The 72,089-nt window shown below is 39.2% G+C and overlaps 2 protein-coding genes and 2 long non-coding RNA genes across 16 annotated transcripts; 3 read left to right on the forward strand and 1 right to left on the reverse strand.

Moving 5' to 3' along the window:
- Positions 1-13,851: 13,851 nt before the first annotated feature.
- Positions 13,852-31,658, reverse strand: LOC110904117 (ACT domain-containing protein ACR8-like). 13 transcript variants are annotated; one of them, XR_002572360.2, is made up of 11 exons: positions 31,469-31,649; positions 30,760-30,878; positions 30,089-30,298; positions 29,817-29,998; positions 29,584-29,704; positions 29,260-29,479; positions 28,934-29,054; positions 28,301-28,501; positions 28,011-28,067; positions 27,736-27,792; positions 13,852-14,094 (listed from the first exon to the last, which is right to left on the reverse strand). XR_002572360.2 is itself a non-coding variant. In XM_022149941.2 (6 exons), the coding sequence occupies exons 3-6, from the start codon at positions 30,090-30,092 to the stop codon at positions 29,458-29,460; spliced, it is 324 nt and encodes a 107-aa protein (XP_022005633.1). In that variant the 5' UTR covers positions 30,093-30,298; positions 30,760-30,878; positions 31,469-31,649; the 3' UTR covers positions 29,192-29,457. The 13 variants fall into 13 exon arrangements, 1 of the variants encoding a protein (XP_022005633.1); XR_002572361.2 differs by having other exon boundaries at positions 28,934-29,114; positions 29,817-30,298; positions 31,469-31,652; XR_002572363.2 differs by having other exon boundaries at positions 28,941-29,054; positions 29,817-30,298; positions 31,469-31,651.
- On the forward strand, positions 15,154-17,499 carry LOC110904119. Its single transcript, XR_002572369.2, has 3 exons — positions 15,154-15,381; positions 16,833-16,922; positions 17,451-17,499. It is a non-coding gene; the product is annotated as an uncharacterized LOC110904119 (long non-coding RNA).
- On the forward strand, positions 25,099-27,444 carry LOC110904118. Its single transcript, XR_002572368.2, has 3 exons — positions 25,099-25,326; positions 26,778-26,867; positions 27,396-27,444. It is a non-coding gene; the product is annotated as an uncharacterized LOC110904118 (long non-coding RNA).
- Positions 31,659-34,531: 2,873 nt separating the features above from the next.
- LOC110906019 (BAG family molecular chaperone regulator 2) lies at positions 34,532-35,394 on the forward strand. The gene is made up of 2 exons (XM_022151370.2): positions 34,532-34,862; positions 34,968-35,394. Exons 1-2 carry the CDS (start codon positions 34,610-34,612, stop codon positions 35,198-35,200), a joined length of 486 nt encoding a protein of 161 aa, XP_022007062.1. The 5' UTR covers positions 34,532-34,609; the 3' UTR covers positions 35,201-35,394.
- The last annotated feature ends 36,695 nt before the right edge of the window (positions 35,395-72,089 follow it).

Here is a 72,089-nt window from a genome sequence, read left to right on the forward strand (position 1 = left end):
TGTCTCCTCGAAAAATAAGCGATTCACCACTCGGAGTCTTTAGCACTATATGCCTTTTGTTGCAAATGATTTGGGCCTGATTGCGGGATAACCAGTCCATGCCCATAACAATGTCAAAACCCGCCAGTTTGAAGGGGAGTAGAGATAGAGGAAAAGAGTGGTTCTTAATGGACATTTCACATCCCTCTAGAACAGTGGAGACGGTTTCTATCGTGCCGTCTGCTAACTCTACTTCGTATTTCACATCTAGGGTTTTGATAGGCATATCCAATAGTTTGCAAAATTTTTGGTCTACAAAGGATTTATCAGCGCCGGAATCGAAAAGTACTCTTGCAAATATATTATTTACGAGAAAAGTACCTGTAAGTACATTGTCGTTCAGCACAGCCTCCTTTGCATCCATACGGAAGACTCTCGCATTTGTCTTCTTGTTCTCTTCTGGTTTCCTGGCATTCTTGGGACAGTTACTCTTGATATGCCCCTTTTCATTGCAACCATAGCATGTTGCATCCTTGATTTTCTTGCAGTCCACCGTCTTATGGTCCTTGGACTATCATAGTCCACAGGCAAAAGACTTTGGCTGGGACTGTGAATTCGACCCAAACCTACATTTTCCAGAATGGGGTTTCTGGCAGATTTTGCATTTGGGCCTTTCTCCAGCTTGCCCATCTTTCTTTGCTTCAGTCCCTCTCTTGCCTTCACCGTTTCCACGGTGTTTCTTTCCTGACCTACGTGAGGTGTCGTCCTCACGTTTCCTCTTTTCTGCCTCATTGCTCCTTAGCGTCCTCAGACGGACAGCATCTAAAGTGAGAGACAAGGAGAGGTCAGTTACTGACCTGAAGGTCGTCGGCCGGGAGGCCTTCACACTAGCCTTTATCGCAGGCTCTAAGCCCCCAATGAAACGGGCGATTCTTCTGGACTCTGGTGTCACAAGGTACGGGACCAGGCGAGACATCGTATTGAAGCTCGTAAAATAGGCCTGGCAGTCCAGGTTTGTCATCACCAGTGACACAAAATCAGACTTGATCTTCTCTACCTCATGCTGAGGACAGTAGTTCTCCTTAATGAGAGCAATAAATTCCTCCCATGTCATCTTGTATAGAGCAGACTTACCGGATGCCTGTACCAACGCTCTCCACCATGCTAGGGCCTCGCCCTTAAATGATTGTGACACAAACTTCACCACATCCTTCTCCGCACACCCACTGATGTCCACAATAGTGTCCATCTCATCCAGCCAGGTGATACAATCCACAGCACCCTGCTCCCCTGTGAATTCCCGGGGCTTACAAGACACGAAGTACTTGTAGGTGCAGCCCTTGGCACCGGACGCATCAGTATATTCTCGTTCACGACGAATACTATTCTCAGCGGACGAGTGATTATCGTCATCGTTCTTGGGTTTGGAGAGTGGTTTGGATTGTGACTTTGGTTTGGAGGGTGGTTTTGATACAATTCTGCTATGAGACTCAGTGTATTGACGATCCAGAGCTGCCTGAACAGCGTTGTCAATCAGAGCCTTTAGCTGTGCGCCTGTCAGATGCACTTGCGCATTATCGTAGTCATCTTCGTTTGTATGGCTGTTTTCTCCGTTGGGATCCGCCATTGTAACTTGTATCTGTTACAGAAGATAACATAATTTTATTTAGAAGCTTATTATGGAATTGTCTTTTATGACAATTTGTTAATCATGGTAACAGAGACCATAACTGATTAACTTATTACGTACTTAGTTTTAGGATTTGAATATATCCTATTTTAGCTATAACAATAATATTGGTGGCATAAAGCCTAATCACGAGGATGTTTTATAATATTAGCCGAGATTTCAGAGAATCAAAGGCATAGAGGTTTGAACCGTAGTTATTTTACCCCTTTCTGACAGGGAGTCATAAACTACCACTGTCTTTTGTCCTTTATAAACAATTATTACGGCCCATAGGCACTACACCACTAATGGATGTTTTAATAAGGTTGGCCCGTAGACATTACATCACAAATGGATGTTTTAATAAGGTTGGCCCGTAGACACTACATCACAAATGGATGTTTTAATAAGGTTGGCCCGTAGGCACTACATCACAAATGGATGTTTTAATAAGGTTGGCCCGAGCATACATCACAAGGATGTTTAATAATGAATTGATTTGACCCATGATTTATTATATCATTAATTTGGGCTTTGGAATCCTTTAAAGGATTATTGTATAAGAATGACGTGTGTGATTTTAACGAATCACATCTGCCATGATCGTCAACATGCTTGCAGAGGTTAACAGGGAATCTGAATCTTTTAATTTGGTCGTACCATCTTGGCCGGATCTTAAAAGACACCAGGCTAGGTTTCACTCTTAAGATTCTTTATTTAGGAAGATCAATTTAAAAGGAATGGTTTTGATTTATTTCATATATAGTGATAACAAAAATGAAATTCATAATATAACATTCCAAAATATTAATACGATTACACACCGCCCTAAACGGGACTTTTAAATAGTACATACCTACATAGAGGTTTTAAAACAAGAGACAAGTCCACGCAGGGACTAATATAAGATAAGTGTCCATGCAAGGACTAGAAGGTAAGTCCACGTAGGGACTGAAATACGATAAAGGTCCACGCAGGGACTTCTTTTTAAAATAAACATTACATTAGAACATACATAAGGTCTAATGGTCACGTTTCTTCTTCTTGCCCTTTAGTAGGTTCGCCAAGCCCTTGAGAAATCCTCGGTGGCTCCTTTTCTCTTCCTCGAACTCTCTCTCCACACGATCCAATCGTTGGAGTATCTCTTCCTGCTCAGGAGGAGAGAAACGTGGTTGTGGCGCCTGTTGCGGAACTGGAGGTCTGGGAGGTATTGGATACCCATGAGCTGAGTAGTCCGGTGCTCCCATGTTCCCATGAGCTCCGTCAGGATAGCGTGCATTATATCTAGCCGACACCACATATGGGTCGTGCTCGTAATTGTAGTTGTAATGTGCTTGTGACGGTTCGAACGGGTTGTAAGCCGTTGGACCCGTGTAAGCAGGTATGGGTTGGTCATACCCAAATGGTGGCGAATTTGGTGCAGCTGGTGCGGAGTTCGCCTCCTGTACAGGACTTGAAGGTCCTTCTTCTTGTAGTGGCGGGTAGTGGCTACTACTAGAGTATCGAGGGGTGCTGAAGTGGAAATCCCCTCCTCCTCGTGTGGACATACGAGCATTTATTCTCCTACGCCTTGGCGGATCAGGCATTACTGGCTGTACCAGTGGCGGAGGTGGTGAAGCGTGAATCCTCGGAAGGATCTTGCGGGTGTCGCGGTTGTTGTGATGTCTGCTGAGGTGGCGTGTAGTACCACTCATGTCGGTCAAACAACGCTTGAAAGCTATCAGGTCCCTGATAGGGTGTGCCATGGAAGGATGACCCATCAGAGACTTCTATTGGATGCGTGGGCGTACCACGAGCAGGTTCGGTCGGATCAGTATCTTCGTCCATATGATCTTCGGAGAAGTGATCTTGCGGCCCTAGTGGAACAAAACCTGAAGGTTCCTGGATGTAGTCAGCTGGATTAAACTGACCTCTGAAGTATGGAGTAGGGTCGTCAAAATTTCGGTGCGATACCGAACGTTGTAGAGGTATGAAGGAGGGTTGCGGGTTGTTGGGGTCATTCTCGGAATTTGGCCCGAATGAGTGCCGATACGACGGCGTCGAGCTATGCGAGGTGGAATGCCTCGCAGGTTCATACAGGTCTCTTCGCCTTTGCAGCTCTTCACTCCTTGTGGTTGAAGGAGCTCGCGTACCTGAAGGCCCGGCTTCGTGATCGTGGTGAGTAACGATCTCTCCTCTGCCTCTTCTTCCCCTTCCTCTTCCTCGGAATATCACTGGCGGCATATTTCCTGCTTTATAAAACTTTAAATACCAATAATAAAAGAAAAGACAAAATTGGAATAACAATTCGAATTTGTCCTAAGTTCTTGTCTAGACTCAAGTATGTGCAATTGTGTCACTGAGATTAAACACGTTAGGATAGTGTTTAATTCACTCAATGTTGGCTCTGATACCAACCTGTCACACCCCGATTTCCACGTGTCTCACCGGTGGGCCCGGTGGGGGATTACCGTGACGTAGTTGGCAACAATATAGTCAAACCACACAATTATATGAATGCACAGCGGAAGCATAAAGATAAATATAATTCAACCTTTTGAATGTAATATCAAGTGTATTACAGAAGTCGAATTGTATCCACAGGGGATCATAAATAAAATAAAGTATTGTTCAATCAGATACAGCATCAAGTTTGCGAGACTATTCGTGATGCTAGGAAGCTATTACCAGCCAAATTTCGTGTAGTACCTGCACTTAATCTTTTGGGGAAAATACCTCAGTTTACACTGGTAAATACGTTCAACTGACACATTTGAAAATGTTTATTAAAATTGATTTGAATGCACGAGGCACAAACTCTTTTATAACTTGGGAAAATTATTAAAATCTTGTGAACGAATTACATGTCCTTTTATGCGTTCAGTAGCCCGGATCCTGTCCGGGTTAAAGATTAATAGACACACCACATTGCGTAAAACCGTAGTGTAAAAACCAACGGCTACGTCTTTTAATAATAATAATGTCGACATAATATACCGGGTGTACGCCTACACCGGGATGTCGAGGTCGTGGCCATTTCGTAAAATGATGCCAAGGATATCCGGGACAACGGTCATTAACCCCCCAAAGGCTTTTAAGTAACAAGACTGTTTAAATGAGCCGATCACATTATTCAATTAACCACCTAAGCGATGGAAGATGTGATGCTCAATTAAGCGGTATTAATATACCGTATCCCAAGCCCGTATAAGGGAAAATAAGTTAAAAGTATTTACCTTTGCAAGTATATTCCTTAATGGATTACGTCACAGATATCTTTTACTGGGGCTCCTATTCTGGAACGAAGGTTTTAATTAACCTATTAGAATCCTAACGGGTCTTTATATTGGCCGTAGCCTAGACCGGTTGGTTCCGAAATATAAATACGGTTTAATCGCGCGAAAAGGCGAAAACCGAGAATGGAGCGTGATTCTGACCCAACAAGTTCAGAGACTTGTTTTATATGGGTTCAAGGTTCACACTCTGGATTTTGGGGTCAAAATAATATGGTTTGACCCATGTCGGCTAATTTATGAAAACTAGTTCCATAAGCCGAACCGTGCGCACAATAGGCGAAACGGTTAACCATGAGAGTCCTACGTTTATTTCCTAAGTCAATATGCCTTAAAGAGGTTGTGGTATCAGTAGGATACCTTCCGTGATGCCCGTAACGAGTTTAAGTTAATATTACGCCCCGTAGGGGTTTTTTTTCGGTCATTTTAAAGACTTTTAAAGAGCTTTTCGAGTTCTACAGGAAATTTGAGTTTCCCGAACAGTTTATAAAGTTCAAAATACTCTATTTATTATTTAAAATCAGTAGCAACTGGAATCGGGTCAAAAGACCTTGTAGAACTCAAGTTTTGGCCGAAAAGGGCATATTCGGTATTTACCGAACCGTAGCCATAACCACAGGTTATGAGCAAGGTAAAAATTATTAAAAATCTTTAAAATTCCAAAAATATTATTTACAACAGCGGGTAAAAGTTTTGGTGACGAAATCTTGGTTTAGATAGGCGTTATGCTAATTGCGCCGTTTATTACAAAAGTTTACTTTAATTGCGCTATTTAGCATAACTCCCATTCTAGACCTCGGATTGACGTGAAACTTTAAGGACATGCTTATAATTTAGCAAGCAAGGTTATGGTCCGTTCACGTGTCCGAAATACTCGTTTTATTTTAAAAAGGCCGTTACGGTCAACTTTTAGGCAATAAACGGAAATGCGTAAAAGACTCGGACAAACAATGAACCGGTCACAGAGGGTTATACCATTTTGTAACCTGGTCCTAAGAGAGTCCTAAGGCATATTTATACCTCACTAAAACGGGTCAGAACTGAAGTCAATGCAAAAGTCAAACTTTTGCGACATTCGGCTCCGAACCGGGTCAATATAGCAAACGGTCGATTCAAACGAGCGTAGACAAGTTTATATACTTAATATCATGTTTTATAAGTTTCAAAACAGGTTTCATATCATCTGCATTACAATTTATACAAGAATCGCTAATATAGCTTTCTGTTGACTTTTTGTGTGCACGTTTGACTTGACATTTGACATAGTTAGAGTGGTGATCAGGGGAAACCCTTTTAGGGGTTTATTACCCACATGAATACCAACTCATAACTACTTTTGATTCGACAATTCACTGGACCATTCGTGAATTATCGCCATGCCAACCGTTAGTTACGACGGTTGGGTTTATAAGCTAAACTAAGCAAAAACAGAACTAGGGAAGGTATGGTATACTTACAGAGACTTGTAGTAAGTTTCAGAACAAGAGAAAAGCACTTGAGAGCCTTAGAAATGATCAGAGATGAGTGTTTGAGGTGTGAGTTCACTTATGCACATAACATGCCTATTTATAGTGCTCAACATGCCTCTAGATCATTACACATTGGTCTACACTGATCATGGATGATGGGCAGGTGTCCCATGGTGCTATGGGTCGAGTAGGGGGCGCCCATGCCTCATTTATTGGTTGTTTGATCGTTCACTAGCTCAAAAGGCATGAAAATCCAAAGTTTCTACATCTGGGCGTCCCACGCGGCCCGCATGGAGGATCCATGCATTTTGTACGCGGGCCGCCTGATGTTTAAAAAATCAGGCGCGTATCTTAGGGGGCTCGCGGCCCACCTTCACTTAACCCAGAACATAACGCGGGTCGCGAGAGGTTAGATTTTCAGGTTTTTTAAATCTTTTGTAATCATGGCGAAATCCTGGTAATTAATAACGAAATCTTTCGTAATTATTAACCTGACCTTTCGGTTTTGAAGGGGTAACTTTGCGATTTGGCCCTCGATTATTTACAACTAAGGGCCTCGAGTTATTTACCCGCATTGTTAAGTCCCCGGTTAGTTTATTAATTATTCGGAAAGCCTTAACTTTCATTGTTGACGCTTTTAACCCTTCTCATACGAATTCGATCATAACTTTCTCGTTTTAAAACGGAACTTCGCGGAATTTATACAGTATATTCTAGTGAGCGTATAATACTGTTACAAAGCCTCGGGAGCGTTAAAGGGTCACTCGGTGGTATAATTAAACATGTTGACACAGTTAACCCCTGTAGCTTGTAATCTCTCACTTTCTTCCGCGTTTCGCTTCCGTACGATCCATGATTTATTCGTTTGAAGGTACAAGCACCACTTAGGGTTACTATACAGTATATTTACCCTTGTTTGACATTTATAACCCTCGAATTTATATACTTTCAAGGTTTGTCAATATTAGTCCTTTATTTAATATCAATGCCACGTGTAAACAAATGACACGTGTTAACACATTATTGGACACAAAAATTCGAGGTGTTACATAAACACTTACTTTATTGATACAAACGGTAATGTACAAAAGTTGGAAACTTAAAGGTACAAAGTTTGGTCAAACTACTATTAGCTGATCACGCAAAATTTCCACCAGATAAGAAAGTTTGAGATACTTTATTTCACTATTCACGCCTATCCGAGATAAACAACCCGCCCAAGACTATCCATCATTTCCTGTGACACATGCTTAAAAGACGTCAGATATTACACTGGTGAGTTTATGAATATACACAATTTACAATTCACATTATTTAATCATGACTTGTACCCGCCCATGTTATCATAACCCAACGTTACCACGTAACTTACATAACCATACAGTTAATGCCCACTACACCACAGGTGTAGTACCGACAAATCCCGCCGTAGCGGCACGTATAAGGGACCACAAATATCATGTGTATGTCATGCTCAGGTTATATACATGCGTACAACAGTCATGCCATATTATTACAGTTTAGGACAAGCATGTTCACATTTGAAAAGAATTCATAAAACTCACCTCTTGCTAGTAGCTAACCGTTGATACAATTGCTAGTATGATCAGGTACTATCTCAAGGTCCTGACACAATTTACATAATCCTAAGTTAGGTAATGGTACACCTAACTAGTCATTATCATGGTTGGATATTGGTTAACCCTACCTTGTTTAAGCATGGTTGATAAGTCCATGCCTAACTAAGGCTAGGCTACCCAATACCCGCCCCTGACAATAACCCTAGTACCTAAAAATAATACTAACACTACTACCACTAATATATTATTACTAATAATAAAACTAATATTAACTACTAAAAATAAATAATAAATAACTAAACATAAACTTAAACGAGAGTATACCTCAAGACTATCTACGGCACGTTGATGTAGAGTTTCCCCTACTCCTGCTCCTACTCGTGCTCCAAAAACGACTACTAACAACACCCAACGGGGTATCGTATACGCAGGATTCTCAATACTAGAGCGTTCCCGTTAAAATTTTGGTGTATCTAAAATCCTACAATTTAACTCCTATATATATGTGAAGCAAGCAGGCACCTCAATTCCTTTCTGGGCGATGTGGGACATTGACGTGCTTGCTAGCTAACTTGGCGTGCTAGCTAGTTAGCTTAGTTATATTAATTCAGCTGCTTCACTCGTTTTTCTTGTATAACTTTTAAAATATGACGTTTTATAAAACGACGAATATGTCATTAGAACGAGCATATTTTTATCTACGTTTTAACCTAAGTTTCATTAAAAACGGAGTAAGGTAAATAAAATAATATATTTAATTATTAATATTAAACGGTCTCTTATAATAGCCAGGGCTTGTGCAGATGTCTCATATTTCAACTAACCATTTTACTCGTTACTTAGTCGTTCAACAATATATAAATTATAAATTTTAAATATAATTTTATTGGTTCACAAAACAGGATGTTACATCCAAGCTATTCATGGTGGAATGAGGCCAAAACATGATGTTCTTGAGGAACACCATGATGACATCATCCTAGAATGCTTAGATCTTGATGATCTCACGGTTAGAAATCAAGATTTGAAAGATAGAAAGGTGTAGGAGTATGTATTGATCAAGAAAGTACAAGATTTAGGATGAAAACTTACCGGAATCGGAAGGAATCTGAGAAAAGAAGGGGAGCACGAGCTGGTCGGTCAGAGAGTTTCCAAAAGTGGAAAGAATGACAATGACAGCCCTATTTATAGGCTTCCCAAAGAGGAAAGGGTTGGCCGATCGGCCAGGCATCCCGATCGGACAGCCTGTTCGATCGGACAGTCCGTCCGATCGGCTGGGCTGTTCGATCGGCTGATAGCCTGATCGATCAACAGCCTAGTTCGAGTGTTTGGTGCGACGATTTTTGATGTTTCGATTTCGATTGAAGATGATACAAATACGATGGAGTTTCCTGTTCAATTTACTCTCAGTCCCAATCACTATATCTAACATACAATCATCTACATCTAGCATAGTCTCTTCTCTGCCAATTATCTCAACTTGATTTCGATTGAGTTTCGAGTTTCGATTCGATTGATTCGATTGATTCGATTGATCACCACACATAACATAAAGTAAACACGCATAAGTAACACATAAGGCACACACACGTATAACAACAACCAAGGTTCGCGATATTCGAGGTTCGAGTTCGATGATGGTTCGATTGGTTTGATTACTGATTAGTTAACTTTATCGCATTGTTACTTCCTACTATTCAAAGTCGTAAATCGGTTCGCATCAATAAACGTTCGATTACTTCGATTTGATGATTAACACTTACTCCACATAATACAAATAAAACATAAAATAGACTAATTACAGTCAAAGAAGTCAACTTGACTTTGACTTTGACTTTGACTTTGACTTTCGGAAACACGGGGTGTTACAAAATAAGTTCAATCTTGCTACACCGAGTGGTAACCGTCAAAGGTGGAATAAAGAAGGTGATTGAAGATGATCTTTGGGATGAAGTAGTGTTCGAGTGTGGTTATGCACCGGACGACGAGCATGTAGTAAAGGTTGCTTACATTTACTACATAGAATTAATCGAGTGGTACTTCGACTTGATGAAGAAAAAGTAAGATAAGAATGCACCGGACGCAAGTGAAGTAAGCTCGAAGAAGGCACACGAAGAAGCGGTCGAAAGCGAAGAAGAGCCGGACTTGGTGATAACCATTGAAGTCACCGGCAACAACGATGATTAAAGAAAGCAAGCAGATCATGGATGTTCATGCTTAGGAGGGAGATTGAAGCCGATAATCATGCACTTCAGGTGATGCGGATTTGGGCTGCTCGATTCTTATATTTACTAGTTTTTTTTATTTGGGTCGAACAATATGTCGTTTATGTTTTATTTGTTTGTTTCGTATTTGGGTCGGGGGCCACATAGTTATTGTGTCAAACACTTAAACGACGTGAGTGTGCGAAGAGATATAACCGTCCGAAGGTTATTATGGGGATCGACACATCCCTTCAAACACAAGGTTTCATCAACTATTTATAGGGTTTCAAACCTAATTCAATGTATGCAAGTTTCGTTTGATAAAAAAGTTGCAAGTTCAAGTTATTCAAGTTCCTGTTTTCAATATTCGGATAGTTATATTTTCGATTCTTGTATTTTGGTTTGATCATGAAGTGGTGTGATGTTTGTTACGACTTCAAGTATTTGTGCGATCATCTTTCTTCTCGGTCCAATTGGTCCTGGGAACCCATTAACTGTGATACCAACATTTTTTATATGTTATAAGCATGTGTTTATAGTTTAAAATCGTAGTGATTGTATATCGTATACATAATTATTATATATGTATACTAGGTTAGAACCTCGTTGTCACACCCCAACCAATGGCGGAAACATCGGAGTGGGACTGGTTCGAGATTGTAAGAGACTTCATAACACTATTTGTGGCGATATTTAATTCAACCGATTTCATTTCATAATCAAATTGTCAAACATTACAAGGAAATTCAAATAACAACATTGTTCATAACATAGACATAACAAAATTGATACAACACTTTAAACCTAAACGTCTAAGTGAGTATCTAGGCATCATCGCTAATCCATTTCATAGCATCATCAATCCTCAACCTGTAACATGTTTAAAATACAATTCAATGCAAAAGCAAAGGCGGGTATACAAGTTTAAGACTAAGTATAGCATAAGTTTAAAAGTTTAAAAACGAATCCACATGGCAACTTAGTTTATACAAGATCAACTTAACATGGCATGCAATATTTCTAGTCAACCCTCTGTTTACGCAAAATGATATAATTCAACATGACCACTAGTCTACGGGCGGTGCGTTACTCCTATAGCGCTATACATGTCAAATGGAGGCTCGTATAAAGCTAATGACTATAGTATATCACATAAGTATGGTCCACGTATAAGCATCAAGTATAACAACATAGTATTCATGTATAAGGATTTTTTTCATGCATTGCATAAAGAATAAGTTAATTGTGGTAAACATAAAAAGGGGGTTGCGAGTATACTCACGGTTCTGCAAGTCTTCTACTTGTGAATCCGCGAGTGAGTTGATGTTGATTAGGAGGTTGGAACACCAAGTCCTTCTACGCGGAGAAACAAAGTGTATGAGTAACGGAGATTAACGGTAGATTAAGGATCGAGGAAATTAAAACACGAGAACATATGTATACGAAAGTAATCATCCTTTAACACAAGTACTTGTTTTTGACACTATGAAACCTCAAGGGTTAATGTTTTCATGAGTAGCATAATCATTAGAATCGTAACAAGTCTTATGTCTTAGGTGATGTTATTCTAACACTATGACGAATGAACACAAGTTCACCATCAAGGGTTCGATTGTTAAATAGTATATAAATATAGGTATTATATGTATTATTATGTCCAATAGTCAAGCATGAAGTAGAAGATTAAATCTTCATTTAGGTACCTCTAAGTATCATGGAAATCATGTAGGAGGTAGGAAGAACAAGCTTCCATTTAGGCACCTCTTATGTGTTCACCACTACACTTGATGTAAAAACATACAAGGAGGGTCATGAGCTATGAATAATACAAGAATATAAACAACTACACTATGAGAAATCATCAAGTAATGTGGGGATTTTATGTTGGACAACCCAAGTTAGTGCATAATCACACCTTCATCAATCTTGAAGCTTGAACATCACTTGTGGGTTAAAAACCCTAAACAAAACAGAAAATATGTGAGGTTTAACCTCTGATTTCGTATGTCTCAGCCCCGTTTTTAAGCTTAACTAACCATAGAAGTGGTTATAAGCATAAGGACGTGGGTTTGAGTGAGTTAGACCCAAGTTTAAACAAGTATAAACAAAGTTTGATTCAAAAGAAAACGAACAGTGAACTTTGGAGCCTATTTTCCGGAGTTCCAGGGACTTATCCACTGTGAAATACCCAGGGAATCGAAGCTAAGGTCGATCCAAGTGTTCTGGAAAAAGAATGAGCCCAAAAGGATAAGAAATGAGTGAGTTATGCTCACTTTAGTGAAGAAGGATGCTTCTGTCCAAACTTGAACTTGCAGCTACGATTTTGAGTGATTGAGAGAGTTGTGACAGTGTTTGTAAAGTGAAAATGGCTTGGGGAAGCTTGGGTTTATATAGGGAATGAATTAGGGTTGGGTTAGTTGTGTATTTAATGCCCAAAACCCGGTTTAAACTCAAAACAACTCAAATCTCGCTCAAAATCGCGAATGGAAGTGAAGGGTCTGAACTGGGACCTGGCTCGCGGACAGCGTAGACCCAGGGGTAAGTCTACGCGGCCAGAAACAAGGGGTGAGCTGAAGTTTCGTTAAGTTGCACTTTGGCCCCTATAGTTTGCAATTTAGGGTTTTTAGGTGTTTTAGGGACTATTTTCGCCATAAAAACATAGTTTAAGGGCAAATCAAGTATGAGGAACATAAACCAAGTAAATTAAGCGTATGAAGGTTGTATTTACGTATCGTTTACGATCAAAACACGTTTTATGCATAAGTTTCACATATTTGCAAGTTTAGCACATAGTTTCCAAGAATTATGAATAAGCATCAATTGTTTCACGAAATTGAATGTATGAGCATGTATAAAGTATGTACAACATGAATTTAAAAAAATACGAGTTTTATTTATGATCCAAGTCTCGGATTTTACAATGATTACAAGAAAGAACGATTACAAGAACACAAGACTGCCAAAAATAGAAATACGACAAGACTTGCTATAAATGGAAAGTACAAATAAGCAGGGCGTTACACTCGTGTATTACACGGGTTTACTAATATAATTTTATATACTGAATAATAAAAATAATATATCCCTAAAAAACTCGTGTATTGTACGGGTTGAACAAATCTAATTTATATACCAAATAAAAAAAAGTTATATCTTTAAAAACCTTGTGTAATACAAGGGTTAAATAAATGTAATTTAGTATAGTAAATAATAAAAAAGTTATTTTTTAAAACACTGTGTATTACACAGGTTGAATAAACCTAATGTTGTATACCAAATAATAATAAAAAAGTTATATCATAATAAAACTAACGATTATATATTGATACAAAGTTTGGTCTCGTGATAATAAAAAAGTTATATCATAAAAACCTAACGATAATATATTAATAAAAAGTTTGGTTTTCGTGATACGTAATTTGTTTTATCTAAAAATATCGTAAATTAACACTTTAAATTTGAAAATAATATTTTAATAGAAAAATAGAAGCATTCTATTCGAAATTCAAAGTAAGATAAGATTAATACTACTTTATTATTTATCTAACTAGAGGGTAGGCCCGTGCGATGCACGACATGACCAACAGTTAGTGTCCTTCATTTTGTTGTGCGTTTGGGAAAAATGTTTATGTATGGATAAAAGATAATTAGCCAAAAGACAATGTAAGAGAAGTCATACAAAACGTGATAAGAGCTTGTACCATAAGCCGGCCACACAAAATTTAAGGCGTGCATAACACAGGAAACTTTGTTTGCGGAATCTGTTTAAGAACAAACATGTATGCCAAGTCTAAAAACATACATTACAGGAAAAAAACTTAAAGGGGTTCATAAAGCTTCCGGTTTTATTCAATAATTCACCAAATCTTCTGCCGCTAATGCATGGCCATGTAGTCGACGTTCCCCTTAGTAGTTTCTTGTCTACAACAGGTTTAAGGAAGTAAACATAAGCAACGGGTATGAGCTAGTCAAATTGTAACACCTCGAAATTTTTGCGTCCAATAATGTGCCGACACGTGTCCTAAGTTTACACGTGGCATTGAAGGACTAAAATTGACAAACCTTGAACATATGTAAATTCGAGGATTATAAATGTCAATCAAGGGTAATATACTTTATAGTATCCCTAAATGATGCTCGTACCTTCAAACGGATAAATCATGGATCGTACGGAAACGAAACGTGAAAGAAAGTGAGAGATTACAAGCTATAGGGGTTAAACGTGTCAACATGTTTAATTATACCTCTGAGTGACCATTTAACGAACCCGAGGCTTCGTAACAGTAAAATACGCTCACTAGAATATAATATATAAATTTCGCGAAGTTCCGTTTTAAAACGAGAAAGTTATGATCAAATCCGTATGCGAGGGGTAAAAAGCGTCAATAATAAAGGTTAAAACCTTTCTAATAATATTGAAAATAACCAAGGGGCCGAATAATACATATAAATAACACGAGGCCCTTAGTTGTAAATAACCAAGGGCCAAATCGCAAAGTTGCCCCTTCGGTTCCGAAAGGTCAGGTTATTAATTACAAAGATTCTGATCATGATTATAAAAGATTCAAGTTACCCCTTCAAAACCCGAAAGGTCAAGTTGATGATTACTAAAGATTTCATTATTTATTACTAAAGATTTTATCATTATTACCAAGATTTAGTCATGATTATAAAATATTCAAGTTACCCCTTCAAAACCCGAAAGGTCAGGTTAATGATTACGAAAGATTTCGTTATTAATTACCAGATTCTCGTAATCGTTTCAAAAGATTTAAAAGCCTTGAAAAACCACCCTCTCGCGACCCGCGTTGAGATTTGGGGTAAGTGAAGGCGGGCCGCGAGCCCCCTAAGATACGCGCATGATTTTAAAAACCAGGCGACCCGCGTACAAGGTGCATGGTTCCCCCATGCGGGCCGCGTCAGGCGCCCAGATGCAGAAACATGCTTAACTTAGCTGTTCAGCCTTCTAAAAGCCATGACCTGCATTTAAACCTTCAAAGTGACCCCTAAACAACTCCTAAACACTAGGGACACATGTTGGAAGGTTGGGGTTAGTTGGGGGACTTGTGTGTCAAAATTTGTTGTGAAACCTTACTATAAAAGGGCATGTTTGGTTCATAACCAACACACAACTCAAAACACACTCCTCTGGTCATTCTAAAGGCTCTCAAGCATTTCTCTGTATACTCTAAGCAAGACCCAACTTCTGTAAGTCGTCTAGATCCTTTGTAGTTTGATTTATGCTTAGATAACTACTAGAAACCAAACCGTCGTAACTACGGTTTGACTTCAAAATAAATCCGTAATGGCTCAGTCTTATTGCGGATCAAAAGTAGTTATGAGTTGGTATTTATGTGGGTAATAAACCCCTAAAAGGGTTTCCCCTGATCACCACTCTAACCATGTCAAATGTCGAGTCAAACGTGCACCTAAAAAAGTCAACAGAATGTCGTTTTGGCGAATCTTGCATAATCTGTAATGTATATGCTATGAAACCTGTTTAGACACTCATAAAACATGATATTAAGTATATAAACTTGTTTGCGCTCGTTTGAATCGACCATTTGCTATATTGAACCGGTTCGGAGCCGAATGTCGCAAAAGTTTGACTTTTGCATTGACTTCAGTTCTGACCCGTTTTAGTGAGGTATAGATATGCCTTAGGACTCTCTTAGGACCAGGTTACATGATGGTATAACCCTCTGTGACCGGTTCATTGTTTGTCCGAGTCTTTTACGCATTTCCGCTAATCGCCTAAAAGTTGACCGTAACGCCCTTTATAAATTTAAACGAGGTTTTCGGACATGTGAACGGATCATGACCTTGGTTACTGATTTCTAAGCATGTCCCTAAAATTTCATGTCAATCCGAGGTCCAGAATAGGAGTTATGCCAAATGGCGCAAATTTCGGAACTTTGGTAATTAAATAGCGCATTTAGCATAACGCCTACCTAAACCAAGATTTCGTCCCCAAAACTTTTACCTACTGTTGTAAAATAATATTTGGGGATTTTTAAAAATTTTTAATCATTTTTACCCTGCTCATAACCTACGGTTATGGCTACGGTTCGGTAAATACCGAATATACCCTTTTGGGCCGTAACTTGAGTTCTATAAGGTCTTTTGACCCGATTCCAGTTGCTACTGATTTTAAATAATAAATAAAGTATTTTAGACTTTATAAACTGGTCGGGAAACTCAGATTCCTTGTAGAACTCATAAACCCCTTTAAGAATCTTTAAAATGACCGAAAAACCCCTACGGGGCGTATAAAGGACAAAAACTCGTTACGGGCATTACGGAAGGTATCCTACTGATACCACAACCTCTTTAAGGCATATTAACTTAGGAAACAAGCGTAAGACTCTTACGGTTACCCGATGCGCCTTTTGCGCGTACGGTTCGGCGTACGTAACTAGTTTACATGAATTAGCCGATGCGGGTCAAACCATATTGTTTTGACCCCAAAATCCAGAGTGTGAATGTAAGACCCATATAAAACAAGTCTTCGAACTTGTTTGGGCGAAATCACCACTTGTTCCCGGTTTTCGCCTTTCACGCGATTACCGTATATATTCCTTTGAAACTGACCGGTCTAAGCTACGGCTATTATAAAGACCCGTTAGGATTCTAATAGGTTGATAAAACCTTCGTTCCAGATTAGGAACCCAGTAAAAGTACTTGCGACTACTGATTAGAATATACGGCTGAGTTATTATTCTTGCTATTTAAGACAGGAGCTAGCTCAGGTAAATACTCTTAACTTATTTCCCTATACGGGCTTGGGATACGGTATAATAATACCGCTTGGTCGGGTATTGAATATTTAATCGGATTGTGATTAAGTTATTGAGGTAACCCGGTTTGATCTGTATTGTTTGAAATAAAAGCCTTTAGGGGTTAATGACCATGTCCCGGATATCCTTGACATCATTGTATTATAAAATGGTCACGTCTTATGCACGGGGTGTAGGCATACACCTGACAGTTGCATAAGGGAAACGGTATCTCACGCTCAGTGGGCCTATACTTGTGACGTGTCTGTTAATCTTGACTCGGTTTCTATATCGGGCCCTGAACGTACAACGAACATGTAAAACTGTATACAAGATCATAACTATGATTGTCCCAAGTTATAAAAAGATTAATCTTGCCTCTGGGTATTTTAATCAAAAGATATTTTGTGCCATGTGCATTCAAATAAATTTTCAATCATTTTCCAAAATGAGTCAGTTGAGTGTATTTACCAGTGTAAACTGACGTATTTTTCCAAAAAGATTAAGTGCAGGTGCTATACGTAATAGGCTGGCTACTCCAGGCATCATTATTCAAGTCTTGCAAGCTTTAGATGTCAAAGTCTGTTGAACAATACTTTTCGATATTATTATTTGATCCCCTGTGGATACCTTTCGACTATTTGTAATACATTTGATATTACGAACAATAGTTGAATATAATTATCTTTATGCTTCCGCTGTGCATTATTATATTGTGTGGTTTGACTATGATGTCTCCAACTACGTCACGGTAATCCCCACCGGGCCCACCGGTGATACACGTGGAAATCGGGGTGTGACAGGTTGGTATCAGAGCCAACATTGAGTGAATTAAACACTATCCTTATGTGTTTAATCTCAATGACACAATTGCACATACTTGAGTCTAGACTTAACATAGGAATGTTCTAAATTCTGATATGGAAATTTTGCTTCCAAATTTTTATACGTCGCCAAGCGAAGGAGCTGTAATAGGAAGTCTCCACATCCAGAGTCTTGAACTGCTGAGCTTCGTACCGCGACCAGGATGAAACGTGCAACCAAGGAGAAAGCATTCAGGAAATGAATAAAGAAGAAACTCCCCTTGCTGAAGATCGTTTCCTTAATAAGTCTTTATAAGAACATATTTACCTTTCAGTCCCTTCGAGGACAACATTATTATTTTCAAGTCCCGCTTAGGGCAACTTTATACTTCCACTTTTATATAATGGAATGATTAAGTTTAGACTTTCATTCTAAATAAGAAATATTAAATAAATCAAAACCTTTCCTTTTATTTGATCTGCCTAAATAAAGAATCTTAAGGGGGTGAAACCTAGCCTGGTGTCTTTTAAGATCCGGTCATGATGGTACGACCTAATTAAAAGATTCAGATTCGCTGTTAACCTATGTAAGCATGTTAACAAATCATGGCAGATGTGATTCGTTAAAATCGCACACGTCATTCTTATACAATAATCCTTTAAAGGATTTCAAAACCCAAATAAATGATTCATAAATCATGGGTTAAGTCATCAATAAAGATGATCACTTATTAAAACATCCATTAGTGGTGTAGTGCCTACGGGCCAAACTTATTAAAACATCCATTAGTGATGTAGTGCCTACGGGCCAAACTTATTAAAACATCCATTGGTGATGTAGTGCCTACGGGCCAAACTTATTAAAACATCCATTAGTGATGTAGTGCCTACGGGCCAAACTTATTAAAACATCCATTGGTGATGTAGTGCCTACGGGCCAAACTTATTAAAACATCCATTGGTGATGTAGTGCCTACGGGCCAAACTTATTAAAACATCCATTAGTGATGTAGTGCCTACGGGCCAAACTTATTAAAACATCCATTAGTGGTGTAGAGCCTACAGGCCATACAAATTGTCATATAAAACACAAGGGCAGTGGTAGTCTATGACTCCCTGTCAGAAAAAGGTAATGAACTAGGTTCAAACCTCAAGGCTTTGATTCTCTGAAATCCTAGCTTATAAGGTATAAATGTCCTAGTGACTAGGCCTATTGTGCCAGAATACCTTCATGCTGTGATTCTCTGAAATCATAGCTTATAAATTATATATGTCCTTGTGACTAAGCCTTTTGTGCTATTACAAAATGCCTCGATCCCAGACGATCATGGCTTATAAATTAAACTTGTCTACGCGACTAGGCCAATTGTGCTATTATTAACTTATAAATTAGGATTTATGATAAGATCCTAAATAAAATAAATATCCTTCCTTCCCTGCCAGTAGGCATTTTTAAAAAGAAATCTCAAGGGTAAACCTAGCCTATATGACGAGGCCAAGATGGTAGGACCTATTCAAGAGATTCAAATCCTTGTTACATCCGTAAAATGTTAACACTCCTGGCAAACGTGGTTCGATAAAATCACGTAAGTCATCCCTAGATTGGGTTATTCCAAACCTTCCTTATTAAAATAATCATCCCTTAAGGAGGAAGTGCCACGGGCTATAATACACTGTCCGATTGCGACATCAACAATTGTGATCTTTTGAAATTCCCCATCCTAAGGGGATGAGCTATGCTCAAAGCCCTCTAGACGATAATCCTGTCGTCATGTCATTATTATGACCACTGAATGACAGTTGATTTAAATTAAAGTACTAATCCTGTCGTCATATCATTATTATGACCACTGAACGACAGTTGATCAAATTAAGTGCTAATCCTGCCGTCATGTCATTATTATGACCAATGAACGACAGTTGATTAAATTAAGTGCTAATCCTGCCGTCATGTCATTATTATGACCACTGAACGTCAGTTGATCAAATTAAGTGCAAATCCTGTTGTCAAGTCATTATTATGACCACTGAACGACAGTTGATCAAATTAAGTGCAAATCCTGTCGTCATGTCATTATTATGACCACTGAACGTCAGTTGATTAAATTAAGTGCTAATCCTGCCGTCATGTCATTATTATGACCACTGAACGACAGTTGATTAAATTAATGGCACTGATCATGTCGTCATGTCATTACTGTGACCGCTGAACGTATCATCAGTGCAATGACTATATGTCTTAACATCTTACGAGATGTTAATTGATAGGCCCCCAGGCCAGAAATTTTAATAAAGACAGTCGTAACTTACAACTCCCTGTCAAGAAAAGGCAAGAACACGTTCAGGCCTAAATACCTTAATTCTACAAAATCAAGGTTGATAATATAAAGTTGTCCCTGTGACTTGGTCTCTTGTGCCATAATTATATAATATTAAATTAGGATTTATGATAAAAATCCTGAATAATATAAACATCCCTCTTTTCCCTGCCAGTATGCAGTTTAAAAAGAATCTTAAAGGTGAGACCTAGCCTACACGGCCAAGATGGTGAAACCTACTCAAGGGATTCAGATCCTTGTTAACACCTAAGCACGTGTTAACACTATTGACAAATGTGATTCGGGAAAATCACAACAGTCATCCTTATATTGGATTCTTCCAATTTTCTTATCTGGCCTAGTGATTTAGAAATCACGGCTTGTGTCATCCTATAAGATGATCACATTATAAACATCCGATAGTGATGAAGTGCCTACGGGCTAAACTTGTTGTCCGATAAGACAATGACAGTGGTGGTCTGTGACCTCCTGTCTAAAAGTGTTGGACCAGGTCCAAGCAAAATAATCGGTAGGATCCATACGATCTCGACTAATAGCATCTGAGAAGATGATCATATTATAACCATCCCTCAGAAGGGAAATGCCCACGGGCTATACCTATTGTCCTAAAAGACAAAAGACAGTTGAAGTCTACAACTCCCTGTCAAGAGAAGGTACTGAATGCGATTCAAACCTTAATACCTTGATTCTCTGAAATCATGACTCATAAATTAAACCGTCCATGTGACTAGGCCTTCCGTGCCACTAGTAAAACTGTTATTGTTTTTTATAATTAGGTTAAGTTATAATACAAATCCTAAACAAATGTGATTAATAAATTAACCAAATATGGTCTCCGTTACCATGGTTAATGAATTGCCATAAAAGACAATTCCATAATAAGCTCCCAAGTAACCTATTGTCCTTGTTTTATGTAACAGTTCAATTAAATGGCTGGCTCAGATAAAATTAATAGCCACCCAATGGAGAACAATGATAACGCCCGAATTAATTTAACGGGTGCTGAACTAAAAGCGTTGGTAGACGACGCAGTTAAGAAGGCCTTAGAGCGGCAGTACGAAGAGTATAGTGGGACTCGTAGTAGGACCCTATCTATACCACATTCGAAGCCTCCTTCCAAGAAGGATGAACCCAAGAAGGAAGATGACGAGCGTCACTCTTCTAATAATCACAGCGATCCGTCTCAACAGATCATACTGAATCAAGGACCCCATGATAAGGGTTGCTCCTACAAGTACTTTGTTTCATGTAAACCCTGGGATTTCACTGGGGAGAATGGAGCTGTAGATTGTATGACATGGTTAGATGAAATGGATACGGTTGTGGACATCAGCGGATGCGCTGAGAGGGATGTGGTCAAGTTCGTGTCGCAATCATTTAAGGGTGAGGCCTTAGCCTGGTGGCGGTCGTTGATTCAAGCCACCGGGAAAATCCCTTTGTACAACATGACTTGGGATCAGTTCGTTACTCTTATCGAAGAGAATTACTGTCCTCAACATGAAGTTGAGAAAATTGAAGCTGGCTTTATATCCTTGGTTATGACAAATTTAGATTGTCAAGCGTACCTCACCAATTTCAATACACTGTCCAGACTGGTTCCTTACCTAGTAACACCGGAACCAAAGAGGATTGCTCGCTTCATTGGGGGTTTAGCCCCAGAAATCAAGGCCAGTGTTAAGGCCTCAAGGCCTGCTACGTTCAGGTCAGCGGCAGACCTGTCGCTATCTCTTACACTTGATATAGTCAGAGGCATGGCTGCCAAGGCCTCTGAAAATGGAAAGAGAAAAGGGAGGATGAGAATTCTCGTCGCTCCGATAGGAAGAGTTCCGGGTTAAAAAGAGACAGTCAGCAGTCGGTTGAGAAGACCAAGTGCGAAACCTGTAGGAAATACCACCTCGGGAAATGCAGATTCGAATCTCAGCCCCTACCTTGTGGAATTTGCAAATCACAGGAACATAAAACCCTGGATTGCGAAAAGCTAAAAGATGCAACCTGTTACGGTTGTAACGAGAGGGGGCATGTCAAGACCAACTGCCCTAAGAATCAGAAGAAACCCGAAGAAGCCAAAAGAACAAACGCATGAGTCTTCGGAATGAACGGCCAGAAGATGGTGCAGTATTATAAGGATACAGCGGGTACCTTTCTTATCAAACGGATATGAAGAAAATAGTTACTACTGGCACATATAATTCCATAAGAGATCATATTTGTTGAGAACTATTGACTCCGCATGTTTAGGATCTCAATCATTTGATATGAGATAGGAATTTGTCATTTGTACCTAAGAAAACGCTCCAACAAATCTTAGATCGATGTTGTATCTATTAAAAATCACTCTGTTCTGATATCCTCGTGGCAGACTTTTGAGCTGTCCAAAAATTCATCAATATAATAAAGACAGAAGTGACGTTTTGATCCCCTGTCAAGAAAATGATGAATTCGGCCGAACCTTAAATGCCGTTTATGGTCTTTCATGACCTAGACTAAACATAATGAATATATATATATATATATATATATATATATATATATATATTAAATAACGTTCATTGAGAATGTTAGTACTATATTAACCTATATGGTCTATAAATACCATGGTTAGTATATATTAAGGCCATCTAGATAAAGAGTGACAGTTGTTGGTTTGCAACTAATAAATTGTTTTAATGGCATTAGAAATCTGGAGTACTTTCCCTAACCTTTACCATAAATTTAAATGCCAAAAGTTTTATTTTGAATCAGATACCAATAAATCCTTCATAAACAATAAATATAGCAAGCTTTTTACAAACGTTTCATAAAACCCTATATATTTAGCATAATGTAAAAACCTACGGATGGAAAATTCATAAGAATCCTTCCGAAAAATCTAAAAGTACTCTTTCTTCGCAATAGAGTACGACAACATATGTTATTATTTCTCATTGTTTTTCTATCACCTACGAATGCCAAACTATGTTTGATAAAAGTACCATATGAGGATTGGCGTATACTGGCATGTCCCATAGATTATTTCCATGCCTGATCAGTATGGAAGTTAATACATGGAACCCCGGAACTACCCCAATGATCATATTATACAAATATCGACTAGTAGTATTCAAAGAAGATATCCATAATATTGTCCAAGTAAAGCGTTCCGAAATAAGGAATTCATGGACTTATAACATAAACATATCACGTATTAACACAAATAATAATGAAGGAACAGGAGCCTGAAATATGGAAAGTCTCTGTAGTCTCCCTGTATCTCGATTATCTCTTTCTAAGATTATCCTGTTTATCTCCCGAAAGGTGAGAAGGGTTAAGATGCATATCCCGTTTAGGACTGCATCATTAATATGAGACCTACCACTAATCGAATTCTCCTACAACAATAACTGCCGTACCAGCATAAAGGCTGCGCCTTTCGAGGCATATACGGTAGTAAGTATAGATCGCCTGTTTGTTGGACGGATGTTGTAAAGGTCCAACTATCAGGACCAGAAATAGCCTTCGAAATAACGGACAAGATTGTCCAGACTCGAGGCCAACTCAAGTCTGCCCGAGATAGGCAGAAGAGTACGTAGACCCAGAATCATTAATTGGAGTGATGCGGTTTGGAAGAAAGGCAAGCTAAGCCCGAGATACATAGGACCTTTCAATGTTACCAAATGTGTCGGGTCCGACGCCTATGAGTCGAACTTACCGGAAGAGCTCAATGGAGTTCACAATGTGCTCCGCATCTGCAATCTAAAGAAATGCTTCACCGATGGATCATTGATGATACCTCATACTGATGAACGTATAAATGAGAACTTGAAGTTTGTGGTAAAGCCTTGTCAATTAAAGACCGACAGGTGAAGAAGCTTAGAAGAAAACATGTGCCTATAGTAAAGGTTAAATGGGATGCCCGGAGAGATCCCGAAAATACGTGGGAAGTTGAATCCACGATGAAAGAAAAAATACCCCAAATTATTTGAGTAAATCTCGGGTCGAGATTTATTTTAAGGGGGTGAGGATGTAACACCTCGAAATTTTTGCGTCCAATAATGTGCCGACACGTGTCCTAAGTTTACACGTGGCATTGAAGGACTAAAATTGACAAACCTTGAACATATGTAAATTCGAGGATTATAAATGTCAATCAAGGGTAATATACTTTATAGTATCCCTAAATGATGCTCGTACCTTCAAACGGATAAATCATGGATCGTACGGAAACGAAACGCGAAAGAAAGTGAGAGATTACAAGCTATAGGGGTTAAACGTGTCAACATGTTTAATTATACCTCTGAGTGACCATTTAACGAACCCGAGGCTTCGTAACAGTAAAATACGCTCACTAGAATTTAATATATAAATTTCGCGAAGTTCCGTTTTAAAACGAGAAAGTTATGATCAAATCCGTATGCGAGGGGTAAAAAGCGTCAATAATAAAGGTTAAAACCTTTCTAATAATATTGAAAATAACCAAGGGGCCGAATAATACATATAAATAACACGAGGCCCTTAGTTGTAAATAACCAAGGGCCAAATCGCAAAGTTGCCCCTTCGGTTCCGAAAGGTCAGGTTATTAATAACAAAGATTCTGATCATGATTATAAAAGATTCAAGTTACCCCTTCAAAACCCGAAAGGTCAAGTTGATGATTACTAAAGATTTCATTATTTATTACTAAAGATTTTATCATTATTACCAAGATTTAGTCATGATTATAAAATATTCAAGTTACCCCTTTAAAACCCGAAAGGTCAGGTTAATGATTACGAAAGATTTCGTTATTAATTACCAGATTCTCGTAATCGTTTCAAAAGATTTAAAAGCCTTGAAAAACCACCCTCTCGCGACCCGCGTTGAGATTTGGGGTAAGTGAAGGCGGGCCGCGAGCCCCCTAAGATACGCGCATGATTTTAAAAACCAGGCGACCCGCGTACAAGGTGCATGGTTCCCCCATGCGGGCCGCGTCAGGCGCCCAGATGCAGAAACATGCTTAACTTAGCTGTTCAGCCTTCTAAAAGCCATGACCTGCATTTAAACCTTCAAAGTGACCCCTAAACAACTCCTAAACACTAGGGACACATGTTGGAAGGTTGGGGTTAGTTGGGGGACTTGTGTGTCAAAATTTGTTGTGAAACCTTACTATAAAAGGGCATGTTTGGTTCATAACCAACACACAACTCAAAACACACTCCTCTGGTCATTCTAAAGGCTCTCAAGCATTTCTCTGTATACTCTAAGCAAGACCCAACTTCTGTCAGTCGTCTAGATCCTTTGTAGTTTGATTTATGCTTAGATAACTACTTGAAACCAAACCGTCGTAACTACGGTTTGACTTCAAAATAAATCCGTAATGGCTCAGTCTTATTGCGGATCAAAAGTAGTTATGAGTTGGTATTTATGTGGGTAATAAACCCCTAAAAGGGTTTCCCCTGATCACCACTCTAACCATGTCAAATGTCGAGTCAAACGTGCACCTAAAAAAGTCAACAGAATGTCGTTTTGGCGAATCTTGCATAATCTGTAATGTATATGCTATGAAACCTGTTTAGACACTCATAAAACATGATATTAAGTATATAAACTTGTTTGCGCTCGTTTGAATCGACCATTTGCTATATTGAACCGGTTCGGAGCCGAATGTCGCAAAAGTTTGACTTTTGCATTGACTTCAGTTCTGACCCGTTTTAGTGAGGTATAGATATGCCTTAGGACTCTCTTAGGACCAGGTTACATGATGGTATAACCCTCTGTGACCGGTTCATTGTTTGTCCGAGTCTTTTACGCATTTCCGCTAATTGCCTAAAAGTTGACCGTAACGCCCTTTATAAATTTAAACGAGGTTTTCGGACATGTGAACGGATCATGACCTTGGTTACTGATTTCTAAGCATGTCCCTAAAATTTCATGTCAATCCGAGGTCCAGAATAGGAGTTATGCCAAATGGCGCAAATTTCGGAACTTTGGTAATTAAATAGCGCATTTAGCATAACGCCTACCTAAACCAAGATTTCGTCCCCAAAACTTTTACCTACTGTTGTAAAATAATATTTGGGGATTTTTAAAAATTTTTAATCATTTTTACCCTGCTCATAACCTACGGTTATGGCTACGGTTCGGTAAATACCGAATATACCCTTTTGGGCCGTAACTTGAGTTCTATAAGGTCTTTTGACCCGATTCCAGTTGCTACTGATTTTAAATAATAAATAAAGTATTTTAGACTTTATAAACTGGTCGGGAAACTCAGATTCCCTGTAGAACTCATAAACCCCTTTAAGAATCTTTAAAATGACCGAAAAACCCCTACGGGGCGTATAAAGGACAAAAACTCGTTACGGGCATTACGGAAGGTATCCTACTGATACCACAACCTCTTTAAGGCATATTAACTTAGGAAACAAGCGTAAGACTCTTACGGTTACCCGATGCGCCTTTTGCGCGTACGGTTCGGCGTACGTAACTAGTTTACATGAATTAGCCGATGCGGGTCAAACCATATTGTTTTGACCCCAAAATCCAGAGTGTGAATGTAAGACCCATATAAAACAAGTCTTCGAACTTGTTTGGGCGAAATCACCACTTGTTCCCGGTTTTCGCCTTTCACGCGATTACCGTATATATTCCTTTGAAACTGACCGGTCTAAGCTACGGCTATTATAAAGACCCGTTAGGATTCTAATAGGTTGATAAAACCTTCGTTCCAGATTAGGAACCCAGTAAAAGTACTTGCGACTACTGATTAGAATATACGGCTGAGTTATTATTCTTGCTATTTAAGACAGGAGCTAGCTCAGGTAAATACTCTTAACTTATTTCCCTATACGGGCTTGGGATACGGTATAATAATACCGCTTGGTCGGGTATTGAATATTTAATCGGATTGTGATTAAGTTATTGAGGTAACCCGGTTTGATCTGTATTGTTTGAAATAAAAGCCTTTAGGGGTTAATGACCATGTCCCGGATATCCTTGACATCATTGTATTATAAAATGGTCACGTCTTATGCACGGGGTGTAGGCATACACCTGACAGTTGCATAAGGGAAACGGTATCTCACGCTCAGTGGGCCTATACTTGTGACGTGTCTGTTAATCTTGACTCGGTTTCTATATCGGGCCCTGAACGTACAACGAACATGTAAAACTGTATACAAGATCATAACTATGATTGTCCCAAGTTATAAAAAGATTAATCTTGCCTCTGGGTATTTTAATCAAAAGATATTTTGTGCCATGTGCATTCAAATAAATTTTCAATCATTTTCCAAAATGAGTCAGTTGAGTGTATTTACCAGTGTAAACTGACGTATTTTTCCAAAAAGATTAAGTGCAGGTGCTATACGTAATAGGCTGGCTACTCCAGGCATCATTATTCAAGTCTTGCAAGCTTTAGATGTCAAAGTCTGTTGAACAATACTTTTCGATATTATTATTTGATCCCCTGTGGATACCTTTCGACTATTTGTAATACATTTGATATTACGAACAATAGTTGAATATAATTATCTTTATGCTTCCGCTGTGCATTATTATATTGTGTGGTTTGACTATGATGTCTCCAACTACGTCACGGTAATCCCCACCGGGCCCACCGGTGATACACGTGGAAATCGGGGTGTGACACAAATCAAATATCTATATGCTTATAGGCAAAATATATACCTTTCACCTGGAGCGCTACCCACAGAACCATCTGAATAAGAACCTTCATAAGTAGGGCTGGGAAATAAAAAAAGGAAATGTTAGGCAGAACTTTAACTTGGATGATGTATATATTAGTAGCTCATATGCCATTATTTTGTACTAAAAATTTGATAGAATGTAACTTCGTTCAAGTAGTGAAATAGCGACAAATATTCAATTTTGAACATTTACTTAAACACAACACAAATGGATATGATGTGTAAAACGTATATGCTTATAGGCTAAATACATACCTTTCACCTGGAGCGCTACCCACAGAACCATTTGAATCAGAACCTTCATAAGTAGGGCTGTGAAAATAAGAAAGGAAATGTTAGGCAGAACTTTAACCTGGATGATGTATATATTAGTAGTTCATATTCCATTTTTTTGTACTAAAAAGTTGATAGAATGTAACTCCGTTCAAGTAAATTCCCATTTATGAACTGCAATTCAAGCTCGTTGAAGTTCAATTCATTCCATTTAGCTATTTGGCATGTATAAATAGGGGAAAAAACATAAACTAATGATTTAACTTAAATACCGCGTGTTTCTTATTTTCTCGACCATGGTGTAATATTTCTTCAAGAGTCACCAAACTTTCTGAACAGTTAGCACAACAGTGGTTTTCTTCATGTTGGCAGGTGTCTTCCGATATTCAGTCACAGGTTGCATAATGAAAGGGAGGATGCTTGAATGTGGCTGTGTATTTATAGAGACACGATAAGTAGGCTCTTGGGATGACCTGTGGCAGTTTTCATTTTAATGAAAGTTTAAATGCAAAAATGTTATAGGATCTGAATATGAGAAGTCATCAGGTGTAAAGTTGCTCGCACATCTAATTGCATCAATGATAACAAATAATAATAATAATAATAATAATAATAATAATAATAATAATAATAATAAATGATGATAACATATATTTTGATGTTATGGAATCTGAATATGAGAAGTCTATATATATATATATATATATATATATATATATATATATATATAAACCTATATTATTAAATAAAATGGATGAGTTAATTGGTTAAAATATTATTTGAAAATCGTTTGGTAATTCCTGAAAAAATGAAAAAAAAAACAATTTTAGCAAAATAAGCAAAACCCATTTCATATTTTTTTAAAAAATGTATGATAATATGAACTATGAAGGCTGAATAAGTACCACATACGCTCCGTCTTCTCCGGTATTGATGGTTGCGTGAAATACGACAGAACTTCGGTCAGCATATCTTCGGAGCTAATATTGGATGTCCATGTCGATTTTGAAACCGAAGAATGATTACCTAACCACAATAATTCTTAGAATTAACATCAGCTCCATTATCAAGCAGCAATGCAACAATCTAAAACCACAAAACACCAAAAAAAAAAACAGCATAACCACAATAATTCCTAGAATTAACATCAGCTCCATTATCAAGCAATAATGTCCAAGTAATACCGGGTTTCCAATCGCGTCTGTTACATAGAAAATGTTTAGAGCCATACCCATTGTTGTAGATATCTCGGCCTGTGTTACGTTCATCGCGTTTTCTCTAAACGTTCGTGTCACTTGGGCCAACAGCCCGGGTTTGTCGGGTTTGAATAGCTCGAGACGCACACCCTCGGGTGCCCTTCTTTCAACCGCGGCTTTTAAACACATGATCACTCGTTGCTTTTCGGCTTCTGAACTAATCGGGCTTCCATCTATATGTCTGATATAAAATTCCTGAAAAAATGAAAAAAAAACAATTTTAGCAAAATAAACAAAAACCATTTCATATTTTTTTTTAAATTGTATGATAATATGAACTATGAAGGCTGAATAAGTACCAGATACGCTCCGTCTTCTCCGGTATTGATGGTTGCGTGAAATACGACAGAACTTCGGTCAGCATATCTTCGGAGCTAATATTGGATGTCCATGTCGATTTCGAAACCGAAGAATGATTACCTGACCATAATAATTCCTAGAATTAACATCAGCTCCATTATCAAGCAATAATGTCCAAGTAATACCGGGTTTCCAATCGCGTCCGTTACATAGAAAATGTTTAGAGCCATACCCATTGTTGTAGATATCTCGGCCTGTGCTACGTTCATCGCGTTTTCTATAAACGTTCGTGTCACTTGGGCCAACAGTCTGGGTTTGTCGGGTTTGAATAGCTCGAGACGCACACCCTCGGGTGCCCTTCTTTCAACCGTGGCTTTTAAACACATGATCACTCGTTGCTTTTCGGCTTCTGAACTAACATCAGCTCCATTATCAAGCAATAATGTCCAAGTAATACCGGGTTTCCAATCGCGTCCGTTACATAGAAAATGTTTAGAGCCATACCCATTTGAAGTTGAAAGCTGAAATTTCACAGGTTTTATATCCCAACCATGAACATGGTCGGAGTTGCAGACACGCCGCCCAAACCGCCTGCCTGACCGCCCAAGTTGTAGGCGGAAGTAGAGGGTGTAGGTCCCACAAGGAAAAGGAAACTCGACCTCACCATCAACTTCAAACCACCAAATTTGTTAGAGATAAGCAACTGAACGGAATCTGCATAAAAAACTACCAAATAAGCCTTATATATTAGTAGCATATCTCTCATCTATTTTACATATATATACCTATTTATCAAGTAAACAGTTCATAACTTCTTCATCGATTAAGTAACTTTTACATATGAACCTTCAACGCACCGTAGCTTTGACCAAACTTTGACCCAAAACTACACAGGGGCACGCCTTTTTGCCCCTGATCGACACTTTTTAAACCAAAAGGCGGGGTTGAAAGCAGAATTGCTAGAACAAATCTAAACCATTCATTTCTTTTAAAGTGAAATAAAAGTTGGTATATTTATAAAAAGATTAAATGATTTCCTTACCTAATTAACTAATTTCTCTACTTTTATTTTGCTCTCTCTTCCTCATAACAAACTTCGTACACATGTGCAGATCGGAGAATTATAGTGAATTTACATGTGTGAAGATGTTTAGAATATAGATGTAGACTTTCACCTGGATTCCTATGTAGAAATCCAACTCCAGTATCTACGATCGTCAATCCCAGTTATCGCTAATCCATTGGAAGATATCAAAACACAAGCTTTTCCTGTGCCTTTATCCAACCAAACTTTCTGCAAAAAACAAAAAAAAAAAAAAAAACCAAAATCATATCAATAAACTTTATTTAAAAAAAAAAAGCAAAAGAACCCATTTCAAGAAACATCAAGATCACACCATCTGCTTTAGTAAATTACTACCTAACTCAATTCAGTATCAAACCAAATTATCATGTCATCATTGTGGGATGTTTTGGATGTGAGCATGCATCATGCATTTAAACTAATTATTGCAATTTCAAACAAATTATAATCCGCTTTACAACTCTGTTTCTAACAAACCCTAATCACCAACCAAAATACATATTCAATTACACATAAACATATACAAAAGTGAAGTCTTTATGCAACAAAAATTGTTTCTAAATAAAACCAAAAAGAATCCCAAAATCAAATCAATACACTTCACTAAAAACACAAGGATCCAATTCAAAATTACCACTATTGTTATTTCAAGTTAAAATCATCAGTTTATAGTACAGATTCCAAACAAATAATAATCCAATTTACAAATCTGTTTCTAATATACCCTAATCACCAATCAACAAACAAATTCAACCAATACACACAAAACACTAATAATTGGCAAGAACAGAATTACCTACGTTTCAAACCCTCTTCTGGCCTCCCGAGTCCCGAGCGCACCACACCACCGAAGTCTCCATCTCTGGCAGCCGACACCAACCGTTCACCGTAGGCTGAACACCCAAAGGAGTTCCTTGAAATGGTGTGATCGATTCCACAGCTTCAGAGGTTGAGAGAACCCTAATTAAAAGGAATAAGGTGGATGGAGGCGGACTTATGATTTTGTAATATATTATTTTAATCAATATTAATTTAAGTATTGCATTTAAAACATCATAAATGTTGATTTTAAAATAGAACATGTAACTAAATTTTAGATTATATATAGATTAATACATGATATGTAGAAAAAAAAAGAGACGAAAAAAATAGATGTTTGTATAGTAAATAATAATAAAAAAGTTATTTTTAAAACTCCATGTATTACACGGGCTGAATAAACCTAATTTTATATAGCAAATAATAAAAAAGTTGTATTATAAAAAAAACTAATTATAATATATTAATACAAAGTTTGGTTTTTGTGATAATTTGTGATAATAAAAAAAGTTATATCATAAAAAAACAAACGATAATATATTAATATAAAGTTTGGTTTTCGTGATACGAAAGCATTCTGTTCCAAATTCAATGTCATTAAAATTTTATGGATGATAAAATCAATATTTCATAACATACGTATTTACGCTCATATTTTGATGGTGCCTTTTTATTAATATATTTGAAATACTGAATCAAAGAAATTATTTGTTTATTTGAAAAATAAGATTTAAATAAACAGGATATGTATTTATCAAATTAATTATCCTTATATTTATTAATAAGATAATATATTTTTGTCGGAAAAATCTCATGGAGATTACTCAATAGAATGACATATGTCCCTTATATGATTTCTTTTATTATATAGTATAGATTCATAAAATTCTTTTATAATGACAAGTGTATTAACTCAAATTTGATAGATATATTTTTCAAAAAAAGAAAATCGAATACCCACTTACGTAAAACACAATGGACATAATGTTCAACACAATGAGTATTAAACTAAAAGCGCAATGGAAAGCAGACTAAAACACAATTGATAGTAGATAAAAAAAACACACTGGAAAAAATAATTAAAAACACAATGAACAACAGACTAAAACACATGGACAACAATACAAAAACACAATGTACAACAAACTAAACATAATAGATAGTAGACTAAACAAAATAACCATAACCTATAATACAATGTATAGAAAACCCACGCATTTGAAAAACACAATAATCAAAACCAATAACACAATATTGTGTCATACATTGTGTTATATGTTCTGATAATAAAAACACAATGGACAGAACTCAAAATAACATTGTGTTATAGGCATAGTTATTAAAGGCTCCAGGCGCACTCAAAGCGCATAGGTCTCGCTTGGGGCCTAGGTGCAAGACGCAAAAAAAGTGAGAGCCTGAGAAAAAAGAGTGCATAATGAAAAAAAATTAAAAATATTTTATGTATTAGAAAATTAATACTATTTTTTTAAATAAAATAAACAAAAGCTATCATATAACTTTTAATATCATCTGATTAGTACCAAAAGTTGTAAAATATTAGTGTAGAAAAGTAGTTTTCCTTAGATAAAAGTAGAAATCTGGCTGAAATCTTGCCGGAATTTAGAGAATTTAGTCGGTAACTTTCCAGAATCTAGGAATCTTGCTGAAATCTGCGCCTGAACCATCATCCAGAGAATTAAAGCGCAATTGCCTTGACTTAAAGTACAATTGTCTCGCCTAGCTTGGAAAATAGGCCTAGGCGCAAGAGGCGATGGCTTTTAACAACTATGGTTATAGGTTCTGATAATAACACAATGTATAGAAACCATAGTAAAAGCGTAATAACCAAAACCCAGTTAAAAATACAATGATCAGAACCTTTAACACAATGCATACAAAACCTAGTAAAAATGTAAATTTTATTTTATATTTATATAGTAGTTTGATACTCATATAATAGATAAAAAAACCGTTCATTAGTAGGGTAAGTTTTATTTTTAAAAAAAATATCATATGAAAAGTTATGGATGTTTTAAAATAATGAGGGAATTAACATGTGAATTGCATGTGGAGAAGGAAAAACAACAAATGCAGGATATTCTGTTTACACCTTTCACTAATTTTCCCCCAAATTTAGGGCATGTTTGGCTAAACTTTTTGAAACAACTTATTGACTTATTGGCTTTCTGGAAAAGTCAGTATAGAATGACTTATTGACTTATTGGCTTTTTCCACTCATATACACTCTCATTACCAAACATTATTTTGGAGTTTATGACTTTTCAAAAAAGCAATAATTCAATAAATTGTTTCAAAAAGCTTAGCCAAACATGCACTTAATGTGAACACTTCAAATTTAACATCAAATATACTATAATCATTCTCACATTCTCATTTACACTCAAATTTAAAATCAATAATATACTAGAATCATTCTCACATTCTCATTTACTTTGCACTTTGTAAATGTTGGTAATGGTAATATTTAAAAAATGATTTTAATATTTAACAAAAATAATTTTATTATTGAATAATAATTAAAAAATAATAATTGTATTTTTCTAGCTATGTTGTAAAATAGGGTGTACATAGCAACATCGGTTTCTTTATCATGAAAAAACACTTAATATTAGTTTATTTATCGACCATTTACCCCTTTTTTTCTCAAAATTTTTTTGAACGGCCCAACATAATCAATCCCGAGCACTCTTGAGGCACCCATTGTACCAGACGAGGTAATCCGAGATTAACCCGAATCCACCACCAATTCCGGAAAAAAACCCGGTAACCCACCTGCCCGTAGGCGCAATAGTGGAATTACCGGTAAAACCTGTTTGGCTCAAGGATTGAACCCATATTTCCCTGGGTTTCCTATCATTGCCCACCAGTGCCTCACTCTACACCAAATGAGAGTTGAACCTTCATCTCCCAAAAGAAATACAAGTCTTCCACCAGTTGATCTAGAGATATCTTTGGCTCTTTTTTTGCTCAAATACTAGGCTCCCACCAACACCAAAACTGTCACTAGTGGTACTATATAAGCACCTTCAACCATATTGGTCCTTGTCTCCTCCTCCCTATTGGAAAGAAAGGAAAGGCCGTTAACAAAAAGGCAACTAAAGATGATGAAGTTGAAGTCAAAGAGATTCCACAGGAGCCTTTCCAAGCTTCGCATTGGTGGCGGTAGCAACAAGGAGTGTGGTGGCACCATCACCGGAGAAATCAAATGGGAATTAAGGCCCGGTGGGATGCTTGTTCAAAAGCGAGATGTTGATGATGATGCCCAAAATGTTGAAAAAGAAGGATTTATAATGGTTAGAGTCGCAAATGGTTCACAATGGCATGACATATCAATCCAAGCAACTTCAACATTTGGTACGTTGACATCATCAAAACATTTGATAGTACTACTATGTTATTACATGTGCATATCATTCATGTTTATCTTTGAAGCTTTTATATGATCCTTTGCTAAAATAGGAGAAATGAAGATGTTGTTATCAATAGTGACTGGCATGGAGCCAAAGGAGCAAAGGTTATTGTTCAAAGGGAAAGAGAGAGAGGATGTGGAGCACCTACACATGGTTGGAGTTGGAGACAAAGACAAGGTTCTAGTGTTGGAAGATCCAGCCATCAAAGAGAAGAAACTACATGGATTATTAGTAGCTGCAACAAATGACATTGGAGCTTCTAATCATGCAATTAGTGTATAATATAACACTAGTTGATCAAGAAACAAAAATCCATTATGGATTTACTTTGTTTTAGTAATCCTAAAAGAGGTGATCTTGATGTTATGTTATGTTGATCGATGTTGTTTTTGGTATTCGTTTGATCGACCTAAATCTAGACTAGTCATAAAGTTTTCGAGTTATAACATTTTTCATGTGTAGGAGTTTAGTATTCATATCAACATATCTGAATATTTGTAGCACTCTTAAGAAATCTAACTCTAACTAAAAGTATACTATTTGGAGTTCATAATTTTCATTAGAGAAATAAATCTACAGATTTTTATATAATATAAAGATTAGTTGTAAACACAAATAACCAAAAAGCTAGTGAAGATATTCTTTTGCGATTCATTCCTATATATACTTTTAGTTATATATGTGAGTAGGGGAAGGTTCATTTGAGAAAAAATTTAAAGTGAGAAGAAAAAGAAGAAAGGACATATTAGTAAAATACTATTTCACTTATAACTCATATCATTAATTATTAACTCTTTAATTAATTAGTCAACTAATCATTAATTGTCCTACATATAATCTACAAAACCTACACATATCAAAATTTTCCTACATATACCTTACACATTATGAATTTTACCCTACACAGTCGAAATTTATCCTACGCACCTCAAAAAAATATCCTACACAACTCGTAATTTATCTTACACAACTAGTAATTTATTCTACACTTTAAATTAACTTGTTTTTTTAATTTGGAAAAAGTATATATTTTGAAAAGTAGTTACAAATTTAATTTAGTTAGTTATTAAATGGGAAGAATACAAATTAATGATTTTTGTAAGTTTACCAATATACCCTTATATTAAAATTAAATGCAAATATTAAATGAAGTAAAATGAAGCATTCTTATTGGTTGAAACTTATTCTTTTTTCTTCTTACAAAAAAATTCTTCTCATTTGAACCCTCCACTATGTGAGTATATACACATGATTTAACAGAAAATAATCTATGTAACAAATATGTATATGACAAATGGTGTTGGTTCAAATTCTTGTAAGATTAGATAGTATATTAGGCCATCCGTAGTCATAAAGCCCCTTGTGGGGCGTTATGCGACACGTGTCGTGCCACGTCACACGGGGGCTTTATGGGGCGTTATATCACTAGAGCCCGTAGTCATAAAGCCCCTACCCATCATTACCTAAATATTAATTTTCAATTTTATTAATTAATTATAAAAACCTTAACTGAATTTGATTGGTCCATTTTTGAAAAGAACATCCATAGCGGCGCCATGGATATAGCGCTGCATCCCTTTTTTTTGTTCATAGCGCCGGTGGGGGCGGTGTGGGCGGCGCCATAGCGGCGCTATGGCCCTTGGCCGCGCCCCACTACGCAAGACCTTAGTGTAAAAAAATGTAACAAAACAAATAAATATATAAAATGATAAATTAAGGGGAAGCGTGCACCCATCCATAGGTCAAAAAATCTTGGAAATGAAATGAGGAGTCTTGAAAATAAATCTACTTTTGAGTAGTCCCAAGTTGTACAAACAATTAATTACATAAAGCTCCGTTACGCATGCTTCCTCTAAAGCTCCAACAAAGGCCCATAACTCTAGATATACATTATTATTGCATTATTTTATTTAAAAATCATTTTAGTTAAAAGTTAACTATATATAATGATTTTATTGTAACTAACAAGAAACATACTATTTGTTTTCTATTACATATACGACATGATACGACTGTTAAATTTAAATGTAATAATATATAGGGACATGTCATTTATGCAAAGAAATAATGCTTTCTTTTAAAGCAAAATTCTTGTAAAGAATGATGATGTCTTTTTGTACAACCTCAATTAAGAAGCAAAAGACCAAATGTTTGATGTTTCCCACTTTTGAGAGTGGGGCTATGAAAACATTCCACATTTAAAAAAGGTAGGTACAATTCCTTTTGTAGAATTGTTTACAAGGTTTTTACTTTTAATCTTATTATACAAAAAATAGGTCTATAATATGGGTTTTGTATGTTTAACTTTTTTTTTTTTTTTTTGGAACGGCTAACTTCATTAACAACACTAGCAAGGCGCTAGCAACCGCTTAGAAAACAAAATCAAAATTACACCAATCTCTCCACGTAATACTTTTCATCACCGATCTATTCTTAATCCACAAAAAACTAAGGGATTTTACATCTACAACCGCCTTGGCCGTTCCATACTTTCTGCCCAAAAAAAGCATCTCGTTTCTACATTTCCATACACACCAAGCCGTGGTCATAAAAATTCCATACAGAGTTTTTGTCTTTCGCCGACCCAACTTGAGCAAAGTTGGAATGAGCATCGTCCTTCAATGAAAAAAGAAATAAGGGAGGGAGCCTAGCCTGCACCATGTTCTTGCGAGTATTTTCTAATGACAAAAGTTGGAGACACTAAAAACCTGGTTTAGCACTTTGGATACTACTAGAGAGGAGAAACAAAGTTTATGCAGATGGAGACTTCTAGAGTACAAAGCTAGAGTCCGAAGAGTCGGAGGGCGGAGACTACGAGAAGGAGGCTACCATTCACTTGTGATTAGTTATAGATTGGGCTAGCTCAATAATTTTCTTTTAAGGGCAAGTATTGTGGGGCGCTAGCGGGGCACGGGGGCGTGGGGGAGGTTGTTGGCGCGAGGGCGGAGTGGGGTGCCTTGATTGGTGGTATTGAACATTTGAAAATTGAAAGGAAAGGGTGTGTGATCCATCATAACACACTTTACTTGGTGTGAAATATGAAAGCTCTAGTGTATATGTGTACCTCCATGTCTATGATACTTTTATTCTTAAAAGCATATGAATAGCCAAATTGACCATCTTAATAACTATTTTCCACTTTTATTGATTTAGTTAGTTATAAATAGCTATAAACTAAAAAAAAAGATATTAATGATTATTATTCTGCATATATATTGATAAAAAAATTCTATTATATTTAAAGAGTACCATTAAATTATTAGATTTTATGCCTACTGTATATATTATAATTTACAAAATACTAAATAAATTAGATTGATATTCGCTTCCTTTTTTTTTTCTACTGTTGTTTCACCTTCTTGCTGATTTCTATATAACTTTTCGCGGTTCAAAAAAAAAAAAAAAAATCGCTCATGCCCTTTTCAGTATGTCCCTATCACAATCACAATGGAGGTTGCTAATATATATAATTACAAGGCATGAAAGATGGCAATTTGATTTGATGGATGTTACAAGTGGGATAGGATATGATGATTTCAACACAGGCATCATGCTTACATCTGTGTTTGTTTCGGAGGAAACAACTGAACGTGTAGTCCCTAACGGTTGATAGATAACCAGCTACCAAACAATCTCCTCACTTATTCAACACAAAACAGTACACCAACTTTAATGTAGATGAAAATAATGATGAAAACCGTAAATAATCTCACTGATCGATTGCACTTAGGGCTGTAAACGTGTCGAGTCGAACCGAGCTCGACCTGGCTTGAGCTCGGCTCGAACTCAATTCGAGCTGGCTCGGCTCGAGCTCGAATTTCAAATTGAGCTGAGATTTGAGGCTCGAGCTCGACTCGATTAAAATTCGAGCTAGCTCGGCTCGATCTAGCTCGAATTAACAAAAAACCGCAAAATTTACTACTTAAAAAACCCTAAAAATGAATATTTTCATAGACTAAGGGCCATAATTGCAATTATATTTAACCAAATGGCTAAATATGCAAGTATAAATACTTAAATCTCTTTGTACATTTTCCTTACCTTCTTTTATAGGGGAGATACTCCCTTAGTTTTTGTCTTTTGAGCGATGTGGGACAAAAATATAAAGGATGTAAACCTTATCGAGCTGGCTCACGAGCTCGCGAGCCGAGCCAGGCCAAGCTCGAGCTCGACTCGCTTACAAATCGAGCCGAGCCGAGCTGGCTCGTTTACAACCGAGCCAATTTCGAGCCGAGCTCTTTTCGAACTTTTTTCGAGCGAGTTTCGAGCGAGCTGCGAGTCACAAGTTTTTTGAACACCCCTAATTGCACTTGTTAGCACCATAGTTAAATTTGAGACTTGTTATGGACATGGGAGATGCTCATTTCATACCATATGTCTTACCTTAAATACCTCTGATGCATTTTGGACGCATTGGTTGGGATGAAAGGAGAACTTCACAGTTAAACATGTTTAGGAATGAGTACTGAAAGTCTCCACTCGGATACCAAAAACAAAGTCATAAGCTTAGGAAAAACGGATAGTATTTGTTGGGAATGAGTACTGAAAGTCTCTACTCAGATACCAAAAACAAATTTATAAGCTTAGGAAAAACGGGTAGTATTTGTTGGAAATTCCTAGTCGAACGTGGCCTGGTGTGTGGGGCGGCTAGGTGGACTGCTTGGAGTGCAAGGCAAGTAATTAAACAATATTAATTAACTATCGGATATTTGTCTAGCTTCATATTTGATATATGCTAGCTGATACCTTAGATGATAATTATGGAATTGATTAATTAGAATCCTAGACATAGTCTAATGTGTTTGGTTAGTAGCGCAATAATGGGTAGGGATTTGTAATCAAGTTTTGAGTAAGTTTCTTGATAATCAAAGCATGGGATGTTAGCCAATTACTGCTTCTTGTTTACAGATTTGTAATCTTTGATATAATTAACTCTTTAATTATATATATATATGGTTCCCATTAAGTGTAATCAACTTCTAAATCAACCTTGACCATTGGATTTGGCTGAGATTAAATCTCAGCTGTTTTGGTTTAAAATTCTAACGAGGATAATGCAACCAAACTCTTAGTTATGGGGAATGATGCTTGAAATGAAGAACAATAATAAGGATCACTTCGATGTAAATTGCACAAACAACACAAGGATTTATACGAGGAAAAAGCCCTTGATCAATGAATGATCTCCGGCATAAAAAACCTCGGGTGATGGAAACTACCAATCACCAAGCTCAAATAAATCAATAAAAGTTTACAACTTCGGATAGTGACGAGCTAAGTACAAGGATCACTATGGTTATTCGTATAATAGTGTGTGATTTGCTAAGTGTTTGTTGAGAGCTTTGAGACTGCAATTGCACAAGAGTGTGTGTGTAACCGAAAATGGCTCAGTGTTCTAATTTTAGCTCGTCACCCCTTTAAAAATGAAAGCTAACTAAGCTAACTAATTGTCCGACTTTTGTGCCATGCTCCCACGTTCTTCACAACGTCCATTTCTATTCAAATGTGTGCGAAATACCCGTGGAATATTCCATAGTAACGTTGCCAAGACCAAGTCAAGCTCAATACTCCTGCAAAACAATACGAAACACAAACAGCCAATCGTTAGTATGAGGATCCTTAGGGTGATCCATGATCCTGATCCTGAAGCTCTTCTGAGGATCACCATCTGTCACAGAAGTAAGGATCACTAATTAGGATAGCAAATAAGGATCACTAATTGTTAGAAAATCCTCCCCTAACAATTGCCCCCAAAATATAAGGAGTAAAATGTAAAATTAACGAATTATGTTTTCTTAATCTTATCTGCAACAAACTCAACGGATTTAAAGCCGTTAATATCGAACTATCCGTTGCATTATGACGTCACAGAAGTGACACCACTGCAAAATCATCATTATAAATAGGAGATATGGATATGATCGTATGCATTTAAATTCCAGAGCTACTCCCTTTATAACCGCATTCAGAAGATCAAACAGGTATTCTCCCCTTCATCTTCTCTCTTTGCTTGCTCTGTTTTTCTTTCCTTTCAATTATTCCATTCAAAATGTTGCTCCGGAACTCCCCTGCTAAGGATCACCAGAAAGAAAGCCCCTTCAAGAGTCAAGGGATCATCACAGATTCCGCTAAAGAACGCTGCCTTTTCACCGATCTTCAGATCGATAAGATCCGGTATTGTTTTCCCGCAAACACCGTATTTAAACCCTATGATCCCATTGCCCTGAGCGATCACATTTCTGAATCATGGGTTGCCTTCCCTGTGACCCCGTTTGCCATAGGTTACACATATCCCTTTCCAACCTTTACCCAGTCTTTCTTCTCCCTAACCGGCATCTCTTATATCCAAGCCATGCCGATGATCTGGAGGGTTTTATATACCATTGAAAGGATCATCGAGCAGGAGGGGATAGATTTAGGCATGGCTGAGTTGGGAGAACTGTATGATCTTACCACCTTTGGTTCCCATCGCTATCTGTTCAAACGACGACCTGGGGAGGAGCATCCGATCTTCAAAGCTACCAAGAATGATACTAACTGGAAACGACGTTTCTTTTTTGTCAGGAGAGATTCTATCCCTGATGGGAAGGATCTACCCAAGAAGTGGGCTACCCATGGTAGGATGGAGGATCCTGAGAAGGATCCCCATAGAACTTATCCTTTAGTATAAGGATCACTGACATTCTTTTGCTTTCTTGTTGTGCAGCTATCTCCGTTTCACACCTCAGATTGACCCCTGCTGCTAAAGAGAGACTCTTGGCCTTCAAGAGACTTGACCCTGAAACAAGAACTTTCAAGACTACCACCCAAGATTCTCAGGAAGTATCCTCTGGTTCTGTCACAATGTCAAGTAAGTATCCTTGTTTAAAGATTCAATTAAATAATGAAATTCAAGTAAAATTAAGATACTTATCTTGTTTTGGTTGTGTAGGTGCTGGAAAATCCACCAAGTCTGCTTCAAAGTTCAGCATCACCGATCTCACCAATGTCAAATCCTCAAGGAAGAAGACTCCTGCTAGCCCAACTGCTTCAATCCCCAAGGCACCCCTCAGAGGAAAGGGGGGCAAGAAGAGAAAGGCCTCCGAAGCTGAGGATCTGCAAGGCCTCCCCTTGATCCGCCAACAGTTCCTGGACTACTTCAATGAGGTAAGGATCACTGTCCTTGCTTGTATATCCTGCTTGTTTGAGGATCATTTGGCTCTGACATTATCCTTTATCTTCCTTGCAGAAATTTGCTGAGATCGAGACCTATGTTGGCCACGTTGAGGATCAGGATAGCAAGATTGCTGATCTTCAACAGGTTGCCGAGCTGAAGGACCTCAAGATAGCTGATCTTCAGAAGGATCTCCAGAACACCAAAAATGAGGCTGCCAAGATGCTGATCAATTTCGACTATGAGAGGCACGAGATCACCGAGGATGCCAAGGTCTCCGCCGCCATAGCAATGTACAAGACGCAGCTGCAAATGGCCATGGAAGCTCAGGATCCTGCTTTTGACAAGAGCACCTGGGATGTTGAGGGCTGGAAGGCAAGGCTGGCCGAACTGGAGGATGAAGAAGAGGCTGAGGAGATCCTGACACTTGAGGCTGGAGGTAGTGGCAAGGATCAGGGTAGTGAAGCAAGTGGAGCTGGTGGTGATGATGCAGCGAAGGTCTAGGCTGCAGGATTGGGCGATGAAGGAAACTTCTAGACATAGCCGGAGCCCAATTTTTTTTGTTTAGCGGTTGTTTTGTTGAACAATGATGGTCTGTACTCTTGAACAATAGTTTTAGGTTTAAGGATCAAGGATCCTTCAGACAATAGGCAGGATTGCAAATGGTGGATGGATCCTCTGTTTGGGGGATGAAACCATTGTGATCCTGCCGCCTTTACATTCCTGCACAACTTCAAACCTATTATCATGGACACCCTTTACCTACCCCAGCGGACGGGCCACGTATTGCTGGTAGATGCTTGGGGTAGGTAATTTTGACAACCTTTGAAGGGTTAGTCTTTTTGTTAATAAATAAAATCTTAACCTTTTGTCGCTTATCCTGTGTTGTTGTCCTTTAAGCTCCTTTAATTTTCAATTGTCTTTGATGTGCATTTATTAAATAAGCAATTTTGAATAAGCCAAACTGAAAACATATAGGATATGATCCATGATCAAATATCCTATGGTTGTAAAATCCCAAAAAGTAGTATATGTTTTAAGGATCATAAGTTCAGTTGTCAAAGTATAAGGGTTATTCAAATAAACAATGAATAAGATAAGAATAGTTAAGGATCATACCTGAGGATCCAAGTTAGGATCCTAACCGTAATCAGGATAACTATAAGATAAACCTTAGAGAGAAATAAGGATCAAGGATCCTTAGTCGTTTAACTTCAAGGACCTGAAATAGAGCACAACTTGGGACTAAGCCAATATAAGATAAGAGTGAGCAACTGGGGACAAGCCCAAGGATAACTGGGGATAAGCCCAAGGATAACTGGGGACAAGCCCAAGGATAACTGGGGACAAGCCCAAGGATAACTGGGGACAAGCCCAAGGATAACTGGGGACAAGCCCAAGGATAACTGGGGACAAGCCCAAGGATCGTGTGTAAACTGGAGTATGGCCCTAACTGGCGACTATCCAAACTTAGTGACATGAAAATGCCAAAACCTTAGCTAACGTGAAAACGTTAGAAACCTTAGGAACGGATGTATGGTACGTCTACCATTATACGTAGGATCCTAGGTATAGCCAGTACAATGGAATTATCAGCCCCTAAAGCGAGTACTGGTCCCAATGCCTTGAACTACACCAGGATCATCATGCGCTACAGGCGAAACTGGGGTCAAGCCCAAATAACTGGGGTTAAACCCAAGGATCTGGATTGCTTCTGTAGATAATCAACATTATGCTAAGGATACCTTAGCTTTCAAAACTCAAAATCTTGTGAGAGAAGGATAAAGGATACATGATCCTTATCCTTGTATGAGAAAATAAGTAAATGAAATAGTTCAAGATTAGGACATTACCAGAGTAAGGATCATTGATGCTTTAAGGATCCTTCAAGGATACCCCTAATGTAAGGATCATACGTGCCAGGAGGATCCTGCTCACATGAAATATTTCTTCAAATGGACAGCATTCCAAGCTCTTGGTAACAAATCACCTTCCATGGTCAGCAATCTATATGCCCCCTTTCCTGCTTCAGCTTCAATCAAATAAGGGCCTTCCCATTTCGGTGCCAACTTTCCATCAGCAGGATTGGTGGTATTCTGGAATGCTTTCCTCAATACCATATCTCCAACTTGAAACTTTCTGATCCTGACATTTTTGTTATAAGCACCAGCCATCCTTTGTTGATAACTAGCCATCCTTATCCTAGCTAAATCCCTGATTTCCTCAATAGTATCCAGGTCTTGAGCCAGGTTCTCATCATTCTCCTCAGGATCACGGGTACTTGTTCTAGCAGTTGGAACTACCATTTCTGTTGGGATCACTGATTCTGCCCCAAATACCAAAGAGAATGGTGTTTGACCAGTAGCATTCTTAGGGGTTGTCCTATCAGCCCAAAGCACATAAGGTAATTCTTCTGCCCATTTCCCTTTCTTGGATCCAAGTTTCTTCTTCAAATTGTTGATGATGATCTTGTTGGATGATTCTGCTTGACCATTAGCTTGTGGGTGGACTGGTGTTGATGTTATCATCTTAATCCCCCAGCTGTCACAAAAGTTAGTGGTTCTGCCCCCAATAAATTAGGAACCATTATCACATATAATTTCAGAAGGAATACCAAATCTAGTTATAATATTTCTTTTAATGAAGGATATAACTTCCTTTTCTCTGACTTGGGCAAAAGCTTCAACCTCTATCCACTTGGAGAAGTAATCAGTCATAGCAAGCATGAACACTTTCCCACCAGGTGCCTTAGGGAGCTTACCAACTATATCCATCCCCCATCTCATAAATGGCCAAGAGGAGGATATAGGATGTAGAAATTCAGCCGGCTGATGAAGGATATTGCTGTGTCTTTGACAAGGATCACACTTCTTAGCATATTCCACAGCATTTCTTTTCATAGTTGGCCAGTAGTATACTGTCCTTAGGATCCTTGAGAACAATGCCCTGCCCCCAGTGTGGTTTCCACAATCTCCTTCATGGACGTCTTTTAAAACTTCTTGGACTTCAGGATCCTCAATGCATCTTAAATATGGTCCTGCAAGAGATCGCTTATACAACATATTATTTAAGATTGTGAATTGAGATACCTTAATTTTGAAAGCCCTAGGATTTTCTCCCGTAGGAATCTCTCCGTGTTGTAAGTATCTCATGATTGGTGAGATCTATGATCCTGGTCCTGGATAAGATTGAGTATCCTCACTAGGGATAATTGCAGAATCCTCCCTTATTTCCATGGCCACATGATCCTCGATAGCAGGAGCCAAGATATGGATAATGGGGATGCTTATATTCTCCGGGATCTTCAAAGATGATCCTAAATTAGCCAATGCATCAGCTTCTGTATTTTCTTCCCTTGGTACCTGTGTCAAACTAAAGGAAACAAAAGAGAGTGCCAATTCTTTGACTATTTCTAAATATTTGGTTAGCTTTTCACCTTTAACAGTATAGGATCCATTAAAATGATTTGTAATTAATAATGAATCTACATGTACCTCAAGGTACCTGATCCCCATATGCTTAGCAATTTGTAAACCAGCAATCAAGGCTTTATATTCAGCCTCATTGTTAGTGGTTTGGAACTCACAAGCTATGGAGTGGGGTATTATGTCCCCATGTGGCGATTTTAGTAGTATACCAAGCCCTGTGCCTTTGACATTTGAGGATCCATCAGTATAGAGTACCCAAGGATCCTTGGTCTCCTCTAGCTGCTGGACTTCTAACTCGGCTTCCTTTTGTAAATCACTACTGAAATCAGCCACAAAGTCGGCCAATGCTTGGGATTTGATGGCTGTTCTAGGCTCATATCTTATATCATAGGCACTAAGCTTCACTGCCCACTTGGCCATCCTTCCTGACATCTCTGGTTTCCTGAGGACATTCTTAATTGGAAAATTAGTTTTAACAACAATAACATGAGTTTCAAAATAATGTCTCAACTTAGTAGATGCCATGATTAATGCAAGAATAAGCTTTTCAAGGTGTGAATACCTGGATTCAGCATCAAGTAAACTCTTACTTACATAATAGACAGGATGTTGTGTACCTTCATGATCCTTAACAAGGACTGCACTTACTGCTTTTGAGGATACTACAAGATATAAGGATAACACATCTCCTTTTTCTGGTTTCATCAAGGCTGGGGCTGAGGATAGGTAATCTTTGAGAGCTCTTAGGGCATTTTCATGCTTCTCAGTCCACTCAAATTTCTTGTTCTTCCTTAGGATATCATAGAATTCTTAGCACTTCTCTGAGGATTTAGATATAAATCTGTTCAAAGCTGCTATTCTGCCTGTTAGCCTTTGGACATCCTTTGCATTGGCAGGAGATTTGATATTCACCAAGGCTTTGATTTGTTCCGGGCTAGCTTCAATGCCTCTCTTGGTCACCATGTATCCTAAGAATTTACCTGCTTTAACACCAAAGTGACATTTTGAAGGGTTAAGTTTCATGTTATATCTGTCAAGGATATCAAATGCTTCCTCCAAGTCCCTTAGGTGGTTCTCAGCTTTTATGGATTTTACCACCATATCATCTATGTAAACTTCCATAGTTTGTCCAATCTGATCCTTGAACATCATATTCACCATCCTTTGATATGTTGCACCTGCATTCCTCAATCCAAAAGGCATAGCAATTGTTAGGGCAGGATTTTTATGACCAATGATCCTTACATGATATCCTAACAAGTGATCCTTGTTTCTTTGGCAGATAGTGATCCTCAGAAGAGCTCCAGGATCAGGATCACGGATCATCCTAAGGATCCTCATACTAACGATTGTTCTCTTTGAATTTAATGTTGTTTTGCAGGAATTACAAGTTGGACCTAATCTTAGCAACGTAAACAAGGAATCTGTCACGTTAATTTCGCACATGCATAATCAAAGATGGACGTTATGGATAATATGGAAACTCAGCACAATTCAAGGGCGATTATTTAGGCTAAATTTACTTCTATTTCTAAAGGGGTAACGAGCTAGTAGTTAGGTGATTTGCCTAAAATAGAACCACACACACTTGTATAAATGGCACTCTTGAACATTCGGAAGACACAACACACTTTTTCACACGCTTTAGCATACGATACTATAGTGATCCTTGTACCTAGCTCGTTACCATCCGAAGTTGTAAACATTGTTTGTTATATTGAAGTCTGGTGATCGGTAGTTTCCATCACCCGAGGTTTTTTATGCCGGAGATCATTCATTGATCAAGGGCTTTTTCCTCGTATAAATCCTTGTGTCACTTGTGCATTTTACATTTAAGTGATCCTTTACTTTGTTCATCATACCAAGCACCATTCCTCGTTTACATAGAGTTTGGTTGCATTATCCTTGTGTGATTTTTGACCAAAACAGTTTGGCGCCCACCGTGGGGCAATTGGTGCTTCATTCATAAGAAAGTTTTTCTGTTGGTGATCATTCCGGAGTGTTACATGGCTTCATCGTTGAAGAATACCTCCACAGCGATGTCTGCAGTCAATTCATCTAATGGCATTCCACCTTTACCTCCACCACCGGCTGGATCTCAGAAAAATGCTGAAAAGAGACCAACTCCTATCTTCTCTAAACCTTCATCTTCTGCTCTAACTTCTTCTGCTCCCAGTACTAGTGATATATTTACTTTGATTTTGCAGATGAGGGATCGTATGCAGCAGCAGGATGAAACTAATGACAGGATCCTCAGAGAAATCGAAGATCTCAAAAAGCAAAAGAAAACGGCAGAGGATCATTCCCCACTGATGCCCAAATCTTTGAATTTTGATACCCCGATGATTACTTCTCAGCCATCAGAGGTCCCAAACATTCAACATATGGGTGGATCAAGAGGAGTGCATTTCGGCCCAGCAATAGTGACTCAGGCATCAGGATCATATTTCCAACCGGCAGGATCCTATACTCAGCATATGGGATCCTTCATGAACTCAGGATCTTCCTTCGTTCCAGGATCATCCCAGGTTCAAGGATCCTCCTTCGTTCCAGGATCATCCCAGGTTCAAGGATCCTCCTTTGTTCCAGGATCATGCCATGTTCAAGGATCCCTTCAAATACCAGGATCCTTGAAGAATTTGCAAACAGGAAGTCCAGATGTCCATCAAGGAGATTTTATTCCAATGCAGACCATTGCTTCCACTGGTCCCTCCATCATCCCAGAATCCCAACAATATGGATTCACATCCAATGTTCCTAACTTGAACCCGATGGGAGGTAACACTTTTAATAATTCTCTTACCACTAACCATGGATTCATGCAGGATACAGGTATCAACCATGCTATGGCCAGAGAACTGCAGAAACTGAAGGATATGATATCAAGTGTTCCAGGGGTAGTCAAACCTATCCCGGAGATTGCAGATGGAAGCCATAAGGTATCTCGTTTTGCACCACCAATTTGTGATGCTGAGATACCCAAAAGATTCCATATCCCTACTATGAAGCTGTATGATGGTACAACGGATCCTGAGGAACACATAGCACAATACAGGGAGAGGATGGAGATCAATCCTATTCCAGAAAGGTTAAAGGAAGCATGCCTGTGCAAGGGATTTGGATCCACTCTTACTGGATTAGCTCTTAAATGGCTGCTAAGTCTTCCCCCTTACTCTATTACTTCGTTTGCTAATTTAGTTAACTTATTCAACAATCAATTTTCTTGTAGCAGAAAATTTGAACGATTGACTAGTGATTTATATAGGATAACTCAGGGTCATAATGAATCATTAAGGGATTATATAACCAAATTTAGTAAAGAATCCTTGGACATTCCTAACTTGGATGTGGCCACAGCTGTTGAGGCCTTCAAGATGGGATTGCTTAAGGATTCATTGTTCTATGATGATCTTGTTATGACACCATGCAGGAACCTAGACGAAGTAAGAACTCGGGCACTCAGGTTCATCCGGCTAGAGGATGACAAGAGGATCCAGGAGAGACAAGTAGGATCCTCAAAACAAGAAAAGCAAGGATCCTCTTTCAAAAGCAACAAATTCAAATCCTATAACAGAACTGACAACCAGAACGTGCATGCTGTTGACCAAGAAGAGGATGATGAAGATTATCCTCCAATTTCTGAATACTGTTTTTCCGTTGATAACCATGAACTAATCCTTGCAATGCAGAATCTAGGAGAAAAAGCCAGATGGCCCAGAAAAAATGACAAACCAGCCACAGCTAAAGATAAATCAAAGTGGTGTGCATACCATGAGGATTTTGGGCATTTGACAGAGGAATGCATCGCATTACGAAAGGAAATTGGATATCTGCTGAGCAAGGGGCATTTGAAAGAATTGTTGGGAAGAAAAAAGCAGAGGACTCAGGATCCTGAAAGGATCCCTGAAAGAGCTCCAGCTCCTCCGGCAGATGCACAAGTGATCAACTTTATTTCTGGAGGATCAGACATCTGTGGTACATCCTTCTCAGCAGCTAAAAGGAATGCAAAGGAAGCTAAAATGGATAACGGAGAAAGACCTATTCGAACATCAAGTGTCTCGGAAGGAAAAGTGATATCCTTTGATGAGGATGATCGAGTTGACATCCAGGATCCTCATCATGATAGTTTAGTTATTACTCTCTTTATTTCTAACCACTTTGTCCGCAGGATCCTTATTGACGGAGGAAGCTCAGTAAACATTATCCAGCTTGACGTTCTGAAGAAAATGGGTATCCCTGAATCAGATATCACACCAAGATCCTCCGTGCTTGTAGGATTTAGTGGCGAAACTAAGAAAACCCTGGGGGACATTAAACTCCCAATTTATGTGGAAGGATTACATAATTATCAAAAATTTTGTGTTATTGACTGTTTGTCTTATTGTAATGTTATCCTTGGCAGGCCCTAGATACACGATATGAAGGCAGTCCCGTCCACCTACCATCAGTGTGTGAAGCTTCCTAGCCCATGGGGAATAATCAAGATCGATAGTGATAAACAGGAGGCTAAGGATTGTTACACCTCATCAATGAAACCAGCCTCGAAATCAAGGGAGCTATAGCAATTAAAGTATCCTCCAAGGGGTGTCTTGGAGGCAAGAGAGCAGGATGTGGACGAAATCCTCTTGGATCCTGATGATCCTGAATCTAAAATCTACATCGGATCAGGGATCCTTGATAAAATGAAAGAAGACATAGTATCCTTCCTCAAAAGAAGAAAATCTACCTTTGCATGGAAACATGAGGATATGACAGGTATATCTAAGGATATTATCACTCATAAACTTGGCATTGACAGGTCAGTTAAACCAATCCATCAAAAAAGGAGGAAGTTTGCACCAGAAAGAAATGTCATTATCCTGGAAGAGGTAGAAAGATTACTACGAGCAGGTATGATTAGAGAAGTAAAGTATCCAAAATGGCTGGCCAATGTGGTTGTTGTTCAAAAGAAAAATGGAAAGTGGAGGGTATGTGTCGATTTCACTGATTTGAATAAGGCATGTCCCAAGGATCCTTTCCCCTTACCCCACATTGACTCCATGGTGGATGCAACGGCGGGTCATGAACTGTTAACCTTTATGGATGCATCATCTAGATTCCAACAAATTCAGATGGAACCATCTGACCAAGAGGATACAGCTTTTATGACCCCAACCGGTTTATATTGTTATATTGCTATGCCTTTTGGATTAAGAAATGCAGGTGCAACATATCAAAGGCTGGTGAATATGATGTTCAAAGATCAAATTGGACAAACTATGGAAGTGTACATAGACGATATGGTGGTGAAATCCAAAAAAGCTGAGGATCACCTAAGGGACTTGGAGGAAGCATTTGATATCCTTGATAATTATAACATGAAGCTTAATCCTTCAAAATGTCACTTTGGTGTTAAAGCAGGTAAATTCTTAGGATATATGGTAACCCAGAGAGGCATTGAAGCAAGCCCGGAACAAATCAAAGCATTGGTGAATATCAAATCCCCTGCCAACGCTAAGGATGTGCAAAGGCTAACAGGCAGGATAGCAGCTCTAAACAGATTCATATCCAAATCCTCAGAAAAGTATAAATGTCACACCCCGATTTCCACGTGTTTCACCGGTGGGCCCGGTGGGGGATTACCGTGACGATGTTGGCAACAATATAGTCAAACCACACAATTATATAATGCACAGCGGAAGCTTAAGATAAATATATAAACTTCAACCTCTGGTTGTAATATCAAATGTATTACAGAAGTTGAATATATCCACAGCGGATCAAAAATAATAAATATTGTTCATTCAGATACAGCATCGAGTTTGCGAGACTATGTACGATGCTTAGGACGCCTATACCAGCCCATTTCGTATAGTACCTGCACTTAATCTTTTTGGGGAAAATACGTCAGTTTACACTGGTAAATACATTCAACTGACACATTTGAAAATGTTTATTAAAATTGATTTGAATGCACAAGGCACAAACTCTTTTATAACTTGGGAAAATTATTAAAATCTTGTGAACGTTTTACATGTTCTTTTATGCGTTCAGTACCCGGGTCGTGCCGGGTTAAAGATTTATAGACACACCACATTGCGTAAAACCGTAGTATAAAAACCAACGGCTACGTCTTTTAATTTAATGTCGACAATATATACAGGGTGTACGCCTACACCGGGATGTCGATGGTCGTGGCCATTTCGTAAAATGATGCCAAGGATATCCGAGACAACGGTCATTAAACCCCCCAAAGGCTTTTAAGAAACAAAACTGTTTAAATGAGCCGATCATATTATTTAATTAACCACCTAAGCGATGGAAAAATATAATGCTCAATCAAGCGGTATTAACATACCGTAACCCAAGCCCGTATAGGGGAAATAAGTTAAAGTATTTACCTTTGCAAGTATATTTCCTTAATTTGGATTAAATCACCGATAGCTTTTACTGGGGCTCCTAATCTGGAACGAAGGTTTTAATTAACCTCTTAGAATCCTAACGAGTCGTTATAATGGCCGTAGCCTAGACCGGTTGGTTCCGATATGTGAATATGGTTTAATCGCGTGAAAAGGCGAAAACCGAGAATGGAGTGCGATTCTGACCCAACAAGTTTAGAGACTCGTTTTATATGGGTTTATGGTTCACACTCTGGATTTTGGGGTCCAAATAATATAATTTGACCCGTATCGGCTAAATTATGAAAACTAGTTTCATAAGCCGAACCGTGCGCGCAATAGGCGAAACGGTTAACCATGAGAGTCTTACGCTTATTTCCTAAGTCAATACGCCTTAAAGAGGTTGTGGTATCAGTAGGATACCTTCCGTGATGCCCGTAACGAGTTTAAGTTAATATTATGCCCCGTAGGGGTTTTTCGGTCATTTTAAAGACTTTAAAAGGGCTTTTCGAGTTCTACAGGAAATCTGAGTTTCCCGAACAGTTTATAAAGTCTAAAATACTTTATTTATTATTTAAAATCAGTAGCAACCGGAATCGGGTCAAAAGACCTTGTAGAACTCAAGTTTTGGCCGAAAAGGGCATATTCGGTATTTACCGAACCGTAGCCATAACCGCAGGTTATGAGCAAGGTAAAATTTATTAAAATCTTTAAAATTCCCAAAATATTATTTCAATACAGGGGAAAAGTTTTGGTGACGAAATCTTGGTTTAGATAGGCGTTATGCTAATTGCGCCGTTAATTACTAAAGTTTACTTTAAATGCGCCATTTAGCATAACTCTCATTCTAGACCTCGGGTTGACGTGAAACTTTAAGGACATGCTTATAATTTAATAAGCAAGGTTCTGGTCCGTTCACGTGTCCGAAATACTCGTTTTATTTTCAAAATGGCGTTATGGTCAACTTTTAGGCGATTAACGGAAATACGTAAAAGACTCGGATAACTCATGAACCGATCACAGAGGTTTATACCAACATGTAACCTGGTCCTAAGAGAGTCCTAAGGTATGTCTATACCTCACTAAAACGGGTCAGAACTGAAGTCAATGCAAAAGTCAAACTTTTGCGACATTCGGCTCCGAACCGGGTCAATATAGCAAATGGTCGATTCAAACGAGCGCAAACAAGTTTATATACTTAATATCATATTTTATGAGTGTCAAAACAGGTTTCTTAGTATGTACATTGCAGATTATGCATAAATCGTTAAAATAGCTTTCTGTTGACTTTTTAAGTGCGCGTTTGACTCGATATTTGTCATAGTTAGAGTGGTGATCAGGGGGAACCCTTTTAGAGGTTTATTACCCACATAAATACCAACTCAAAACCACTTTTGATTCGTCATAAGACTGAACCATTTGCAAGTTATTGTAATGACAACCGTTAGTTACGACGGTTGTGTTTATAAGCTATAACTATGGAAATGCAAGACCATATTGATTGTGAACGACTTACAGAAGTTGTTTCTTGCTTATAGAGCAGAGATGGATGCTTGGGAGCTCTTAGAATGATCAGAGATGTATGTTTTGAGTTGTGATGAACTTATGGACATAACCTTGCTATTTATAGCCAATGTCATGGTCCAAGATCATCACACAAGGGTCTACAAGTGCCCTTGGATGAATGGCAGGTGTCTTGGAGGATTATGGGTCGAGTAGGGGGCACCCATGCCTCATTTATTGGTTCTTGGTCGTTCATAATGCTCAAAAGGCAAGATGTTACAACTTTCTGCATCTGGGCGTCCCACGCGGCCCGCATGGAAGTTCCATGCCATTTTAATGCGGGTCGCCTAAGATTTGAATATCAGGCGTGTAAAAGAGAAGGCTCGCGGCCCGCCTCAACTTAACCATAACCATCACGCGGGTCGCGAGAGGCCTGGTTTCCAGAAATTTTAAATCTTTTGAAATGATTACGAAATCCTGGTAATTAATAACGAAATCTTTCGTAATGATTTACCTGACCTTTCGGGTTTGAAGGGGTAACTTTGCGGTTTGGCCCTCGGTTAATTACAATTAAGGACCTCGTGTTATTTACCCGCGTTGTTAAGTCCCTGATTAGTTTATTAATTATTCAGAAAGCCTTAACTTTCATTATTGACGCTTTTAACCCTTCTCCTACGAATCCGATCGTAACTCTCTCGTTTCATAACGAAACTTCGCGAAACTTATATATTATATTTTAGTGAGTGTATAATACCGTTACAAAGCCTTGGGAACGTCAAAGGGTCACTCAGAGGTATAATTAAACATGTTGACACAGTTAACCCCTGTAGCTTGTAATCTCTCACTTTCTTCCGCGTTTCGCTTCCGTACGATCTATGATTTCTTCGTTTGAAGGTACAAGCGTTATTTAGGGTTACTATACAGTATATTTACCCTTGTTGACATTTATAACCCTCGAATTTACATACTTTCAAGGTTTGTCAAAATTAGTCCTTTATTAAATACAAATGCCACGTGTAATCAAATGACACGTGTTAACACATTATTGGACGCAAAAATTCGAGGTGTTACATCCTCACCCCCTTAAAATAAATCTCGACCCGAGATTTACTCAAATAAATAGGGGTACTTTTCTTTCATTGTGTCTTCGACTTCCCACGTATATTCGGGACCTCTACGAGCATCCCATTTGACCTTTACAATCGGTACGTGCTTTCTTCGAAGTTTCTTCACCTGTCGATCTTCAATCGACAAAGGTTTTTCTATGAACTTCAAGCTCTCATCTATATGCACATCTGTGTGTGGAATCACCAATGATTCATCGGCGAAGCACTTTTTGAGATTGCAGATGTGGAACACGTTGTGAATTCCATTGAGCTCTTCAGGCAAGTTCAACTTATAGGCAACCGATCCGACACGTTCAACGACCTCAAAAGGCCCTATGTATCTCGGACTCAGTTTGCCTTTCTTGCCGAAACGCATCACCCCCTTCCAGGGTGATACCTTAAGCAACACTTTTTCACCTACTTCGAAGTGAAGATCCTTACGTTTTGGATCAGCGTAGCTCTTCTGCCTATCGCGGGCAGCCTTGAGACGTTCCCGGATCTGGACAATCTTGTCCGTTGTCTGGAAAACTATCTCTGGTCCCGATAATTGGACCTCTCCTACTTCCGCCCAACAAACAGGCGATCTACATTTCCTACCGTATAATGCCTCGAAAGGCGCAGCCTTTATGCTGGTGTGGTAGCTATTATTGTAGGAGAATTCGATCAGGGGTAGATTCTTATCCCAGTTACCACCTAAATCGATCGCACATGCACGAAGCATGTCTTCTAGCGTTTGGATAGTACGCTCACTTTGACCGTCCGTCTGTGGATGGTAAGCCGTACTAAATTTTAAACGCGTGCCCAAAGATTGCTGGAAACTCTTCCAGAAGTGAGATGTGTATCTAGTATCCCTGTCGGAGATAATAGACACAGGTATGCCGTGTAAGGCTACAATCTTATCAACATACAGTTGGGCTAACATATCGGAGCTATACATCTCCTTGATGGGTAGAAAATGAGCTGATTTAGTCAGCCTATCGACTATGACCCATATTGTATCGTTTCCTTTCCTGGTTTTGGGTAACTTGGTTATGAAGTCCATAGTTACGCATTCCCACTTCCACTCGGGAAGCTCAGGCTGTTGTAGCAGGCCGGACGGCTTTTGGTGCTCGGCTTTGACTTGAGCACAAGTCAAGCACTTTGCTACATGGGCGGCCACAGACTTTTTCAAGCCTATCCACCAATAATTTGCCTTTAAATCTTGATACATCTTGTCAGCACCAGGATGGACTGAGTATTTGGAACTATGGGCTTCCTGGAGAACAACACCTCGTAGTCCTCCATAAATCGGAACCCATATACGTCCGTTCAATCTAAGGATTCCATCCTTGCTAAGAGTCAACTGCTCCTCAGTTACTCCCAGCTTTTCATTAGGATAATTAGCTTCCAACACAGCCTCTCGCTGTGCAGCTAATATCCTTTCAATTAAATTGTTCTTGACCTCAATGCTTTTGGCATTGATTCGAATAGGTTTTACCCTTTCTTTTCTGCTCAAGGCATCGGCGACCACATTCGCTTTGCCGGGATGGTACCTGATCTCGCAATCATAGTCATTCAAGGTTTCCATCCAACGACGCTGCCTCATGTTCAACTCCTTCTGGTTGAACAGGTGCTGGAGGCTTTTGTGATCAGAATAAATCACAAATTTAATACCATAAAGGTAATGCCTCCACAATTTTAGTGCAAATACAACGGCACCCAACTCCAAGTCATGGGTGGTGTAATTCTTTTCATGCACCTTTAATTGTCTTGAAGCATAGGCAATCACCTTGCCCTTCTGCATAAGCACACACCCCATGCCTGTGTGTGATGCATTGCAGTAAATTACGAATTCATCTGTACCTTCCGGTAATGTCAGCACAGGTGCGTTGCTTAGCTTTTGCTTCAGTATTTCAAAGGACTCTTGCTGCTTTGGGCCCCAAATGTACTTTTCTTTCTTCTTGGTCAAGGAAGTCAAGGGCGCAGCAATCCTCGAAAAATTCTCAATAAATCTCCTGTAGTAACCTGCCAATCCCAGGAAACTACGAATTTCGGTAGGTGTCTTTGGCTCTTGCCAGTTCATGACTGCCTCTACCTTAGCGGGATCCACTTGGATACCACGCTCACTTACAACGTGCCCTAAAAACTGAACCTCTCGTAGCCAAAATTCACATTTCGAGAATTTGGCGTAGAGTTTCTCACGCTGTAGTAATTCGAGAATGCAACGGAGGTGCTTCTCGTGGTCAGCTTGGTTCTTGGAATATATAAGGATATCGTCGATGAAGACTATGACAAATTTGTCCAAATACGGCTTGCAAACGCGATTCATGAGATCCATGAACGCATCCGGTGCATTTGTGAGCCCAAAAGGCATCACTAGGAACTCGTAATGACCATAGCGAGTCCTAAATGCTGTCTTATGTACATCCTCATCTCTGACCCTTAGTTGATGATAGCCTGACCTTAAGTCGATCTTTGAGAAGTAGCTCGCTCCTTGCAGCTGATCGAACAGATCATCGATCCTCGGCAAAGGATATCTGTTCTTTATGGTAACTTTATTTAGCTCTCGGTAGTCGATGCACAACCGCATCGATCTGTCCTTCTTCTTTACAAATAGGACTGGTGCTCCCCAGGGAGACGAACTAGGTCGGATAAAACCTTTTGCCATCAGTTCATCCAACTGGGTCCTCAGTTCTTTCATTTCCGTTGGAGCTAGCCTGTAAGGTGCTCTTGCTATCGGAGCTGCTCCAGGAATGATGTCTATTCTGAACTCCACTTGTCTATCTGGTGGCAAACCAGGTAGTTCTTCAGGAAAAACCTCGGGGTATTCAGAAATGACAGGAAGATCCTCGATCTTCGGCTTAGGTTCTTCTATTATCACCTGAGCCATGTAAATTACACAGCCTCTGTTCAAACACCTTGAAGCTTTGAGCATAGATACGTCCTCGGGTAACCCGTACTGCGTATCTCCTCGAATGGTAAGAGATTCACCACTCGGAGTCTTTAAAACTATCTGCCTTTTACCGCAAATGATTTGGGCCTGATTATGGGATAACCAGTCCATGCCTAGCACAATGTCGAAACCCGCTAATTTGAAGGGAAGTAGAGATAAAGGAAAAGAATGGTTCCTAATGGATATTTCACATCCTTCTAGAACAGTAGAGACGGTTTCTATCGTGCCGTCTGCTAACTCTACTTCGTATTTCATATCAAGGGTTTTGATAGGCATATTTAGTAGTTGGCAAAATTTCTGGTCTACAAAGGATTTATCAGCGCCAGAATCGAATAGTACTCTTGCAAATATATTATTTACGAGAAAAGTACCTGTAAGCACGTTGTCGTTCTGGACCGCTTCCTTTGCATCCATGCGAAAAACTCTCGCATTTGACTTCTTTGTCTCTTCCGCCTTCTTGGCATACTTAGGTCAGTTACTCTTGATGTGCCCCTTTTCGTTACAACCATAGCAGGTTGCATCCTTGATCTTTTTGCACTCCACAGTCTTATGATCCTTGGACTTGCATAGTCCACAGGAAGGAGTCTTTGATTGCGACTGTGAGTTTGATGCAAATCTGCATTTTCCAGAGTGGGGTTTCTTGCAGATTTTGCAGTTAGACCTTTCACCAGCTTGCCCATCTTTCTTCGCCTCCGACCCTCTTTTGCCTTCACCGTTTCCACGGTGCTTCTTCCCTGATCTTCGTGAGGTATCATCCTCACGTTTTCTCTTATCAGCCTCCTTGCTCCTTAGTGTCCTCAGACGGACAGCGTCTAAGGTGAGAGACAAGGAGAGGTCAGTAACTGACCTGAAGGTCGTCGGCCGAGAGGCTTTTACACTCGCCTTTATTGCGGGCTCCAAGCCCCCAATAAAACGGACGATTCTTCGGGGTTCTGGTGTCACAAGGTTTGGGACCAGACGAGACATTGTATTGAAACTCGTCAAATATGCCTGGCAGTCCAGGTTCGTCATTACCAGTGACACAAAGTCAGCCTCGATCTTCTCAACCTCATGCTGAGGGCAGTAGTTTTCCTTAATGAGAGCAATAAATTCCTCCCATGTCATCTTGTACAAAGCAGACTTACCAGATGCCTGCACCAACGCCCTCCACCATGCCAGGGCCTCGCCCTTAAATGACTGGGACACATACTTCACCACATCCTTCTCTGCACACCCGCTGATGTCCACAATAGTGTCCATCTCATCTAGCCAGGTGATACAATCAACAGCACCTTTCTCCCCTGTAAATTCCCGGGGCTTACAAGATACAAAGTATTTGTAGGTGCAACCCTTAGCATTTGATGCATCAGTATATTCTCTATCGCGATGAACGCTGTTCTCAGTGGACGAGTGTTTGTCGTCATCTTTCTTGGGTTGAGAGGGTGGTTTGGAGTGTGTCTTTGGTTTAGAGGGTGGTTTTGATACGGTTCTGCCTTGGGACTCAGTATATTGACGATCAAGAGCTGCCTGAACAGCATTGTCAATCAGAGCCTTCAGTTGTGCGCCTGTCAAATGCACTGGCGTATTGTCGTAGTCATCTTCATTAGTATGGCTATTCTCTCCGTTGGGATCCGCCATGTAACTTGAATCTGTTACAGAAGATAACAAAATTTTATTTAGGAGATTATTATATAATTGTCTTTTATGACAATTTGTCAACCATGGTACAGAGACCATATTTGGTTAACTTATTATTTCATTACATATTAGGATTTGAACATATCCTATTTCAGCTATATAAATAGTATTGGCGGTATAAAGCCTAATCACGAGGATGTTTTATAATTTTAGCCGAGATTTCAGAGAATCAAAGGCATAGAGATTTGAACCGTAGTTCTTTTATCTCTTTCTGACAGGGAGTCATAGACCACCACTGTCTTTTGTCGTTATAAGACAATTATTACAGCCCATAGGCACTACACCTCTAATGGATGTTTTAATATGGTTGGCCCGTAGGCACTACATCTCTAATGGATGTTTTAATATGGTTGGCCCGTAGGCACTACATCTCTAATGGATGTTTTAATAAGGTTGGCCCGTAGGCACTACATCACTAATGGATGTTTTTAATAATACTGGCCCGTAGGCACTACATCACTAATGGATGTTTTAATAATACTGTCCCGTAGGCACTACATCACTAATGGATGTTTTAATAAGATTGATCACCTTCATTGGTGATTTAACCCACGATTTATAAATCATTTAGTTGGGTTTTGAAATCCTTAAAGGATTATTGTATAAGAATGACGTGCGTGATTTTAACGAATCACATCTGCCATGATTGTTAACATGCGTACAGAGGTTAACAGGGAATCAGAATCTTTTCAATTAGGTCGTACCATCTTGACTGGATCTTAAAAGACACCAAGCTAGGTTTCACCTTTTAAGATTCTTTATTTAGGCAGATCAATATAAAAGGAATGGTTTTGATTTATTTTATACATATTAAAACAAAACTCATAACATACATTCCATAATCTCAAATACAATTACATATTGCCCTAAAAGGGTCTTTCAAATAGTACATACCTCCTTAGAGGTATAAAATAAGTGACAAGTCCACGCAGGGACTAACATAAGATAAATGTCCATGCAAGGATTTAAAAGATAAGTCCACGTAGGGACTGAAATACGATAAGTGTCCACGCAGGGACTTATTTCAAAGTAGAAATTACATTAGTACTACTATTAAGGGCTAATGGTCACGTTTCTTCTTTTTGCCCTTTAGTAGGTTCGCCAAGCCTTTGAGAAATCCTCGGTGGCTCTTTTTCTCTTCCTCGAACTCTCTCTCCACACGATCTAGTCGATGGAGTATTTCTTCCTGTTCAGGAGGAGAGAAACGTGGTTGTGGCGCTTGATGCGGAACTGGAGGTCTGGGAGGTATTGGATACCCATGAGCTGAGTAGTCCGGTGGTCCCATGTTTCCATGTGCTCCGTCAGGGTAGCGCGCATTATATCTTGCCGACACCACATATGGGTCGCGCTCATAGCCGTAGTTGTATTGTGCTTGTGACAGTTCGAACGGGTTGTAAGCCGTTGGACCCGTGTAAGCAGGTATGGGTTGGTCGTACCCAAATGGTGGCGAATTTGGTGCAGCTGGTGCGGAGTTCGCCTCCTGTATAGGACTTGAAGGTCCTTCTTCTTGCAGTGGCGGATAGTGGCTACTACTAGAATGTCGAGGAGTGCTGAAGTGGATACCCCCTCCTCCTCGTGTAGACATACGAGCATTTGTCCTCCTACGCCTTGGCGGATCAGGTATTACTGGTTGCGCCGGTGGCGGAGGTGGTGGCGTAACTGCCTCAAAGCGTGAATCCTCAGAGGGATCCTGTGGATGTCGCGGTTGTTGTGATGTCTGTTGAGGTGGCGTGTAGTACCACTCATGTCGGTCAAACAACGCTTGGAAACTGTCTGGCCCCTGATAGGGTGTGCCATGGAAGGATGACCCATCAGAGACTTCTATCGGATGCGTGGGCGTACCACGAGCAGGTTCAGTTGGATCAGTATCTTCATCCATATGGTCCTCGGAGAAGTGATCTTGTGGCCCTAATGGAACAAAGCCTGAAGGTTCCTGTATGTAGTCAGCCGGATTAAACTGACCTATGAAGTATGGAGTAGGGTCGTCGTAATTTCGGTGCGATACCGAACGTTGTAGAGGTATGAAGGAAGGTTGTGGGTTGTTGGGATCATTCTCTGAGTTTGGTCCAAAGGAGTGCCGATAAGATGGCGTCGAGCTGTGCGAGGTGGAATGCCTCGCGGGTTCGTAGAGATCTCTTCGTCGTTGTGGTTCTTCGCTCCTTGTCATTGAAGGATGTCTTGTACCTGATGGTCCAGCTTCGTTATCGTGATGTGTCACGACTTCTCCTCTGCCTCTTCTTCCCCTTCCTCTTCCTCGGAATATAACAGGTGGCATTTTCCTGCTTTATAAAACTTTAAATTCCAGTAATAAAAGAAAAAGACAAAATTGGAATAACAATTCGAATTTGTCCTAAGTTCTTGTCTAGACTCAAGTATGTGCAATTGTGTCATTGAGATTAAACACATTAGGATAGTGTTTAATTCACTCAATGTTGGCTCTGATACCAACCTGTCACACCCCGATTTCCACGTGTTTCACCGGTGGGCCCGGTGGGGGATTACCGTGACGATGTTGGCAACAATATAGTCAAACCACAAAATTATATAATGCACAGCGGAAGCTTAAGATAAATATATAAACTTCAACCTCTGGTTGTAATATCAAATGTATTACAGAAGTTGAATATATCCACAGCGGATCAAAAATAATAAATATTGTTCATTCAGATGCAGCATCGAGTTTGCGAGACTATGTACGATGCTTAGGACGCCTATACCAGCCCATTTCGTATAGTACCTGCACTTAATCTTTTTGGGGAAAATACGTCAGTTTACACTGGTAAATACATTCAACTGACACATTTGAAAATGTTTATTAAAATTGATTTGAATGCACAAGGCACAAACTCTTTTATAACTTGGGAAAATTATTAAAATCTTGTGAACGTTTTACATGTTCTTTTATGCGTTCAGTAGCCCGGGTCGTGCCGGGTTAAAGATTTATAGACACACCACATTGCGTAAAACCGTAGTATAAAAACCAACGGCTACGTCTTTTAATTTAATGTCGACAATATATACCGGGTGTACGCCTACACCGGGATGTCGATGGTCGTGGCCATTTCGTAAAATGATGCCAAGGATATCCGGGACAACGGTCATTAAACCCCCCAAAGGCTTTTAAGAAACAAAACTGTTTAAATGAGCCGATCATATTATTTAATTAACCACTTAAGCGATGGAAAAATATAATGCTCAATCAAGCGGTATTAACATACCGTAACCCAAGCCCGTATAGGGGAAATAAGTTAAAGTATTTACCTTTGCAAGTATATTTCCTTAATTTGGATTAAATCACCGATAGCTTTTACTGGGGCTCCTAATCTGGAACGAAGGTTTTAATTAACCTCTTAGAATCCTAACGAGTCGTTATAATGGCCGTAGCCTAGACCGGTTGGTTCCGATATGTGAATATGGTTTAATCGCGTGAAAAGGCGAAAACCGAGAATGGAGTGCGATTCTGACCCAACAAGTTCAGAGACTCGTTTTATATGGGTTTATGGTTCACACTCTGGATTTTGGGGTCCAAATAATATAATTTGACCCGTATCGGCTAAATTATGAAAACTAGTTTCATAAGCCGAACCGTGCGCGCAATAGGCGAAACGGTTAACCATGAGAGTCTTACGCTTATTTCCTAAGTCAATACGCCTTAAAGAGGTTGTGGTATCAGTAGGATACCTTCCGTGATGCCCGTAACGAGTTTAAGTTAATATTATGCCCCGTAGGGGTTTTTCGGTCATTTTAAAGACTTTAAAAGGGCTTTTCGAGTTCTACAGGAAATCTGAGTTTCCCGAACAGTTTATAAAGTCTAAAATACTTTATTTATTATTTAAAATCAGTAGCAACCGGAATCGGGTCAAAAGACCTTGTAGAACTCAAGTTTTGGCCGAAAAGGGCATATTCGGTATTTACCGAACCGTAGCCATAACCGCAGGTTATGAGCAAGGTAAAATTTATTAAAATCTTTAAAATTCCCAAAATATTATTTCAATACAGGGGAAAAGTTTTGGTGACGAAATCTTGGTTTAGATAGGCGTTATGCTAATTGCGCCGTTAATTACTAAAGTTTACTTTAAATGCGCCATTTAGCATAACTCTCATTCTAGACCTCGGGTTGACGTGAAACTTTAAGGACATGCTTATAATTTAATAAGCAAGGTTCTGGTCCGTTCACGTGTCCGAAATACTCGTTTTATTTTCAAAATGGCGTTATGGTCAACTTTTAGGCGATTAACGGAAATACGTAAAAGACTCGGATAACTCATGAACCGATCACAGAGGTTTATACCAACATGTAACCTGGTCCTAAGAGAGTCCTAAGGTATGTCTATACCTCACTAAAACGGGTCAGAACTGAAGTCAATGCAAAAGTCAAACTTTTGCGACATTCGGCTCCGAACCGGGTCAATATAGCAAATGGTCGATTCAAACGAGCGCAAACAAGTTTATATACTTAATATCATATTTTATGAGTGTCAAAACAGGTTTCTTAGTATGTACATTGCAGATTATGCATAAATCGTTAAAATAGCTTTCTGTTGACTTTTTAAGTGCGCGTTTGACTCGATATTTGTCATAGTTAGAGTGGTGATCAGGGGGAACCCTTTTAGAGGTTTATTACCCACATAAATACCAACTCAAAACCACTTTTGATTCGTCATAAGACTGAACCATTTGCAAGTTATTGTAATGACAACCGTTAGTTACGACGGTTGTGTTTATAAGCTATAACTATGGAAATGCAAGACCATATTGATTGTGAACGACTTACAGAAGTTGTTTCTTGCTTATAGAGCAGAGATGGATGCTTGGGAGCTCTTAGAATGATCAGAGATGTATGTTTTGAGTTGTGATGAACTTATGGACATAACCTTGCTATTTATAGCCAATGTCATGGTCCAAGATCATCACACAAGGGTCTACAAGTGCCCTTGGATGAATGGCAGGTGTCTTGGAGGATTATGGGTCGAGTAGGGGGCACCCATGCCTCATTTATTGGTTCTTGGTCGTTCATAATGCTCAAAAGGCAAGATGTTACAACTTTCTGCATCTGGGCGTCCCACGCGGCCCGCATGGAAGTTCCATGCCATTTTAATGCGGGTCGCCTAAGATTTGAATATCAGGCGTGTAAAAGAGAAGGCTCGCGGCCCGCCTCAACTTAACCATAACCATCACGCGGGTCGCGAGAGGCCTGGTTTCCAGAAATTTTAAATCTTTTGAAATGATTACGAAATCCTGGTAATTAATAACGAAATCTTTCGTAATGATTTACCTGACCTTTCGGGTTTGAAGGGGTAACTTTGCGGTTTGGCCCTCGGTTAATTACAATTAAGGACCTCGTGTTATTTACCCGCGTTGTTAAGTCCCTGATTAGTTTATTAATTATTCAGAAAGCCTTAACTTTCATTATTGACGCTTTTAACCCTTCTCCTACGAATCCGATCGTAACTCTCTCGTTTCATAACGAAACTTCGCGAAACTTATATATTATATTTTAGTGAGTGTATAATACCGTTACAAAGCCTTGGGAACGTCAAAGGGTCACTCAGAGGTATAATTAAACATGTTGACACAGTTAACCCCTGTAGCTTGTAATCTCTCACTTTCTTCCGCGTTTCGCTTCCGTACGATCTATGATTTCTTCGTTTGAAGGTACAAGCGTTATTTAGGGTTACTATACAGTATATTTACCCTTGTTGACATTTATAACCCTCGAATTTACATACTTTCAAGGTTTGTCAAAATTAGTCCTTTATTAAATACAAATGCCACGTGTAATCAAATGACACGTGTTAACACATTATTGGACGCAAAAATTCGAGGTGTTACAATAAAGAATTCTATGATATCCTAAGAAAGAACAAGAAATTCGAATGGACTAAAAAGCATGAGAATGCTTTACAAGCCCTAAAAGAATACATGTCTTCAGCCCCAGCATTGATGAAACCAGAAAAAGGAGATGTGTTATCCTTATACCTTGCGGTATCCTCAAAAGCAGTAAGTGCAGTCCTTGTTAAGGATCATGAAGGTACACAATATCCTGTCTATTATGTAAGTAAGAGTTTACTTGATGCTGAATCCAGGTATTCACACCTTGAAAAACTTATTCTTGCACTGATTATGGCATCTACTAAACTAAGACATTATTTTGAGACACATATTATTGTTGTTAGAACTAATTTTCTAATTAAGAATGTCCTCAGGAAACCAGAGGTGTCCGGAAGAATGGCTAAGTGGGCAGTAAAGCTTAGTGCCCATGATATAAGATATGAGCCCAGAACAGCCATCAAATCCCAAGCATTAGCAGACTTTGTGGCTGATTTCAGTAGTGATTTACAAAAGGAAGCCGAATTGGAAGTCCAGCAGCTGGATGAAACTAAGGATCCTTGGATACTACATACTGACGGATCCTCAAATGTCAAAGGCACGGGGCTTGGTATACTACTAAAATCGCCACAGGGGGACATAATACCCCATTCCATAGCTTGTGAGTTCCAAGCCACTAATAATGAGGCTGAATATGAAGCCTTAATCGCTGGTTTGCAAATTGCTAAGCATATGGGGATCAGGTATCTTAAGGTATACGTGGATTCGTTGTTAATCACTAACCACTTTAATGGATCCTATGCTGTTAAAGGTGAAAAACTAACCAAATATTTAGAGATAGTCAAAGAATTGGCACTCTCCTTTGTTTCCTTCAGTTTGACACAGGTACCAAGGGAGGAAAATACAGAAGCTTATGCATTGGCCAATCTAGGATCATCTTTGAAGATCCCAGAGGATATAAGTATCCCCATCATCCATATCCTAGCTCCTGCTATTGAAAATCAGGTGGCCATGGAAATAGAAGAAGATACTGCAATGATCCTTAGTGAGGATACTCAATCTTGTTCAGGATCATGGATCTCACCAATCATGAGATACTTACAACACGGGGAGATTCCTAGGGGAGAAAATCCTAGGGCTTTCAGGATTAAGGTATCTCAATTCACAATCTTAAATAATATGCTATATAAGCGATCTCTTGCAGGACCATATTTAAGATGTATCGAGGATCCTGAAGTTCAAGAAGTGTTAAAAGACTTCCATGAAGGAGATTGTGGAAACCACACTGGGGGCAGGGCATTGTTCTCAAGGATCTTAAGGACAGGATACTACTGGCCAACTATGAAAAGGGATGTTGTGGAGTATGCTAAGAAGTGTGATCCTTGTCAAAGACACAGCAATATCCTTCATCAGCCGGCTGAATTTCTACATCCTATACCATCCTCTTGGCCATTCATGAGATGGGGGATGGATATAGTTGGCAAGCTCCCTAAGGCACCTGGTGGAAAAGTATTCATGCTTGCTATGACTGACTACTTCTCCAAGTGGATAGAGGCTGAAGCTTTTGCCCAAGTCAGAGAGAAGGAAGTTATATCCTTTATTAAGAGAAATATTATAACTAGATTTGGCATTCCTTCTGAAATTGTATGTGATAATTGTTAGGGCTGGATTTTTACTATGAATGATCCTTATACGTGATCCTAACCAGTGATCCTTATTTCTTTGGCAGGCAGTGATCCTCAGCCGGACCTCAGGATCAGGATCATGGGACATTGAGGTGATCCTTATACTAACGGTCACTTTCGATTACTACAATATTATTTTGCAGGAACATCTAGCAGGATATGCCCTACATATCATTATCCAGGGACGCGCTTTCACAAATATGGCAAGAGCTAAATTGGAGATAGACGTTGTACCGGATATGGAAACTTAGCTTGATTAATGGGCAGCAATTTAGGCTAGATTATCTTTATTTCTAAAGGGGTAATGAGCTGATTAGTGGTCTATCTACCTAAAATAAGTTACCTACACATGTATAAATACCACTCTTCCTCATTCGGAAGAACACACACAACATACGACACAACTCTCAAACACTTAGACACTCAGTGATCCTTGTACTCAGCTCATTACTATCCGAAGTTGTAACTACATTTTTATTATATTGAAGTTGGTGATCGGTAGTTGCCATCACCCGAGGTTTTTTATGCCGGAGATCATACATTGATCAAGGGCTTTTTCCTCGTATAAATCATTGTGTCTTTGTATCTTTATCACAGAAGTGATCCTTTACTTTCATAGCTAACCAAGCATCATACCCCGTTTACATAAAGTTTGGTTACATTATCTTTGTGTGATTTTTGACCAAAACAGTTTGGCGCCCACCGTGGGGCAATTGGTGCTTCATTCATAAGAAAATCTTTTGTTCGAAATCACTTCAAAAAACTACATGGCTTCATCGTTGAAGAACACCTCCACGGCGATGTCTGCAGTCACCTCGGCACAAACCACTCTACCTCCTCCACCGGCAGGATCCCAGAGAAATGCTGAGAAGAGACCAACCCCTTCTTTCTCTAAACCTCCATCTTCTTCTGCTATGAATTCTTCTACTCCCAGTTCTAGTGATGTGTTTGCTTTAATTTTGCAGATGAAGGATCGTATGCAGCGGCAGGATGAAACTAATGACAGGATCCTCAGGGAGATTGGAGATCTCAAAAGACAAAAGAAAGCGGCAGAGGATCATTCCCCACTGATGCCAAAATCCTTGAGTTTTGAGACTCCAATGATCACCTCTCAGCCATCAGGGATCCCAGACGTACAGATCACAGGGGAGACGAGAGGATTACATCTCAAGTCAGCAGCAATGACTCAGACATCGGGCTCGTATTTTCAGCCAGCAGGATCCTATCCTCAGTATATGGGATCCTTCATGAATCCGGGAGCCTATCCGGGGGCACAGCAGTTTCAAGGATCCTACTTTATCCCAGGATCATTCCAGGGCCAAGGATCCTCCTTTATCCCAGGATCATCCCAGGTTCAAGGATCCTCCTTCGTTCCAGGATCATCCCAGATACCAGGATCCTTACAGATGCCAGGATCCCTAAAAAGTTTGCAAACAGGGAGTCTAGATGTCCATCAAGGGGACTTCATTCCAATGCAGACCATTGCTTCCACTGGTCCCTCCGTTGTTCCAGAATCCCAGCAATATGGATTCCCTAACTTGAACCCAATGGGAGGTAACACTTTAAATAATTATCCTACCACTAACCATGGATTCATGCAGGATACAGGTACCAATCATGTTATGGCCAGGGAACTACAGAAACTAAAGGACATGATCTCAAGTGTTCCAGGGGTAGTCAAGCCTATCCCAGAGATTGCAGATGGGAGCCACAAGGTATCTCGCTTTGCACCACCAATCTGTGATGCAGAGGTACCCAAAAGGTTCCATATCCCTACCATGAAGTTGTATGACGGCACAACGGATCCAGAGGAGCATATAGCACAATACAGGGAAAGGATGGAGATCAATCCTATCCCAGAAAAATTGAAGGAAGCATGCCTATGTAAAGGATTTGGATCTACTCTTACTGGATCAGCCCTCAAATGGCTGCTAAGTCTTCCCCCTTACTCTATTACTTCATTTGCTAATTTAGTTAATTTATTCAATAACCAATTTTCTTGTAGTAGAAAATTTGAAAAATTAACTAGTGATTTGTACAGGATAACTCAAAATAATAATGAATCATTAAGGGATTATATAACTAAATTCAGTAAAGAATCCTTGGATATTCCCAACTTGGATATGGCTACGGCTGTTGAAGCCTTCAAAATGGGACTTCTTAAGGATTCATTATTCTATGATGATCTTGTTATGACACCCTGCAGGAATTTAGATGAAGTAAGAACTCGAGCACTCAGGTTTATCCGGCTAGAGGATGACAAGAGGATCCAGGAGAGACAAGTAGGATCCTCAAAACCGGAGAAGCAAGGATCCTCCTTCAAGAGCAACAAATTCAAATCCTACCATAGGAATGAGAACAAGAATGTGCATGCTGTAGACCAGGAAGAGGATGATGAAGATTATCCTCCAATCTCAGAATATTGTTTCTCCGTTGATAATCATGAACTAATCCTTGCAATGCAGAATCTAGGTGAAAAGGCTAGGTGGCCCAGGAAGAATGACAAACCATCCGGGACTAAAGACAAGTCCAAATGGTGTGCATACCATGAGGATTTCGGGCATCTAACTGAAGATTGCATAGCCTTAAGAAAAGAAATTGGATACCTGCTAAGCAAGGGGCATCTAAAGGAATTGTTGGGAAGAAAAAAGCAAAGAACCCAGGATCCTGAAAGGATCCCTGAAAAGGCTCCAGCACCTCCGGCAAACGCACAAGTGATTAACTTCATATCCGGAGGATCAGACATTTGTGGAACATCCTTCTCAGCGGCCAAAAGACATGCAAAAGAATCAAAAATGGATAATGGAGAAAGGCCTATTAGAACCTCAAGCGTCTCAGAAGGGAAGATGATAACATTTGATGAGGATGATCGCGTTAATGTTCAGGATCCTCACCATGATAGCTTAGTTATCACTCTCTTTATCTCTAACCATTTTGTCCGCAGGATCCTTATTGACGGAGGGAGCTCAGTGAACATTATCCAGCTTGATGTCTTGAAGAAGATGGGAATCCCAGAATCAGACATCACACCAAGATCCTCCGTGCTTGTAGGATTCAGTGGGGAAACGAAGAAAACTCTGGGGGACATCAAACTCCCAATCTACGTGGAAGGATTACATAATTACCAAAAATTTTGTGTTATTGACTGTTTATCTTGTTGCAACGTTATCCTTGGCAGGCCTTGGATACATGACATGAAAGCAGTTCCATCTACCTACCATCAATGTGTGAAGCTCCCCAGCCCATGGGGGATAATCAAGATCGACAGTGACCAGCAAGAGGCTAAGGATTGCTATACCTCATCCATGAAGCCAACCTCGAAGCCAAGGGAGCAATAGCAATTACAGTATCCTCCGAGGAACGTCTTGGAGGCGAGGGAACAAGATGTAGATGAAATCCTCTTGGATCCTAGTGATCCTGAATCAAAAATCTATATCGGATCAGGGATCCTTGGCAAAATGAAAGAAGATATGATATCCTTCCTCAAAAGAAGAAAATCTACCTTTGCTTGGAAGCATGAAGATATGACAGGTATATCTAAGAATATTATTACTCACAAACTTGGCATTGACAGGTCTATCAAACCAATCCATCAAAAAAGGAGGAAGTTTGCACCAGAAAGGAATGCCATTATCCAAGAAGAAGTAGAGAGACTACTTCGAGCAGGTATGATCAGAGAGGTAAAGTATCCTAAATGGTTAGCCAATGTGGTTGTTGTCCAAAAGAAAAACGGAAAGTGGAGGGTATGTGTCGATTTCACTGATTTGAATAAGGCATGTCCCAAGGATCCTTTCCCATTACCCCACATTGACTCCATGGTGGATGCAACAGCGGGGCATGAACTGTTAACTTTTATGGATGCATCATCTGGATTCCAACAAATCCAGATGGAACCATCTGACCAAGAGGATACAGCCTTTATGACCCCAACCGGTTTATATTGTTATATTGCCATGCCTTTTGGACTAAGAAATGCAGGTGCAACATATCAAAGGCTGGTAAATATGATGTTCAAAGATCAAATTGGAAAAACTATGGAGGTGTACATAGATGATATGGTGGTCAAGTCAAAGAAAGCTGAGGATCACCTAAGGGACTTGGAAGAAGCATTCGATATCCTTGATAGTTACAACATGAAACTTAATCCTTCAAAATGCCATTTTGGTGTTAAGGCAGGAAAGTTCTTAGGATACATGGTAACCCAGAGGGGCATTGAAGCAAGCCCGGAACAAATCAAAGCATTAATAAATATCAAATCTCCTGCCAATGCCAAGGATGTTCAAAGACTAACAGGCAGGATAGCAGCTTTGAACAGGTTCATATCGAAATCCTCAGAAAAGTGCAAAGAATTCTACGATATCCTAAGGAAGAATAAGAAGTTCGAATGGACTGAGAAGCATGAGAATGCTTTACAAGCCCTAAAAGAGTATATGTCCTCAGCACCAGCATTAGCAAAACCGGAAAAAGGAGATGTGTTATCCTTATATCTGGCGGTATCCTCAACCGCTGTAAGTGCTGTCCTTGTTAAGGATCACGAAGGTACACAATATCCTATCTACTATGTAAGTAAAAGTCTACTTGATGCCGAATCCAGGTACTCACACCTCGAAAAACTCATCCTTGCATTAATCATGGCATCCACGAAGTTAAGGCATTATTTTGAAACTCATACTATTATTGTTAAAACTAATTTTCCAATTAAGAATGTCCTCAGGAAACCGGATATGTCAGGGAGAATGGCTAAGTGGGCAGTGAAGCTTAGTGCCCATGATATAAGATACGAACCAAGAACAGCCATTAAATCTCAAGCACTAGCTGACTTTGTGGCTGATTTCAGTAGTGATCTACAAAAGGAAGCAGAATTGGAGGTCCAGCAGCTGGATGAGACCAAGGATCCTTGGATCCTACACACTGACGGATCCTCAAACATCAAAGGCACAGGGCTAGGGATCCTACTAAAATCGCCACAGGGGGACATAATACCCCACTCCATAGCCTGTGAGTTCCAAGCAACTAACAATGAGGCTGAGTATGAAGCCTTAATTGCTGGCTTACAGATTGCTAAGGATATGGGGGTAAGATATCTCGAAGTATATGTAGATTCATTATTGATCACCAATCACTTTAATGGATCCTACGCTGTTAAAGGTGAAAAACTAACCAAATATTTAGAGATAGTCAAAGAATTGGCACTCTCTTTTGTTTCTTTTAGCTTAACACAGGTACCAAGGGAGGATAACACGGAAGCTGATGCATTGGCCAACTTAGGATCATCCTTGAAGATTCCAGAAGATATAAGTATCCCTATCATCCATATCCTGGCTCCTGCTATTGAAAATCAGGTGGCCATGGAAATAGAAGAGGATACTGCAATGATCCCTAGTGAAGAAGCCCAATCTTATTCAGGATCATGGATCTCACCAATCATGAGATACTTGCAAAATGGAGAGATCCCAATGGGAGAAAATCCTAGAGCTTTCA

Source organism: Helianthus annuus, chromosome 14 (genome assembly GCF_002127325.2).
Source record: "Helianthus annuus cultivar XRQ/B chromosome 14, HanXRQr2.0-SUNRISE, whole genome shotgun sequence".
Classification (NCBI taxonomy): domain Eukaryota; kingdom Viridiplantae; phylum Streptophyta; class Magnoliopsida; order Asterales; family Asteraceae; genus Helianthus; species Helianthus annuus.

Excerpts from the sequence above, each read along its gene's own strand:
- LOC110904117 (XM_022149941.2), bottom strand. Across the intron at positions 29,705-29,816 it reads CGAGATATCTACAACAATGG|GTAATCATTCTTCGGTTTCG; the intron begins GTATGGCTCTAA and ends TATTATGGTCAG. Across the intron at positions 29,480-29,583 it reads GAGAAGACGGAGCGTATCTG|GAATTTTATATCAGACATAT; the intron begins GTACTTATTCAG and ends TCATTTTTTCAG.
- LOC110906019 (XM_022151370.2), top strand. The coding sequence starts at position 34,610 with ATGATGAAGTTGAAGTCAAAGAGATTCCACAGGAGCCTTTCCAAGCTT. Across the intron at positions 34,863-34,967 it reads CCAAGCAACTTCAACATTTG|GAGAAATGAAGATGTTGTTA; the intron begins GTACGTTGACAT and ends TTGCTAAAATAG.